We start from the raw sequence: 72089 nt of genomic DNA, 5'->3' as shown, positions 1-72089 counted from the left end.
TTGCCTACGCAGCTGCAAGGGGAACGGCTCCTCAGTACCTTCAGGCTCTGATCAGTCCCTACACCCAAACGAGAGCATTGCATTCATCCACCTCTGGCCTGCTGGCCCCCCTACCTCTGCGGAAGCACAGTTCCCGCTCAGCCCAGTCAAAACTGTTCGCTGCTCTGGCACCCCAATGGTGGAACAAGCTCCCTCACGACGCCAGGACAGCGGAGTCACTCACCACCTTCCGGAGACACTTGAAACCCCACCTCTTTAAGGAATATCTGGGATAGGATAAAGTAATCCTTCTTCCCCCCCTTACCCCACCCCCCCAAAAAAAAAGAAAAAAAAAAGAAAACATATTGTAAAGTGGTTATCCCACTGGCTATAAGGTGAATGCACCAATTTGTAAGTCGCTCTGGATAAGAGCGTCTGCTAAATGACGTAAATGTAAACGCAAATGAGGCATTGTGGTGATCCCAGCAGGGTACAATAGCTTGGGATACCTGCCGCCTAGACCTGCTAGACTTTCTGTTAGTGGGAAAGGTCTTATCAAGAGAACACCAGAGAATGCTATGATTGGCTGAGACTACCAAGATGGCGTAGCAGTGCGGTCGTGTACTCTCTAGTGTGTCCGTGTAAATAGGTTGTTTTTTGTTTTTTGTCTCTTTCGTATATATTTCTCAATCATTTCATCCTTCAACTAAATATACTAAATATACTTTTCTGCAACCCGCCTCACCCAATGTGGAACGGATTCTATTATTTATTTTACCTTTTTATCCAGAACCTCCGGTTGAAACTAGCCAGCTAGCCAGCTAACTAGCTAACTAGCTACTTGCTATTAGCCACCGTTAGCAGTTTTCACCATTGTTGGCTAATCACCACCACCCCCGAAGCAAGCACCAGTTAGCCTTGAGCTAGCCTCGAGCCAGGCCCATCTCCCGGCTATCTACCTCTCTGTCAACCGGACGGGACCAACTAGTGTCGACACGGAGCCCCGCCGATCCATCACGACTGGTCTGCCGACGTAATCATCTGATGAGGTTTCAACAGGCTTCCCGTTGCGACGACCACAAAGATCGATCTGCTAGCCCCGGCCCATTAGCACACGCAATCAACAGCCGTGCTTCCTGCTCGCCTGTGTTGTAGCAGCCATTCGAACTGCTCCCGGACTCACCCATTACTGTTCACTGGACCTTATGATCACTCATCTGCACAGCTGATGCCTGCTGGACTGTTCCTTTACACGGTACCCCCATCCTGTTTATCTGTCCTGTTTATCTGTTTAGCCTCAGCCCAAACTTTCGTCGCCATTACCAGTTGTTGTCTTAGCTCTCTTGAATAACACCTGTGATTGCTTTATGCCTCTCTCCCATGTCAATATGCCTTGCATGTTGCTGTTCCGGTTAGTTCTTATTATACAATTTCACTGTAGAGCCCCCAGTCCCGCTCAACCAGCCTCAGAGAGCTCCTTTGTCCCACCCCCCATACACGAGGAGACCGGCTCAATCGGTGCCTCCAGTGATGCTATCTCTTTCATCGTTACCCAACGCTTAGATTTACCTCCACTGTACTCATATCCTTCCATATCCTTGTCTGTACATAATGCCCTGAATCTATTCTACAACGCCTGGAAATCTGCCCATTTTATTCTCTGTACCCAACACACTAGAAGACCAGTTCTTAAAGCCTTTAGCCGTATCCTTATTCTACTCCTCCTCTGTTCCTCTGGTGATGTAGAGGTTAACCCAGGCACTGTAGCCCCCAGTATCAATCCTACTCCCCAGGCGCTATCATTTGTTGACTTCGGTAACCGTAAAAGCCTTGGTTTTTTGCATGTTAACATCAGAAGCCTCCTCCCTAAGTTTGAGTTACTTACTGCGTTAGCACACTCCGCCAACATTGATGTTTTAGCAGTGTCTGAATTCTGGCTTAGGAAGACCACCAAAAACTCTGAAATGTCCATCCCCAACTACAACATTTTCCGTCTAGATAGAACTGCCAAAGGGGACAGAGTTGCAATCTATATGTCTGGCAGATATATCAGTGTGGATGTCGGATCACCACCTCAAAATGAACCTTGGCAAGACGGAGCTGCTCTTCCTCCCGGGGAAGGACTGCCCGCTCCATGATCTCGCCATCACGGTTGACAACTTCATTGTGTCCTCCTCCCAGAGTGCAAAGAACCTTGGCGTGACCCTGGACAATACCATGTCGTTCTCCGCTAACATCAAAGCGGTGACCCGATCCTGCAGGTTCATTCTCTACAACATTTGCAGAATACGACCCTACCTTACACAGAAAGCGGCTGTCAAGGTAGATGTAGGTGGGTGTGGGTGGAATCAGGCGCAGGACGCAGTACGTTAGTCCAACAGACTTTAGTGAGGCACAGCAAAACAAACACGAAATAAATGCCCTGAGGCAAAAGCTCCGCACGTAGGCGTAAACACAAGCGCACAAACAGGTGCGACAAAATACTCCAAAACTAAGGAGCAAACTAGCTCAACCGAGCAAACAGTAAATATCCAGCCTACCGGCACGACAGTAAAACAATCACACACAACACCTGACAAACACAACGAGAACTAAATAGGACACTAATGACACTAAATGATAACAGGTGTGACAACAATCAGACAAAAGCAAACAAACATAGAAACATGCAACGGTGGCAGCTAGTATTCCGGAGACGACGAACGCCGAAGCCTGCCCGAGCAAGGAAGAGAGGCAGCCTCGGCCGAAACCGTGACAGTACCCCCCCCTTGACGCGCGGCTCCAGACGTGCGCCGACTCCGGCCTCGGGGACGACCAGGAGGACGCGGAGCAGGATGCGTCGGGTGCCCACGATGGAATTCCGTCAGGAGAGACGGGTCCAAAATGTCTCTCCTCGGCACCCAGCACCGTTCCTCCGGGCCGTACCCCTCCCACTCCACTAGATATTGGAGACCCCCCATCCGACGTCTCGAATCCAAGATGGACTGCACAGAGTACGCCGGTGCCCCCTCGATGTCCAATGGGGGCGGAGGAGTCTCCCTGATCTCACTTTCTTGGAGTGGGCCAGCTACCACCGGCCTGAGAAGAGACACATGGAACGAGGGGTTAATACTTTTATACTCCACAGGCAGTTGTAATTTGTAACACACCTCGTTCAACCTTCTCAGGACTTTAAATGGCCCTACAAACCACCGACCCAGTTTCCGACAGGGCAGGCGGAGGGGCAGGTTTCTGGTAGAGAGCCAGACTCGATCACCAGGTGCGTACACCGGTCCCTCACTGCGGTGGAGATCGGCGCTCGCCTTATGACGACGGATGGCCCGCTGCAGGTGGACGTGTGCAGCGTTCCATGTCTCCTCCGAGCGCCGCACCCACTCATCCACCGCAGGAGCCTCGATCTGGCTCTGCTGCCAAGGTGCCAGAACTGGCTGGTAACCTAACACACATTGGAAAGGGGTTAGGTTAGTGGAGGAATGGCATAGGGAATTCTGGGCAATTTCTGCCCAGGGAACGTACCTTGCCCACTCCTCCGGCCGGTCCTGGCAGTATGTTCTAAGAAACCTACCCACATCCTGGTTCACACGTTCCACCTGCCCATTACTCTCCGGGTGGTAACCCGAGGTGAGGCTCACCGAGACCCCCAACCGCTCCATAAAAGCTCTCCAGACTCTGGAGGTAAATTGGGGACCTCGATCAGACACAATATCCTCGGGTACCCCGTAGTGCCGGAACACATGGGTGAATAGTGCTTCGGCAGTTTGCAGGGCCGTAGGAAGGCCCGGCATGGGGAGCAAACGACAGGCCTTAGAAAACCGGTCCACAACGACCAGTATAGTGGTATTCCCCTGTGAAGGAGGAAGGTCAGTGAGGAAATCCACCGAGAGGTGAGACCATGGTCGTTGTGGAACGGGCAGGGGTAGTAACTTACCCCTAGGCAGATGTCTAGGCGCCTTACCCTGGGCGCACACCGAGCAGGAGGAAACATAAACCCTCACATCCCTCGCCAACGTGGGCCACCAGAACTTGGCACTAAGACAGTGCACTGTCCGGCCGATACCAGGGTGTCCAGAGGAGGGTGACGTGTGAGCCCAATAGATCAATGGATCCCGAACCTCGAGCGGAACGTACTTCCGACCCTCCGGACATTGAGGTGGACTAGGGTCGGTGCGTAACGCTCGCTCGAGTTCAGCATCGACCTCCCACACTACCGGTGCCACCAGACAAGACTCCGGCAGTATGGGAGTGGGCTCCACGGACCTCTCCTCCGTGTCATACCGCCGAGACAGTGCGTCTGCCTTACCATTCTGTGACCCAGGGATGTATGTGATCTTAAATGTGAACCGAGTCAAAAACATATTCCACCTCGCCTGGCGAGGGTTCAGCCTCCTCGCTGCCCGGATGTACTCCAGGTTACGGTGGTCCGTCAAAATGAGGAAAGGGTGTTGAGCCCCCTCAAGCCAGTGCCTCCACACCTTTAGGGCCTGTACCACGGCTAACAGCTCCCTGTCCCCTACGTCATAGTTTCGCTCCGCCGGACTGAGCTTCTTGGAATAAAAAGCACAGGGGCGGAGTTTAGGTGGCGCGCCGGACCGTTGCGAAAGCACGGCTCCTATACCGGCCTCTGACGCGTCCACCTCTACCTGAAATGGCAAAGAGGGATCCGGATGCGCCAGCACCGGGGCCGAGGTAAACAGGTCCTTCAACCTCCCAAACGCCCTGTCCGCCTCGGCTGACCACTGCAGACGCACCGGACCCCCCTTCAAAAGAGACGTTATGGGAGCTGCCACCTGTCCAAAACCCCGGATAAACCTCCGGTAGTAATTCGCAAACCCCAAGAACTGCTGCACCTCCTTCACAGTGGTTGGCGTTTGCCAATTACGCACGGCCGACACCCGGTCTACCTCCATCTTCACCCCTGACGCAGACAACTGATAACCCAAAAAGGAGACCGACTCCTGGAAAAACAGACACTTCTCTGCCTTGACATACAGGTCGTGCTCCAACAGCCTCCGCAACACTCTGCGCACCAGGGCCACATGCTCGACACGGGTAGGCGAGTACACGAGAATGTCATCTATGTACACGACCACCCCCTGCCCCTGCATGTCCCTGAAGATCTCATCAACGAATGATTAGAAAACTGAAGGAGCGTTCATCAACCCGTATGGCATGACAAGATACTCGTAATGGCCCGAGGTGGTACTAAAGGCTGTCTTCCATTCATCGCCCTCCCTAATGCGCACCAAGTTGTACGCGCTCCTGAGATCTAATTTAGTGAAGAAACGCGCCCCGTGCAATGACTCCGTCATGGTCGCAATCAGCGGGAGTGGATAACTGTACTTCACCGTGAACTGATTAAGACCACGGTAATCAATGCACGGGCGTAATCCTCCATCCTTTTTCTTCACAAAAAAGAAACTCGAGGACGCAGGGGAAGTGGAAGGCCGTATGTATCCTTGTCTCAGAGATTCGTCTATGTACGTCTCCATAGCTCTCTTCTCCTCCTGAGACAGAGGATACACATGGCTCCGTGGGAGCGCAGCTCCTGCCTGGAGGTCTATCGCACAATCTCCCTGCCTATGGGGAGGCAACTGCGTCGCCCTCGACTTACTGAACACAATAGCCAAATCCCCATACTCAGGGGGAACGTGCAATGCGGGCACCTGGTTTGGACTCTCCACCGAGGTAGCCCCTATGGAAACGCCTAAACATCGACCCACACACTGGGCAGACCACTCCATCAGAGCCCTCTCCTGCCACGAAATAGATGGGTTATGGGTACTCAACCAGGGCATGCCCAGCACCACCGGATATGCAGGCGAGTCAATCAGAAATAGCTGGATCATCTCCTGATGACCCCCCTGCGCACACATCCTAAGTGGCGCAGTGACCTCCCTGATTAAGCCCGCACCCAACGGACGGCTATCTAGGGCATGAACGGGAAAGGGAACGTCAACAGGGAGAAGGGGAATCCCTAAGGCTAAACAAAACTTCTTATCAACAAAATTCCCAGCCGCGCCTGAATCTACCAGCGCCTTATGCTGGGAATGAGGTGCTACCTGTGGAAAACGCACAGATATACAGAAATGTGCAACAGACAGCTCTGGGTGAGTGGGGAGCCTACTCACCTGGAAGGACTCCCCAGTGCGGGACCTGTCGTCCTCTCCCCGAGGAGGCCATCCCCAGCACCGAGCCGCGGTGTGTCCTCCCCGACCACAGTTGGTGCAGGAGATGGACCCCCTCGTAAGCCGACCCCTCCTCTCTCTAGCGCCAGCGCCCCCGAGCTCCATGGGGCACGGCTCGGAGGCGCTGGAGGGTGAAATGGACGGACCCCCCTCGGAACGTCCGCGGGTAGCTAGCAGGGTATCCAGCCTGATGGACATGTCGACCAACTGGTCGAACGAGAGGCTGGTGTCCCTACAGGCCAGCTCCCTACGGACGTCCTCGCGTAGACTACATCTGTAGTGATCGATGAGAGCCCGCTCATTCCACCCTGCATCCGCCGCTAGGGTACGGAACTCCAAGGCGAACTCCTGGGCACTCCTCTTCCCCTGCCTGAGGCCGACCAGACGCTCCCCCGCCGCTTTCCCCTCCGGGGGATGGTCAAACACCGCCCTGAAGCGGCGGGAGAACTCGTCGTAGGTGATGGTGTTAGCGTCGATCCTCCTCCACTCTGCGTTGGCCCATTCCAATGCCTTCCCGGAAAGGCAGGAGATCAGGGCGGACACACTCTCGTGTCCCGAGGGCGCCGGGTGCACGGTGGCCAGGTAAAGCTCCACCTGGAGAAGGAATCCCTGACACCCGGCCGCGGTCCCATCATAGGCCCTCGGGAGCGAGAGTCGAACTCCTCTGGGTTCCGGAGCGGGAATGGGCTGAGTGGCCGATGGTGCGGGCAGGGAGGATGGCGGTGGAGGAGTCCCTCGGGTCTCCCAGCCTCGGATGGTGGTGATCACCTCCTGCAGTGCGGACCCCATCCGCAGGATCTGGTCATCCTGCTCACGGATCCTGTCCTCCAACGTCGCCTGTGCTGCTGCGGCTCCTGCTGATTCCATCGAGTATGGTGTGTGATTCTGTCAAGGTAGATGTAGGTGGGTGTGGGTGGAATCAGGCGCAGGACGCAGTACGTTAGTCCAACAGACTTTAGTGAGGCACAGCAAAACAAACACGAAATAAATGCCCTGAGGCAAAAGCTCCGCACGTAGGCGTAAACACAAGCGCACAAACAGGTGAAACAAAATACTCCAAAACTAAGGAGCAAACTAGCTCAACCGAGCAAACAGTAAATATCCAGCCTACCGGCACGACAGTAAAACAATCACACACAACACCTGACAAACACAACGAGAACTAAATAGGACACTAATGACACTAAATGATAACAGGTGTGACAACAATCAGACAAAAGCAAACGAACATAGAAACATGCAACGGTGGCAGCTAGTATTCCGGAGACGACGAACGCCGAAGCCTGCCCGAGCAAGGAAGAGAGGCAGCCTCGGCCGAAACCGTGACAGCGGCACAGGTCCTAATCCAGGCACTTGTCATCTCCCGTCTGGATTACTGCAACTCGCTGTTGGCTGGGCTCCCTGCCTGTGCCATTAAACCCCTTCAACTTATCCAGAATGCTGCAGCCCGTCTGGTGTTCAACCTTCCCATGTTTTCTCATGTCACCCCGCTCCTCCGCACACTCCACTGGTTTCCAGTTGAGGCTCACATCTACTACAAGACCATGGTGCTTGCCAACAGAGCTGTGAGGGGAACGGCACCTCCTTACCTTCAGGCTCTGATCAGAACCTACACCCAAACGAGGGCACTACGTTCATCCACCTCTGGCCTGCTAGCTCCCCTACCTCTACGGAAGCACAGTTCCCGCTCAGCCCAGTCAAAGCTATTCGCTGCTCTGGCACCCCAATGGTGGAACAAGCTCCCCCACGACGCCAGGACAGCGGAGTCACTGACCATCTTCCGGAGACACTTGAAACCGTACCTCTTTAAGGAATACCTGGAATAGTATAAAGTAATCATTCTTCCCCCACCCCCCATAAATATATCTATATATTTTTTTAAAGGTGGTTGTCCCACTGGCTATCATAAGTTGAATGCACCAATTTGTAAGTCGCTCTGGATAAGAGCGTCTGCTAAATGATGTAAATGTAAAATGTAAATGTAGATAGCCTGCAGAGCTCTATCATACTATCCAGGTCTGTGCCCAAACAGTTTGAGCTTCTACTTTCTAAAAATCCACCTCTCCAGAAATAAGTCTATCACTGTTGCCGCTTGCTACAGACCCCCCTCAGCCCCCAGCTGTGCCCTGGACACCATATGTGAATTGATTGCCCCCATCTATCCTCAGAGTTCGTACTGCTTGGTGACCTAAACTGGGATATGCCGTCCTACAATCTAAACTAGATGCCCTCAATCTCACACAAATTATCAAGGAACCTAAAAGGTACAACCCTAAATCCATAAACATGGGCACCCTCATAGATATCATCCTGACTAATTTACCCTCTAAATACACCTCCGCTGTCTTCAACCAGGATCTCAGCGATCACTGCCTCATTGCCTGCGTCCGTAATGGGTCCACCCCTCATCACTGTCAAACGCTCGCTAAAACACTTCAGCGCGCAGACCTTTCTAATTGACCTGGCCCGGGTATCCTGGATGGATATTGACCTCATTCCGTCAGTAGAGGATGCCTGGTTGTTCTTTAAAAGTGCTTTCCTCTCAATCTTAAATAAGCATGCCCCATTCAAAAAATTCAGAACTAAGAACAGATATAGCCCCTGGTTCACCCCAGACTTGACTGCCCTTGACCAGCACAAAAACATCCTGTGGCGTACTGCATTAGCATCGAACAGCCCCCGCGATATGCAACTTTTCAGGGAAGTCAGGAACCAATATACACAATCAGTTAGGAAAGCAAAGGCTAGCTTTTTATAACAGAAATTTGCATCGTGTAGCACTAACTCCAAAAAGTTTTGGGACACTGTAAAGTCCATGGAGAATAAGAGCACCTCCTCCCAGCTGCCCACTGCACTTAGGCTAGGAAACAATGTCACCACCGATAAATCTACGATAATCGAGAATTTCAATAAGCATTTTGCTACAGCTGGCCATGCTTTCCACCTGGCTACCCCTACCCCGACCACCAGCTCTGCCCCCCCTGCTGCAACTTGCCCATGCCCCCCCCCCCCCCCCCCCCCCCCACCCCGCTTCTCCTTCACCCAAATTCAGATAGCTGATGTTCTGAAAGAGCTGCAAAATCTGGACCCCTACAAATCAGCTGGGCTAGACAATCTGGACCCTTTCTTTCTAAAATTAGCCGCCGAAATTGTAGCAACCCCTATTACTAGCCTGTTCAACCTCTCTTTCGTATAATCTGAGATCCCCAGAGATTGGAAAGCTGCCGCAGTCATCCCCCTCTTCAAAGGGGGTGACACTCTAGATCCAAACTGTTACAGACCTATATCCATCCTGCCCTGCCTTTCGAAAATATTTGAAAGCCAAGTTAACAAACAGATCACCGTCCATTTCGAATCCCACCGTACCTTCTCCGCTATGCAATCTGGTTTCCGAGCTGGTCATGGGTGCACCTCAGCCACGCTAAAGGTCTTAAACGATATTATAACCACGATCAATAAAAGACAGTACTGTGCAGCCGTCTTCATCGACCTGGCCAAGGCTTTCGACTCTGTCAATCACCGCATTCTTATTGGCAGACTAAATAGCCTTGGTTTCTCAAATGACTGCCTCGCCTGGTTCACCAACTACTTCTCAGATAGAGTTCAATGTGTCAAATCGGAGGGCCTGTTGTCTGGACCTCTTGCAGTCTCTATGGGGGTGCCACAGGGTTCAATTCTCGGGCCGACTCTATTCTCTGTGTATATCAACGATGTCGCTCTTGCTGCTGGTGACTCTCAGATCCACCTCTACGCAGACGACACCATTTTGTATACATCTGGCCCTTCATTGGACACTGTGTTAACAAACCTCCAAACAAGCTTCAATAACATACAACACTCTTTCCGTAGCCTCCAACTGCTCTTAAACGCTAGTAAAACTAAATGCATGCTCTTCAATCGAATGCTGCTTGCACCCGCCCGCCCAACTAGAATCACTACTCTCGACGGGTCTGACTTAGAATATGTGGACAACTACAAATACCTAGGTGTCTGGTTAGACCGTAAACTCTCCTTCCAGACTCACATTAAGCATCTCCAATCCAAAGTTAAATCTAGAATCGTCTTCCTATTTTGCAACAAAGCCTCCTTCACTCATGCTGCTAAACATGCCCTCGTAAAACTGACTATCCTACCAATCCATGACTTCGGCGATGTCATTTACAAAATAGCCTCCAACACTCTACTCAGCAAATTGGATGTAGTCTATCACAGTGCCATCCGTTTTGTCACCAAAGCCCCATATACTACCCACCATTGTGACCTGTACGCTCTCGTTGGCTGGCCCTCACTACATATTCGTTGCCAAACCCACTGGCTCCAGGTCATCTATAAATCACTGCTAGGCAAATCCCTGCCTTATCTTAGCTCATTGGTCACCATAGCAACACCCACCCGTAGTATGCGCTCCAGCAGGTATATATCACTGGTCATCCCCAAAGCCAACACCTCCTTTGGCCGCCATTCCTTCCAGTTCTCTGCTGCAAATGACTGGAACGAACAATCTCTGAAGCTGGAGACTCTTATCTCCCTCACTAACTTATTACATTTGCACACACTGTATATAGATTTTTTATTGTGTTATTGACTGTATGTTTTGTTTTATCCCAGAAGCAGCTTACCGATCACTGCACCTGTACACAGCCCATCTGTAATTAGCCCACCCAACTACCTCATCCCCATATTGTTCTTTATTTGCACATCTTCTTCTGCACATCTATCACTCCAGTGTTAATACTAAATTGTAATTATTTTGCACTATGGCCTATTTATTGCCTTACCTCCATAACTTACTACATTTGCACACACTGTATATAGATTTTCTATTGTGTTATTGACTGTATGTTTTGTATTATCCCATGTGTAACTCTGTGTTGTTGTTGTTTTTATCACACTGCTTTGCTTTATCTTGGCCAGGTCGCAGTTGTAAATGAGAACTTGTTCTCAACTGGCTTCCCTGCTTAATAATAATAATATATCTGTGACAAGTGAGAGAAGTCAGGACACCATGGTCCTCTGTAGCTCAGTTGGTAGAGCATGGTGCTTGCAATGCCAGGATAGTGGGTTCATTTCCAGGCACCACCCGTATGTATGCACCCATAACTGTAAGTCGCTTTGGATAAAAGCATCTGCTAAGTGGCATGTGTTACCATTCAGAACTAGCTAACAGGGAAGAGTGTCCTGCTGTGATCCTCTGTTACATCCCAAACTCAACCAGACTACTTCAGAGAACCTTGTGATAGCTAAACCAAGTCACTCACTCACATGAGTAGCAGACATTCAAGCTATTACAACTTAGTATCTTAAATCACCTTTTCTCATAGCATAGAAATGTCCACAACATGGTGTATTTGTTCATTGGTTCCTGTGGGGAGGATCCCCTCCTTTTGGAAGGTCTCTGTGGTGGGGATCCCCTTGCTCTGGAAGGTCCCTGTTGTGGGGATCCCCTGCTTCTGCACAGGGATGCTGTCTGTCTGGAAGATCCCCTCCCTTTCAGATGCTACAGGCATGTCATCAAGGAGCTATCCAGTGCAGGTGGAGTGTAGGAGACATGCAAAAACATTATAATCACCTGAGAGACTACCACTACCTGAGAGACTACCACTACCTGAGAGACTACCACTACCTGAGAGACTACCACTACCTGAGAGACTACCACTACCTGAGAGACTACCACTACCTGAGAGACTACTACTACCTGAGAGACTACCACTACCTGAGAGACTACCACTACCAGAGAGACTACCACTACCTGAGAGACTACTACTACCTGAGAGACTACCACTACCTGAGAGACTACCACTACCTGAGAGACTACCACTACCTGAGAGTCTACCACTACCTGAGAGACTACCACTACCTGAGAGACAACCACTACCTGAGAGACGGCACTCTGCAACTCAACAAACTGGACTTGCATGGTATTCAGCTGCCCCTGCACTCGGTTCATTGCCTGCTGCAAGTTGTTCACCTGTCTCTAGACCCTCTGCATAATCTCATCCCTAGAAGACATCAGGAGGGTTTATCAGACTGAGATTAAGAGACTTGGACCATCTTTAGGATTCTTTCTCACCCAATTCTCATTTCATTAGAAATGCACCTCGGTGCAGATGTTACATGTGTATGTAGAAAACCCTTGGGTCCATCATGGAATGATACTAATCATTGGGATGTCTCCCTGCCTCTGGCTTACTGATGGAGGAATGTGAGCAAGGTTTCAGGACAAAGCCTTGGTTCACCAATGACCAATTCATCACACCACGACTATTGAACTGTACAAATATAGTCAAATCTTGCTCCATTGGTGGTTGTTCATAGTGGACTTTAGGGAAAGTTACCATAATTATGTAACATTAAATCAGACCAATCAGAAGTGTAATTTATAAATACTTACCTCGAGGAGAGTTATCCATGGTTTGCTTTCTCAGATAAAGCCAATCACTCTAGCTGGGTCAACAATTCAATGATACACAAGCCTTCAGGCATCTTTCTGTCTAGTGCCTGGATAATGGAACCACAGAACTAGAATGAGATTATATTTCTATGGATGGAACAGCAGAGGTATCCCTCCGTATTATGGCATCATAATCATAACTGCATCACTAATAGTTAAATCTAGGTCATCAACGTCATAGTAACCAGAGACTCTTCTATTGATTGTGACATAATCAATGAATATTTCCATTTAATTCCATATCATGTTGAATTCAGATTTAATAAGTAACATATAGGCTACTGAAACTATTGCCTACAATCCTATGAGGATTAAAGGCCCAATGCCAGAATCATGACACAGGAATCCACAAGGTCTAATGGAACACTGAGTATCAGGCATTTGAACAGCGTAACTTTAAAGACATTCTCAAATCCACTGAAACTCAATACATATAGCCTTAAAATGTGTACATGTGTACAGAACCATCTTTGTTACACTAGTTTGTAAGTAAATAGCAGTCAATAGTATAGTCCTTGCTGCACATCTGCCTCCATCTCTAAGTTTTAGGCCTATCAATGTCTTATAGAAATGTCATCACTAAACAACTGAATAAGTTCCTCTATAAATAGACCTGCAGTACATTACAGTGAGTGGATAGTCATTGGGTTGAATTGCAGTATTTTAGGCCCTCACAGATTCCGGTTGGCGACCTGGATAATGTGGCTGCTGTTGGAATCCTCCTGCTCCTCCTCGTATGGAAAACACCCAGCTGACCTCAATACATGTCATTATCATGTCACAGTTTCCTGTTGGCATGAAGCAGACATACCGCTTTGTGTGTGTCACTACTATGTAACACAGTCTAAAGATGTGCCACATGCTAGCCCCCTGGGAGCAGGATGCAGTCAAGTGTTGTTCCTGTTGTTGACATCCCTGTAGACACCAAAACATCCCCAATGGATCCCCCATGGATCCCCAATGGATCCCCCATCATGACACACACTTCTCACCAACAGATACAGTTCGCATGCTCACACATATACAAACACACACGTGCACACACACATTATAGCGCCTGTGTGATGAGGACGCGGTGTCTCTCATAGAAAGCAGCAGGGTACTATGTGCCTCTAATCCTTTGTTATTAATTGTGTCTTAAACAAGCCGCGCCTACTTAGTCCTCCTGGTGTCAGCAGCACCCAGAGTATCCATGGAAACTGCAGGCTGGGCCCAGCTCATGGAGAGATGTAGTCTGTTGCCCGACAGGCAGAAAGATGCCTCATGTAAATAGTGTGAATGAATGCGCCCTCGTGTGGTGTGTTCTTGCAAGTGCATGGAAGAGAACATGAAACAAGGGTCTCGATCAACTCAAATAGGGGAAAGATGACGTGTGGAGGATTGTGCTCTAGAATCAGAATGAGTTTGTTAGATATTTGATTTGCTTAGTTTAGTTTTAAAACACAAGTGAATGTGCATGTGAGAGCAAAAACGATGCTAGAGCAAAGGCCTATGTAAACAATACAAAGCAGTGAACAAAACATTTCAGCCATTTTGTAGCCAGCAGCACCATCTAACGGTGAGATTTGATAATACATAAAAACATGAATCAATTATTCACATCAATTACAGTTCATATAAGGAAATCAGTCAATTGAAATAGATTCATTAGGCCCTAATCTATGAATTTCACATGACTGGGCAGGGGTGTATTCATGGGTGGGACATGGAGGGCATAGGCCCACCCACTTGGGAGCAAGGCCCAGCCAAACAGATTGAGTTTTTCCCTACGGGCTTCATTAGAGATAGAAATACTCCTGTTTCATCAGCTGTTCAGGTGGCTGTTCTCAGACGATCCCACTGGTGAAGAAACCAGATGTCAAGGTCCTGGGCTGGCGTGGTTACACGTGGTCTGTGGTTGTAAGGCCGGTTGGACATACTGCCAAATTCTCTAAAACAACGTTGTAGGCGGTTTATGGTAGAGAAATGAACATAAAATTCTCTGGCAACAGCTCTGGTGGACATTTTTGCAGTCAGCATGCCAATTACACGCTCCGTCAAAACTTCAGACATCTGTGGCATTGTGTTGTGTGACAAAACTGAACATTTTAGAGTAGCCTTTTATTGTCCCCAGCACAAGGTGCACCTGTGTAATGATCATGCTGTTTAGTCAGCTTCTTGATATGCCACACCTGTCAGATTGATGGATTATCTTGGCAAAGGAGAACTGCTCGCTAACAGGGATGTAAACAAATTTGGGCACAACATTGGAGAGAAATAAGCTTTTTCTGCGTATGGAACATTTCTGGGATCTATTATTTCAGCTCATGAAACATGGGAACAACACTTTAGATGTTGCATTTATATTTTTGTTCAGAATATTTCAAACGTTTATTTTATTTAACATCACTGCAACCTTACTGCAATATGCACAGGATCAACTCTTTATGTTCAGTAAAAAGTGAAAAAATACAGACTGGATAGAAATGAGAGTTTCTGGACAATTCCTAAAATATGAAACATAGTTAATGTGCTACATACAATATAGACTGTCCTTATACAGTGGGGAAAAAAAGTATTTAGTCAGCCACCAATTGTGCAAGTTCTCCCACTTAAAAAGATGAGAGAGGCCTGTAATTTTCATCATAGGTACACGTCAACTATGACAGACAAAATGAGAAAAAAATTCCAGAAAATCCCATTGTAGGATTTTTAATGAATTTATTTGCAAATTATGGTGGAAAATAAGTATTTGGTCAATAACAAAAGTTTCTCAATACTTTGTTATATACCCTTTGTTGGCAATGACACAGGTCAAACGTTTTCTGTAAGTCTTCACAAGGTTTTCACACACTGTTGCTGGTATTTTGGCCCATTCCTCCATGCAGATCTCCTCTAGAGCAGTGATGTTTTGGGGCTGTCGCTGGGCAACACGGACTTTCAACTCCCTCCAAAGATTTTCTATGGGGTTGAGATCTGGAGACTGGCTAGGCCACTCCAGGACCTTGAAATGCTTCTTACGAAGCCACTCCTTCGTTGCCCGGGCGGTGTGTTTGGGATCATTGTCATGCTGAAAGACCCAGCCACGTTTCATCTTCAATGCCCTTGCTGATGGAAGGAGGTTTTCACTCAAAATCTCAAGATACATGGCCCCATTCATTCTTTCCTTTACACGGATCAGTCGTCCTGGTCCCTTTGCAGAAAAACAGCCCCAAAGCATGATATTTCCACCCCCATGCTTCACAGTAGGTATGGTGTTCTTTGGATGCAACTCAGCATTCTTTGTCCTCCAAACACGACGAGTTGAGTTTTTACCAAAAAGTTCTATTTTGGTTTCATCTGACCATATGACATTCTCCCAATCCTCTTCTGGATCATCCAAATGTACTCTAGCAAACTTCAGACGGGCCTGGACATGTACTGGCTTAAGCAGGGGGACACGTCTGGCACTGCAGGATTTGAGTCCCTGGCGGCGTAGTGTGTTACTGATGGTAGGCTTTGTTACTTTGGTCCCAGCTCTCTGCAGGTCATTCACTAGGTCCCCCCGTGTGGTTCTGGGATTTTTGCTCACCGTTCTTGTGATCATTTTGACCCCACGGTGTGTGATCTTGCGTGGAGCCCCAGATCGAGGGAGATTATTAGTGGTCTTGTATGTCTTCCATTTCCTAATAATTGCTCCCACAGTTGATTTCTTCAAACCAAGCTGCTTACCTATTGCAGATTCAGTCTTCCCAGCCTGGTGCAGGTCTACAATTTTGTTTCTGGTGTCCTTTGACAGCTCTTTGGTCTTGGCCATAGTGGAGTTTGGAGTGTGACTGTTTGAGGTTGTGGACAGGTGTCTTTTATACTGATAACAAGTTCAAACAGGTGCCATTAATACAGGTAACGAGTGGAGGACAGAGGAGCCTCTTAAAGATGAAGTTACAGGTCTGTGAGAGCCAGAAATATTGCTTGTTTGTAGATGACCAAATACTTATTTTCCACCATAATTAGCAAATAAATTCATTAAAAATCCTACAATGTGATTTTCTGTATTTTTTTTCTCATTTTGTCTGTCATAGTTGACGTGTACCTATGATGAAAATTACAGGCCTCTCTCATCTTTTTAAGTGGGAGAACTTGCACAATTGGTGGCTGACTAAATACTTTTTTCCCCCACTGTACATAATGTATATTCAACTGTAAACTATTTGGAACACAACGCCTGATACGTAAAATTTTACTAGTGGAACAGATATGTTGAACTAGCTTGCTTGAGATTTTGATATAGCAATAATAAATATAGCCTAATATAGCTTTACTAAGAGCAAGGTGAGGTTTCTTGCATCTAAAAAGTCATTTTCTTAAATGGAATAAGAAAATGGAATGGATTAGAACAATGCATGGATAGTAAAAATAATGAATGAATATTAAAGTGATACTTTTGCAAACCAAAACGGTTCCCAGAAAAATTTGCACAACTGTGTACTATGTCATCCATTTTGTATGATATGTTACGTCCTGCAAAAAATAAAAAATGTTACGTTCACAATTCGTACAATATGTTAAGAATTTTTAAGTGCTTAAGATCCCGGACTGCATCTTTAAGTGTAAATAATAGTGTGTTAAAGTCTGTTTTGTATGGTGTGCATTAAAACCAAAATGCAGATTTATTTGCAGCACTTCATATCAATAAGCATTCTACCTTGTAAGTGTTCCTTTTCATACATTTACTAAAGTACACATATCTTTACCAATCCTCTATGCAAAGTACCTCAAAGCTATGTTAAACCACAATACACAAAACCATGACATGCGTTGGCAGAAGCGAGAAGTCTAGATACGGGAGTGTTGAGAATATAACATACATGTTTATCTGGCCATGAGACAAAATGTGCTTCTCTAAAGATTTAAAAGACACTTTCCTAAATATACTTTCCTGTGTAAAATTTGAAAACACTTTATGACATACATTTTCATAAAAAACTACATGTTTTACCAAATACTATTAAAGACAATAATGTGATGATGATGATTGTAGGAAAGTGATCCCTTCTCTCCTTATGACAGAGAACATTAGGTGACATTGGTCCCTGATGTGAGTATTCCATCTACAGTCCTAAACAATGTGTTTTTCTCTCCTGTTAATACAATATATTCTGATAAAGGCATTTGTAATAAAGTGTAAATAGAGAGAAATAATACAAAATCCTGCTCTAAAAAAGGTGATAAACAATGAAGTTACTACATTTGATGACAGGGTTGTGTGCAACTAAGCATTTGCATAACTTATGCTACCTTCCCACCGCTAGGAGGCTCACTACTTCTTGTCTTTGGCATCTCTAGCGGGCTGCTCAACAAGTTTCTCCTAGTGATAATTCTGACCGACCCCATAAGGCACGTGTGCAGCGATGGTCCCCACCTCTATGGCCTTCTCGATATGTGTCATCAGGTCGTCTAAGAATATGTGGGGCCGGATCTCCTGCAGGACGGGACCTTTGGGGGCCCCGTTAAGGAACCGGATGTCATCGATCTCCAGGTCCCAGAGCTTGAGGGTCTTGTGGACACGGGCCCCCGCGTAGGCTTCTCCGCGGGATGTTACCAGGTAGGTACGAATGGGGCAGTTCACACGTTCATTCTTGGCGTAGAACTTTCTCTGGAGCTTCACCAGCGCCTCCAGGAAACACTTCAAGGGACCCTGAGTGAATGAATGAGACATAGGGTTGGCATAGTATAATTTTTTACGTTTGTCCAAAATCAAAGCAAATAATACACCAATAGTGTTCCACTTTATTAGTCTTTAAATGCTCAAACGATCACCAAGATAATAACTGCCAATGTTTAACTGCCAATGTGGATATGCAACAACATGGTAGGTATAAGCAAAGGGTTAGATCTAGGATTTGGGATAGTGGGATAGTTAGTTAAAACGTTTGTTGCTAGTTAGTTGAACATCTATAACCCCTCTATAGGGAGATATGGAAATCAAGGAAATCTGACACAAACGACAATGTTAAAATCTAACATAAAATAGAGTCCTCTCATGATCACCTCTGGAAGAGGTGTGTCCTCAAATTTATTCTCGTGCTCATTGAACTTCTTCAGGCCTTCTTGACGGAATATGATCTCCGACTCATCAGAGAAGAGGACACCATCCCCGTCAAAAGCTACTTTCAGCTGTGTGTCAGACAGCTGGTTCTCCACATCTCCAGATGTAAACATGGTCGCTGCAGCAATGCCTGTTTATAAGACATTGTAAGGGGGTTATACATGCTCATAACAGGTCTTACAAAATATTACAACGGTTATGGCTAGATGGTAAACAGCTACGGACGGAAGTGACGCAGAAATCGTCATTCTCTCGCAGTTCGATTTGGAGGGGTTTCGTTGCTATGGCAACAGCTAGTTATTGGTTCTGTATGGAATGAGCTATGAGTCGCTAGGCGTGAACATTAAATATACTTTTAGCTAACTGGTTTCTCCATTCATCTGTGATGACAGCTAGTGTTCATATGGATGTCACCTTGACATGCCAATTAGCTAACGTTATTGCCCTCTGTAATCACGAAGACAATGACCAGCCGGTGCGAATGACCAGCGCACCGGCGTTGTGCTTGCCGACGTGAGGTGCTTCCTACTCGGCAGCTGTATTTTCACGGTGTCGCCGGTGGTAGCTAGTATAACGTGATCAATTTGTAATTATTTTTTATAGGATTTTAGTCTCCTACTAAAATAATTCATATTGGTAAGCGTCTAGATGTTACCGTGATTCAGTCTACCCAATGGGGTGAACATGAACGGCAACAACACCGGGACACATTGTCCTTCATCCTGCAACTACTGCGGGAACTACTGTAGCTAGCTACCTAGTGTGACGGGGATGACATCAGGAGGTGACAGTTACAGGAAGCACACGCATACAAGCAACAGTACACTCATCATCAGTACTTTCATCAAAAATAAACAATCGTCAGTTTTATTAACTGAAACTGTACAATTATGTTGTGTGTAAAACCAACAGTGAAATCCTCATCCTCTCCAAAATTAAGACCAAACTCTCATGGTAGTTCAATTGTAAACTCATCCTTGGCTGTACACCATCTAGTCACAAACCATTATAACAGCATCATCCATGCATTATATATGTAGGCTACACTATAAAGTGTTACCACAATGTAATCTACGGTTTTGGACTTAGCATCCATGCTAACCTAAACCAGTCCATCCTAAACCAGTAGCATCACCACCTACCCGCGTTAATGGCCTCTGTGACTTTGTCTCCATCCTTGGAGAGGTACAGGTTGGTCATGCAGGCCTTTAGATGGCCAATGGGGCTTTGCCCTCCCGTCATAAAGAATCTCTCAATGGTTAAATCTGTTAGGTAGAGGGAACCATTGTTATTTATCAGAAACTCATAGAAATGTGATGGTATAGTCATCAGGCTGGTTCAATTTTAAACTCTTCCTTGGCTGTATACTATCTAGTCACAACCCATTATAACAGCAGCATCTGTGTTACCAAAATGTAATCTACAGTTTTGGATTTAGCATCCATGCCAACCTAAACCAGTCCATCTTAAACCAGCAGCATCACCACCTACCCTCCTCAATGGCCTCTGTAGCTCAATTGGTAGAGCATGGTACTTGTAACGCCAGGGTAGTGGGTTCGATCCCCGGGACCACCCATAGGTAAAAATGTATGCGCACATGACTGTAAGTCGCTTTGGATAAAAGCGTCTGCTAAATGGCATATTATTATTATTACTTTCTCTCCATCCTTGGAGAGGTACAGGTTGGTCATGCAGGCCTTTAGATAGCCAATGGGGCTTTGCCCTCCCGTCATACAGAATCTCTCAATAGTTAAATCTGTTAGGTAGAGGGAACCATTGTTATTTATCATAAACTCATAGAAATGTGATGATATAGTCATCAGGCTGGTAGCCAAAGATTGCCACTACATATCATGAACAACAGGCATGTAAATATTAATAACAACATATTTGGTCAAAAGAACAGCTTAAAATTGGATGTCCAATCATTTAATGAAACATCAACATACATTCCAAAACAGGTGTGTTTTATAACATTGTAGGCGTGGCTGTAACATTGCAGTACGCTTTACAGAGCATTAGGCGTGTTGTGGGCGTGTTGTAGGCGTGTTTTACGGACCATAGTGGTTGATACTGTTGATGAGGCGCCCCCTGACCTGGGCGGGGTTACTAGTCATCAGGACGATATCAAACAGCTCCTCACTGTCGGGGTAGAGCTGCCTCAGTCTGGAGTTCACCATCATCAGAGCCTGTAGTGTGTGTGTATGTGTGTGTGTGTGAGAGAGTGTGTGAGTGTGTGAGAGAGTGTGTTTTTGTAAGACATAATTGACACAGGGATTAAGAAACAATCACTCAACATGGCTGGTATGTACTAGACTAGACCAACTACAACCGGAATGGTGTGTGCTAGACTAGACCAACTACAACCTGACTGGTGTGGACTAGACTAGACCAACTACAACCTGGCTGGTGTGGACTAGACTAGACCAACTACAACCTAACTGGTTTGGACTAGACTAGACCAACTACAACCTGACTGGTGTGGACTAGACTAGACCAACTACAACCTGACTGGTGTGGACTAGACTAGACCAACTACAACCTGACTGGTGTGGACTAGACTAGACCAACTACAACCTGACTGGTGTGGACTAGACTAGACCAACTACAACCAGACTGGTGTGGACTAGACTAGACCAACTACAACCTGGCTGGTGTGGACTAGACTAGACCAACTACAACCTGGCTGGTGTGGACTAGACTAGACCAACTACAACCAGACTAGTGTGGACTAGACCATCTACAACCTGACTGGTGTGGACTAGACTAGACCAACTACAACCTGACTGGTGTGGACTAGACTAGACCAACTACAACCTGACTGGTGTGGACTAGACTAGACCAACTACAACCTGACTGGTGTGGACTAGACTAGACCAACTACAACCTGACTGGTGTGGACTAGACTGGACCATCTACAACCTGACTGGTGTGGACTAGACTAGACCAACTACAACCAGACTAGTGTGGACTAGACCATCTACAAACTGACTGGTGTGGACTAGACTAGACCAACTACAACCTGACTGGTGTGGACTAGACTAGACCAACTACAACCAGACTGGTGTGGACTAGACTAGACCAACTACAACCTGGCTGGTGTGGACTAGACTAGACCAACTACAACCTGGCTGGTGTGGACTAGACTAGACCAACTACAACCAGACTAGTGTGGACTAGACCATCTACAACCTGACTGGTGTGGACTAGACTAGACCAACTACAACCTGACTGGTGTGGACTAGACTAGACCAACTACAACCAGACTAGTGTGGACTAGACTAGACCAACTACAACCAGACTGGTGTGGACTAGACTAGACCAACTACAACCTGACTGGTGTGGACTAGATTAGACCAACTACAACCTGACTGGTGTGGACTAGACTAGACCAACTACAACCTGACTGGTGTGGACTAGACTAGACCAACTACAACCTGGCTGGTGTGGACTAGACTAGACCAACTACAACCTAACTGGTTTGGACTAGACTAGACCAACTACAACCTGACTGGTGTGGACTAGACTAGACCAACTACAACCTGACTGGTGTGGACTAGACTAGACCAACTACAACCTGACTGGTGTGGACTAGACTAGACCAACTACAACCTGACTGGTGTGGACTAGACTAGACCAACTACAACCAGACTGGTGTGGACTAGACTAGACCAACTACAACCTGGCTGGTGTGGACTAGACTAGACCAACTACAACCTGGCTGGTGTGGACTAGACTAGACCAACTACAACCAGACTAGTGTGGACTAGACCATCTACAACCTGACTGGTGTGGACTAGACTAGACCAACTACAACCTGACTGGTGTGGACTAGACTAGACCAACTACAACCTGACTGGTGTGGACTAGACTAGACCAACTACAACCTGACTGGTGTGGACTAGACTAGACCAACTACAACCTGACTGGTGTGGACTAGACTGGACCATCTACAACCTGACTGGTGTGGACTAGACTAGACCAACTACAACCAGACTAGTGTGGACTAGACCATCTACAAACTGACTGGTGTGGACTAGACTAGACCAACTACAACCTGACTGGTGTGGACTAGACTAGACCAACTACAACCAGACTGGTGTGGACTAGACTAGACCAACTACAACCTGGCTGGTGTGGACTAGACTAGACCAACTACAACCTGGCTGGTGTGGACTAGACTAGACCAACTACAACCAGACTAGTGTGGACTAGACCATCTACAACCTGACTGGTGTGGACTAGACTAGACCAACTACAACCTGACTGGTGTGGACTAGACTAGACCAACTACAACCAGACTAGTGTGGACTAGACTAGACCAACTACAACCAGACTGGTGTGGACTAGACTAGACCAACTACAACCTGACTGGTGTGGACTAGATTAGACCAACTACAACCTGACTGGTGTGGACTAGACTAGACCAACTACAACCTGACTGGTGTGGACTAGACTAGACCAACTACAACCTGGCTGGTGTGGACTAGACTAGACCAACTACAACCAGACTAGTGTGGACTAGACCATCTACAAACTGACTGGTGTGGACTAGACTAGATCAACTACAACCAGACTGGTGTGGACTAGACTAGACCAACTACAACCTGGCTGGTGTGGACTAGATTAGACCAACTACAACCTAACTGGTGTGGACTAGACTAGACCAACTACAACCTGACTGGTGTGGACTAGACTAGACCAACTACAACCTGACTGGTGTGGACTAGACTAGACCAACTACAACCTGACTGGTGTGGACTAGACTAGACCAACTACAACCTGGCTGGTGTGGACTAGACTAGACCAACTACAACCTGACTGGTGTGGACTAGACTAGACCAACTACAACCTGGCTGGTGTGGACTAGACTAGACCAACTACAACCTGGCTGGTGTGGACTAGACTAGACCAACTACAACCTGACTGGTGTGGACTAGACTAGACCAACTACAACCTGGCTGGTGTGGACTAGACTAGACCAACTACAACCTGGCTGGTGTGGACTAGACTAGACCAACTACAACCTGGCTGGTGTGGACTAGACTAGACCAACTACAACCAGACTAGTGTGGACTAGACCAACTACAACCTGACTGGTGTGGACTAGACTAGACCAACTACAACCTGGCTGGTGTGGACTAGACTAGACCAACTACAACCAGACTAGTGTGGACTAGACCATCTACAACCTGACTGGTGTGGAGTAGACTAGACCAACTACAACCTGACTGGTGTGGACTAGACTAGACCAACTACAACCTGGCTGGTGTGGACTAGACTAGACCAACTACAACCAGACTAGTGTGGAGTAGACTAGACCAACTACAACCTGACTGGTGTGGACTAGACTAGACCATCTACAACCTGACTGGTGTGGACTAGACTAGACCAACTACACCCTGGCTGGTGTAGACTAGACTAGACCAACTACAACCTGACTGGTGTGGACGAGACTAGACCAACTGGAATAGGTACTAGTGATGGGGAAATGAAGCTTCCTGAAGCATTGAGGATTTCCAGCCAATTGTGTCGAAAATAGGTCTTATTTGAGGCTTTGATCAATACAGTGAACACTACTGACACCTTCTGGTCAAAATAATTAGTTAGCAGCCAAATTATTATTGATCCGGGATCCCCAACTGGCGGCCCATGGGTCAAATTTGGCCCGCATTTGATTTTATTTGGCCCCCAATTTTCTGAGCAAGAAAGAAACATTTTAACATGTTTTTTTTTTTTTTTACATAAAAGACTGTAAAAACAACAGCAAATCAGCTCCAAGTGATTTTAATTTGAGAAATCTGTTCATAATATTCTTACGCATAATGTGAGATATACTGTATGTGATTGTATACAAATGTAAACAAGGTTTGAAATGATTATGTTTCAGTGAAATATCTATTTTTGTGCTTCTTGCTGTACATTTTCCGTCTACAAATTATTTGTAATTATGTTCCGGACCCATGACCATCCGTTTAAAAAAAAATAGGTCTGGGACTGAATCTAGTTGATGAACCCTGTTATAAAGTCCCACACGCCGTAGCGCGTGTGCAGGGTAGCCTTTTGGTTTTCTACTGAAACCAATACCAAACCAACCAGCTGGTTGTTTGACAAAACAAAGCTTCAGACTTAATTGATCACATGCTTCTGATAAAGTGATACAGGCGTCAGCACACTGCTTCGAAGTAAACTGCTTAGCGATTTCAACGCATGCCTCAAAGTTCCGGTATCAAACGTAACATCACTAATAGTTACCACTTTATTACTGTTTATAATCCGCAATGTTAATATTACTAACATTATATTAAAATATATAATATCAAGGAACATTTTAATTTGCAGTGTACAAACTTAACATGACGAACAGGAATTACATTTATGCTTTCGGTGACAAAAAATCTGAAAGCCACGCCTCCAATAAGCCACACCTCCAATCTGATAGGCTGCCAACTCAACAATATATTATCAAAAAGGCTCAAAATGTAACCCCTCCCATTACAAAAAAGTTCATTTTCAAACCTTTACACAGGGGTTCCTCGAATAACCTTTTCAGAGGGGTTCCTCAAGGAAACCCTCTGCAGGTGTGTCAACCCAAAAGGTTCTTCCAGGCACCTTTACTTCTAACAGTGTAGAGCAGCTTGAATAGGGGAAGAACAAGAATAACCTGCCAAAGTGTAATTCATGCATTCATGTATGGATGGTGAATAACAGTAGGAAACAACATTGGTTGTTGTAATTCTGAGCAAAACACTATTTCAAATTTCATTGGCAATACAGAGTGAGTGAGGTTTACCCTTCACTTACAATACGTAATCTGTATGAAGTCGTAGCGCAACCACACCTACTGACTCTACACGCACAGACATTCAGGTTCGCCATATCTTTAGTTAATTTAATCCCTCTAATTTACCTTCACAAGGGGAAACGCAACACCTGGCATGAGCGGCTCATTCTTCTGCTCCTGTTGATAGGTAACATACTTCTCGACTCCCTCTTCCTCATAGATATTCTGCTCTGCATCCATGTTGAACAAGGTGCGAGAGGAGACGGCGATTGTAACTGCATTTTGTGGTTTGGGCTATTTGGAAAACAAGATTATGAAGCAAAGGTTTTAATGAAAGAAATTACCAATATTGTACATGTAAAGACAATGATTTTATTGGCAAAAGGTAAACAACAGCTGCAAATGTATAAATGTATTACTTACTTTTGCTGCTGCCCAGTCCTTTTCATCTCCAGCGTTAGTGGCTGCTGGATCGGTAGGTTTGATTTCACTCATATTTGCCCTGGGATCCAAAAGTTCTAGGTCTGATAGTTCCGTAACAGTGATTCCAAATGGACAGACCAAGCGATGACAGGCAAATTTATGGAAATGTTTGGATGGGCGAGTCTATTCCTGTTGTTCATCATTCTCTTACATCAGATCTGATACTTCATATAACCCGCAAACACTCATGGGATAGCTCAAAGGTTGCTTTGACTATTGTAATGGGACATTTGTATTTTATTGTACTGTATGTGTCCACATAGAGTAACTGAGTGTGTGACTAACTTTGTGAAACTGTGTGACACTGTCCTATTATAATCTGCTGTTGGTGGGAGTATCATCCTGTGTTGCAAACCAGCTTGCAACTGCGTCTTTGTATAGATAAGGTCCCGCCCAAAAACAGGGACCTTAAAGATATGTGCTTATCACCCAATGCTTCGGAATTCAGACTGTCTACACTGCGCTGTGTAACTCTCTTATTCTCTCTGAGCTCAGAAATAAAGAATCTGGGTTTGACTTGGACTCCAGCAGATCCTTATTATATAATATCCACCACAATTTGGTACCACCTTCCTCATCAATCCACACACAACACCCCACAATGACAATGTGAAAACAGCTCCCCAAACCTGCCCCCTGCCCTGCCACTATTGGGTACCGCGTGCAGACGGCAAGGGAAAAAAACTACCTAATCCATTCTAGAACAAGGCCGCAACGCAACAAAATGCGGAAAAAGTCAAGGGGCGCGAACACCCCCCCGAATTTACCGCACAGTAAAGATACAAAAGGAAACTAATTATTACAACAAAAGGAAAAACGAAACAAACAAAACAAAAGGCCGTACCCCTACCAGTCATCTATGTATGTGTCACGACATCAGCCGAGGCTGCCTCCCCTCCTTGTTCGGGCAGGCTTCGGCGTTCATCGTCACCGGCTTACTAGCCACTGCCGCCCCCAATTATCATCATTACATTTGACTTGTCAATCACACACACCTGGTTCGTATCCCCTAATTAGTCTGTGTATAAGTGTTCCCTCTGCCCCCTTGTCCTTGTGAGTGATTGTTTCATTGTGGGAGTAGTGTAGCTTGGTCGAGCTCCTCATACCATTTTGTTTGCCAGGGTAGATTTTCCCCTGTGCCTATATATTGTTGTATTCTACCGTTACAGTGTGTTGTCAGGGAAGTGAGTTTCCCCTGTGCCTGTTTCGGTTGTCGCTTTACAGCGCATTTGTGTGTCTGGACGGAATAAACTCTGTTTTGGTGATTACACTCCTGCGCCTGACTCCTTCCATCACTCATCACAGAATCACTCACCTGAAGATATGGAGTCAGCAGCAGAAGACCGCATGCCTGGAGTCGTGGCACGGGTCCAGGAGCATTCCACGATGCTGGCCAGCTTGGGGGAAGCGAGGAGAGGACCCGATCTGTCGAGACCAGATGGCCAACCGGATACAGCCACCTACACCCCAGCACCCGGAGGGATCCAGATATCCCAGCCATGGGAGTTTGATGGGACAGCAGTGCTCTGCCAAGGATTCCTCCTCCAGCTGGAGCTTTACTTCTCCAGCATCAGGCCAGCGCCATTGGAGCGGGAGAAGGTGTCCATCCTCGTTTCCTGCCTCTGTGGGAAAGCCCTGGAGTGGACCAACGCGGTGTGGAACGAAGGAGGAGCCGCGTTGGAGGACTACGGGGAGTTTGCTCGCCTCTTTCGGGCAGTCTTCGATCACCCGCCCGAGGGTCGAGAGGCGGGCGAGCGGCTGGTCCACCTGAGGCAGGGGACGAGGACCGCGCAGGACTTCGTGATGGAGTTTCGGACGCTGGCAGCGGGGTCCGGGTGGAACGAGCGGGCCCTGATCGACCAATTCCGGTGTCATCTTGATAGAAGAATTTGGTAATGACTAATTATTGATGACTAATTATTACACCCTGAAACTGTGTGAAAAGTGTTAGAATCATAAGACTATAATCTGATAATATGTGTAGCTTAGTTAGAAGTACAATGAGGCAGTCAGAATATTGTGAGAATGGTGATAACTGAGGAATGCAGGGAGTAAACTATGATAAGAACATACAGTGAGCTCCATAATTCACTGGACAGTGACCATTCTTTTGTTATTTTGGTTCTGTACTCTAGCACTTTGAGTTTGAAAGGATACAATGACAATGAGGGTGAAGTGCAGACTGTCAGCTTTAATTTGAGGGTATTTTCATACATATCGGATGAACCGTTTACGAATTATAGAAGCTTTTGTACATAGTCCCCCCCATTTTCGGGCATCAAAAAACATTGGACAGTTTAACATAATGTAGAATAAAGTAATCATTGTTAATATTTGGTCGCATATCCTTTGCATGCAATGACTGCTTGAAGTCTGCGATGCATCGCCATCACCAGACGCTGGGTATCTTCCCTGGTGATGCTCTGCCAGGCCTGTACTGCAGCCATCTTCAGTTCCTGCTTGTTTCGGGGACTTATTGCCTTAAGTCTCCTCTTCAGCATGTAAAATGCATGTTCAATTGGATTCAGATCTGGTGATTGACTCGGCCAGTCAAGGATTTTCCACTTTTTGGCCATCAAAAACCCCTTTGTTGCTCTAGCAGTATGTTTAGGGTCATTGTCTTGTTGCATGATTAAGTGCCGTCCAATGAGTTTGGAGGCATTTGGTTTTATCTGAGCAGATAAAATATTTCTGTAGACTTCAGAATTCATTGTTCTACTTCTGTCTGCACTCACATCATTGATGAAGACAAGTGAGCCTGTTCCACTGGCAGCCATACAGGCCCAAGCCATAACACCCCCTCCACCATGTTTCATGGATGAGGTGGTATGCTTTGGATCATGGGCATTTCATTTTTTTCTCCACACTTTTGTCTTTCCATCACTCTGGTACATGTTAATCTTTGTCTCATCTGTCCACAATACTTTTTTCCAGAACTCTTGGGGCTCTTTTAGGTGCTTTTTAGCAAACTGTAATCTTGCCTTTCTGTTCTTCAGGCTTATCAGTGGTTTGCATCTTGTAGTGTACCCTCTGTAGTCCTGCTGGTGTAGTCTTCTGCGTATGGTAGACTTTGACACATCTACACCTGCATCCAGGAGAGTGTTTTTGATCTGTTGGGCTGTTATCAGGGGTTTTTTCTTCACCATAGAGAGTATTCTCCGGTCATCCACTACAGTGGTCTTCCTCTGTCTACTGGGTCTTTTGACATAATTGAGTTCACCGGTTGTTTTTTTCTTGTTAATGATGAACAAAACTGTTGACTTGGGCATGGCCAGGGTTTTTGCAATGTTCCTGAATGATTGATTTTCATTTCTGAGCCTTATGACGGCCAACTTCATTTGCATCGACACTGCTGTCTTCCTCATGTTGTCACACCCCAATAACAACCTCCAAAGGCAATAGCAAAGTCTAGAATCATTACTATTCATCAACAGCTCTCCTGCATTCACTAACGACACAAATGAATACACCTGCCTAACGACACACATCTGTGAAGCCAATTTAACAAAATCTTGTAGTACCTTAAAATGGGGGGACCATGTACAAAAGGTGCTGTCATTTCTAAACGGTTCATCCGATATGTATGAAAATACCCTCAAATTAAAGCTGACAGTCTGCACTTCACGCTCATTGTCATTGTATCCTTTCAAACTCAAAGTGCTAGAGTACAGAACCAAAATAACAAAACAATGGTCACTGTCCAATGAATTATGGAGCTCACTGTATGTGTGTGACCTGATGGTCAGGAGAGCAGAGGAAAACATGAGCTAAACCCATGTACAGTGGAAAAATACAGCCCGCCTAAAGCGGGGTGGGATTTTTGTATGACGTGTGTGTATAAAAGATGGACTCTGAAATTGTGATAACAGAATTCTCAGAATAAAGACCTGGCTATTGAACTGAGGCTCTGTCCGTTTCTTGATCCAAAAGCCTTACAACCTTTTGGGAGACACACAGAGACACTGAAATAGTTAGTTAATAAATTATCTTAACAGCTTGGTCCTTTCGAGCGGGATTCCAATACCTGCCTCTGTCATTCCAGGTAACTCTGAAAACCGTCGACGGGCGAATGATACATTCGTAAATAGAAAGACCTGCCCTTTGCATTGAGGGTTCAATAACACAGGCCAGAGAACACCTGATAATGACAGAGACGGTGACGGAATCCAACCTACATTGAATCTCAGCTGCAAGGATAAGGTCAGTAGTCTTTATTCATTAGTGAAATGTTGGTGGGTCCGTAACGATTCACGGTAATAGGCCATTACCAAAATAAACTAAAGGTGAGACAGTCAATAGACCACTAAAGGTGAGACAGTCAATAGACCACTAAAGGTGAGACAGTCAATAGACCACTAAAGGTGAGACAGTCAACAGACCACTAAAGGTGAGACAGTCAATAGACCACTTAAGGTGAGACAGTCAATAGACCACTAAAGGTGAGACAGTCAATAGACCACTAAAGGTGAGACAGTCAAAAGACCACTAAAGGTGAGACAGTCAATAGACCACTGTCGTATCGGGTGAATGCTGGCAATTATTGCTGTCAACAAAGAGTCCGCTTAGGCTGCACCATGATTAGAGGCTTTTATTAATATCACAAGGTTACAGCATAAATTACAGACCCGCTGTGTCTGGAGGAGCACCGTCCCAAAATAATCTGAATGCTCCTGACTTTTCCTTTGTTTAACCCATACTTATAAACAATGCAAAAAGATGGGTGGCTCCCTCTTCTGGCCAATCACCAGTCTCCCCTGGGGGGTCACCCTCCAAACGGCTACATTTGACCTAACATAAACAACATTCCATTTCTTCAAGAAAAACATTTAACAAAGGCATAATCCCAATACACGACATTTCCCCCCTTCGAGACTAAACAGTCTCGAAAACAAACAGAATAGGATTATGACAAGTGACAATTTATCTTATTGAGTATCTTTAACATTAAACCAAAAACATTCTTCTCTAGAGTGTAAATACCTTTCTATGAAATATGAATAACTATTTATGACGTGTGAATACATTACTATGAAATATGAACAAATCTTTATGGAGTGTAAGAGCGAAAAACTTTCCGGCAACCTTCGTTCCAAATCCATCCATCAATCAAGACAGTAAAATTATCTCACGGTCCCTCTGCCCCAGGCAACCACCTCGGTACTCCCGATAAACTCATAAACAATGTAAATGCATTTGAAACTATGATGCAATTAAACACACATGTAAGCCCCTGAAAACAAAATACTATCCAAAAATATCCACTCTAAGGCTGGTCAACCCATTGGACCCTACAGTGGACCTCTCCCTGCCTAGACTCCCTGTCCCTAAGCATTCACGAAATAAACAAAAACATCTAAGTTCCCCACATGTATTCAATAACATCAAACATCATTCTACAAAAATCAATACCTAAGAATATGACACAATTATGTATTATACATGAAATATGTCTATATTTCATTGCAGACACTGGAATGTAGTCCACTACACTTCATCTCCCCGTAGTCTCCTCTTCCAATGGATTGTTGATGATGGAATCGGAATCTCTCCACACCTTTCTTGTTTCATTTCCTCCAGTCATTGTCCCTTCATATTGTCCTTGTTTGAGTATTTCAATCTCCACATGTTCCCCCAAATGCTTCTGGAAGAAAAGGAAAGACCAAACAGTATCTTTTGCAAAACAACACTTTCAAATTGAACATCAATAATATAGAAATGATATATAAATGATGTATGAATCACATTAACCATTTCCCCCCTTTGATTCATAAAATCATACTAAAATCACACTAATATTGCATTTTTTTTTGAAAAATGATCAAAACATCAAAAATGATATTTATCCATTCAGTTCCACTTGTCCATCTTCATCCAGATCAGGAACAGTCAACAACGGCATCTGAGTGTTGTCTCTAGGCATCACTCTCCAACCTATCTCAATATCATAGCTTTCTCAAAGGTCAGTAACAAATTACAAACCTCACACACAGTGCTATCAAAGCTGCAATTAAAATGTAACCCATCACTGCCCCTACTGTCCTACCTGATCATGCAACCAAGTCTTCGCTGACTTCCGCTCCTTCAGATCTACCAAATGCATCCCTTATGTTCTTCAATGCATATATAACCCTAGTGATAATATCTGAACTATCTGGACTCAAAGTATAACTAATATTATCAATATGATCTTCCCAAATGTTACACCATACCATGGAAAAAGTCCCCCCTTCTCCCTTAGATTTATACTTCAATGATAGGCTTGAAGACTATGACATGTAGCCATGTCTCTTTTCATCCAATTTCAAACCTAGCTTCAGATTTCTGTGTCCGGTGCTACCCCTCTTTTAATGGTAAAACCTCATATGGAAGCTTCAACGTTGACATGTAACAACATCCTATCCATCAATAGGGTAAGAATATATACGCTTTATCACCACAAACCCTCCAAATATCTCTAAAATTCCCAATAGTCACATTGTCAGGCAAAAGCTAATCTTTTAACCATCAAAGTCCTGCTCTTCTTACTAACTGGAACATAAAAAATTACATTATATTTCTCATTACTACCCTTAAGGTCATGCATACCCAAAGTTATCATATAACATCACAATCTGATATTCCCATAAACATACCCCTTACCTCATATGTTTTATTAGAACCAAACAACTTTTTGCCCTCACTGCTTTCACCTCCAATGTTCAGGGTTTGCTGTTACCTGAGTTTCCTTCCCATCTAACAAATGCACACAAGTTAATTCACTTAACCCAATACCACCTAACCCTAGGCTTAAACAAATGTTTTGACAACGACATTATTTTATCTGTTACTGATTGTTGTTGCTGATACAACAGCCATGACAAAGCATAAGATTGACACATACTTGATAGAGGTCTAGCGACCGCCTCTAACATGTTTGTCTGGAATTCTCAACAGACATGGACCCTCAAGATTCCTCACTGATATTACAGAATGAGCTGCTATCTCTAATTTTCACAACAGAAGAATCAAACCCATCCATTTAGTTTCTCTCTTCCCTAACGAGCGGTACTGATCAGATACCTCTCCTTGTCTGTCATTAAAATCAAAGACCTCATCCTGTACCTCCATGATAATATCACTATTTCAGATGAATCTATATTGTTCTCTACTACTATCTGCTCTCCTATTTTAACCCTATTCGTACTATCATTGACAGCACTCTCCATCCGTAACATAAACCCCTGAGTCCTTCTTGCTACCCCCTTTAATTTCAGAAAAGTTGTTGTCGGTGTCATACTTCCTACATTTGCTATTGCCATCGTATCATAAATCCCTTCCAAAGTTACCATTAAAGTAGTTGATTTAGTTGATGTATTAACACTCTTAACTACTTCTAGTGCGAAAGCTACCGATATCCTATGTGTATTATTTACTGTTGGAGTGGCTACTGTAATAATATACTTCCTGAACTCCTTCGGTGACTGTGTAAACTTCAACAGACTTCAAATCTTCCATCATAAGCGTTACTTTATGAATTACATAGTCTTTTAACCAATAATTCTTAACCGGAACAAATGTTAATGCTTGCACTAGATAAGTACACATATTCTCCCTAATCTTCTCTTATCATTACGCAAAATAAGTGAACAGTCACTCATAACCCTCTTCCACTTCATATCATTGTACAAACTATACCTCCTTTGACTAGGGGACACCGCTTCTACATCTGGTCCTGATAACAATACTTCTTCTCCATAATTATCTCTCCATGTGGGAGGAACGTCCCCATCCTAACCCTAATAAGTATTTTTCCCCCTAAAATTGGTGCTGGAGCTATTGGTTCCCTTATAATCAAATGCGATATATTTTTGGCTTTAATAACTATCAATGTTGAAAGAGTTAAATTGCTTCTCACTGTTGTTATAAGTTATAATAAACTGAAGTGTTGATGTCATTGTTGTTACTTCTAGTTTCCCCAAAGCTTTGAACTCTTTGCTTGTACTTCCATCTATCACCGCTAGTGTCAAATGACGTAAATGTAACTTACATTCACTCTCTCTTCCTACTCTAAACCCTAACTTTCAAACTTTTGATTATAAAAAATAGACCTACAATTACCTTGATCTTCCTACTCTAAAGTGTCCTTCACCATTGTTCTCTCTCTTACTACTAACTTTGAAACTTAGCTTACTGTCTTAGAGTTCCTTCAACCTAATTCTCCTAACTTTTTAATCTAATCTTTTCTCCTAACCTTTAAAAACCTTTTCCACTGATTTATTCACAAAATCCCTTACCACCAATTTTTTGAATATGTGATTGGGAAAGTCCCCACCTGCTTCTGACTTCTTTACACACAGACTTGGCAAACGACTAAACACCTTTTAGCCTAGCCTGAAATCCCTTGGTGTAAGAATGTAACCCAGAATAACAGTCACCCCTTTTAACTTTATTTTTCAGACAGATTGTCTAATAGGCAGTCTAATAGATTATCATCCTTCCTATGATATTATCTTTTTATGCCAATATGATTCCCAAAAACCCTACTTTTTTAAAAATCTTCTACCAGACAGCCGTTCAGTGTACATCTTATTGTACAATTCAATTTAAACAATGCATCTCTTCCCAACAATGCAATAGGTACTAATATTAGTATGTCTATTTTGATTTCTCTTTGAGTTCTATAGCAGAGCTCAATTGGTTCCCTAAGAGTAATTACCTGTTTTACTACCTCAAATCCCTATCCTAATTAGTTAATTTTACATAGTGAGATGTTTAACCTCTTTAGGCTGAACACAGATACGTTTTTCCACTATTCACCATTATTTCTCATAGTCCTCTGGTTTTACTTCAATTGTTGGATATTTTCTCTTCTTCTCTAATCGGTGCTATCAGCTGACACCCCCCTTCGTATCTTCTAGGCACTAACAGGTGATCTTGACTGGCACCTGTATCTTCCTTAAAAATGTTCTCTGTTGTTTCCTCCTGACTTATTGCACTCACAGGTAAAGTGACCAATCTGTCCATAATTATAACAGTCTTCTGAAAGTTGCTGGAAGTGTAGCTGAAATCTTCCTCCTCCTTCTAAGCCTTCTCGTCCTCTTCCTCTCCAATTCTGTGTCTGTCCAGAAACTGGCTGTGGATATGAAACACCTGGTACCCCCCTTGGCTGGTACAATTGCGTTTGATATTGTTCAGTTGAAGCTGTAGTAGTGATTGTTGATTTGGTTCACTCTGATTCTTCATAACCAAAGCTTCTCTTCTCCTTCTTCTTCTCCAATTCTTGGGATCCTCTCAGCAGTTTCTCCTCTTCTGTATCTTCAGCTGTGTTACTTCTTCTAAACTATTTGCTTTATCCAGGCATGATAAACATCGGTCTATATCTCTATTTCTTCTTTGCTAGTCATTGTAGGATAACCTCCTTTTGAATACACAGCACCTTTAGTCCCCTCTTTATCGCTGTCTTCATCTGAACTCGAATCTCTTGTATCCTTCTTCCTTCAACTTCCATCAGAGATCAAATCTCTAGTATCCTTCTTCTTTCCTCTCTTGCCAACTTCCTTCTGATCACAGAGCCATATCCACCCATGACCTCTTCTCAATCACTCTCATCTTCATCATCCTCGTCTTCTTTAACCTCACTCTTCTCTTCCAGACATCTCATTTTCTTCCTTCTGGAGTTTTGGATTCATCTTTATCGTCGTTTCTGCTTGTCCTCTATCTATTATTCGTTCATCTCCATCTCTGATGCAATAATCACCCTCCTGGATGATCACTGGAAGCTGAGGATAAACATCCCTAAGCTCTACTTCCCTTAGCCTTATCTCTATAGCTTTGTTTATCTTATCGCTGGAATCTTTTATCCGTTTTTGTTTGAGAATGAAGGGCAACTTTTGTTTCACTTGCCGGATAACCTCGCAATACTTTAGTTAAAGGATTACCATTTTGCACTATATCAACCGGTGTAATCACTTTCATAGCCTTGCTGTCCTTTCTCCCCATTGTAACTACTCTTTTATATTCCTTTATTATGAATTATCTTATTTTAGACTATATAGCCTATGGCTTCCCCCCTTTAATTATTAATATAACTAAACAACTCCAAAAATTTTATTTTATTTTTTCCCAAAATCAAATCAACTAAAATATGAATATTAAAAAATTCAATTAAATGTTTTATTCAAAAACCATTTATAATTAAAATAAAAAATCAATTAAAAAATCAATTAAAAATTATGAATAATTTAAAACCAATTTTTTTTTTCTATATCCCAACTTACCCATTTATCAATTAGTGGCTATCTTACCACAATCCATCAGGAAAGTAAATGTAACCATAAACTCCATTGTTTAATATGCACCCAAGTATCTTAATTCCAGAATACTGTCAGTACCTGATTTCCAACCGAACTGTAATCCAGCCCAGTGATGCACAGAGACTCCAAAATGCAAATTTTATTCAAATCAGTATTTTCCAAGCCTATGTGAAATTGTCATAACATCACATATCCTGTTAGGGGAAGATTTTGTGAACTAGCCTGATATCTGATCCTCTGTCGCTTCACATGATGTCACGTCAGCACTTCCTGTATCTCCTCTCTCTCTCCTCTCGCTTATCGTTCCTCTCATATGACAGAAGAACAAAGACACAGAATAACATTTTAGTAGTTAATGCAATTACTGAGTATTTCCAACCATTCAATATTCGTTCGTTCTACATTTGCTCTAAGAATTAACTCAGGAATAATTATCGATCGCTCAAAAACATTTTATTTAATTTTAATCGTCTTCTAATTCAATTTATTATAATCCGTCAACATATCTCTCTCATTTATCAATTCAATAGGTCACAAAACAAGTTTCATCTTTAACCAACCGCCGCTTTACAACTAGAATACTCGTGTCCAAATATCTCTTTGTCTGTGTGTTTCTCTGTCTCCCCCTGCCGTGTAACAGATGTGTTGTTTAGTAAAATCCCACGCATGCGCGATACATTCAAAAATACTTTTTCACCGTGGAAGGGATATTCTTAGATCTCTCCCCAACCCAAATAGACGGTTAACAGTCCTGCTGTACCTCCGTTTTCCCCTCATAGTCAAACAACATTTAACAGCGCTCACAAAACATAGAACCGAAATTCCACATACAAACATAATTTAAGAGGCTTATCCCATCGCAATGGCCCTCTAAGGATATCCGTTAGCATGTAGCACGCAACACAATTAGCATTTTAGCATTTAGCATTTAGCCTTAGCCTTTGCGTACAATGTAGCCTGAAACACAACCCAGCATTTAGCATTAGCATTAGCATTAGCATTTAGCCAACCTGTGGCTTGCACCACGCAACAGACATCCTGCACTGCCCTTTTTATTTTGACATATTTTCCTACCGTTTTGTGCTACCGTGGATTAATGAACATTTCACCGAGAAATTAGACCCAATCAAACCCCCCGTCGGACGAAAGTCGAGCCATAATCACAATCAGATAAACCCCATCAAACCGAGTTTTCTTTAAAACCCACCGACTGCACATTCTATCGTGCCAGCGGATTTGTCGGCCCATCATTTTCTAAATGCCCTCCCCGGGGTCTTAAGCGGTACAGTGCCCTAATGAATGCGCATATCTGCTTAATTGTACACCTTCAATACTTAATTCCTACCGTTTTATGCTCTAAAATTCCAATTACCTGCCGTTTACCAATGGAATATATTATTACAGACTCTAGTCGACCGCAATAACGCCACATGAGGCACATTTCGGTCGTATGGTACACCCCTCCAGTGTACATACGCAGTATCAAAACTAACAACTTAGCTGTGAGGAACACTCACCCTTGTCTGGTCATGACTTCAGACCGAAGTTAGCTTGGCGGCTACGAATGAGCAAAGGAGAGATGCAGACCAGCCCCACGTTGGGTGCCATTTGTCGTATCGGGTGAATGCTGGCAATTATTGCTGTCAACAAAGAGTCCGCTTAGGCTGCACCATGATTAGAGGCTTTTATTAATATCACAAGGTTACAGCATAAATTACAGACCCGCGGTGTCTGGAGGAGCACCGTCCCAAAATAATCTGAATGCTCCTGACTTTTCCTTTGTCTAACCCATACTTATAAACAATGCAAAAAGATGGGTGGCTCCCTCTTCTGGCCAATCACCAGTCTCCCCTGGGGCGTCACCCTCCAAACGGCTACATTTGACCTAACATAAACAACATTCCATTTCTTCAAGAAAAACATTTAACAAAGGCATAATCCCAATACACGACACCACTAAAGGTGAGACAGTCAATAGACCACTACTACATAAACAGAAAGGCGTGATTCCAGGTGTTGTGTGAATGTGATATGAAAGTCGTATGAATATGGGAATGTTCGAACCCCAAGATGGGAGCAAATTTTGATATACGTCGATGATATACTGGTAGCAAACCCCTCAGAGGAGGGGTGTAAAAAGGATACTCTCCAGTTGTTAACCTTTATGGCAGGACAAGGACACAAGGTCAGTAAAAAGAAACTACATCTCTGGCAGAAATATTTAATTTATTTAGGTCACACGATAACGCAGGATGGGAGAACCCTAAACTCGTCAAGAAAAACGGCAATATTAGAAGCTCCTAAACCTCTGAATAAGAAACAAATGATGAGCTTTTTGGGGAATGATTAATTACTGTCGAGCATGGATTCCCCATTATGCATTACGCACTGGAAAATTGAGTGATCTTATCTATGGAAAAGCTATGGCAGCACATGATCAAATAATTTGGAATAACGAGGCTGATTTGCAATTTGAGGAAATTATGCAATTATTGACCACTTCAACGGTGCTGGCATTTCCTAGATATGATAGACCATTTACTCAAACTGTGGATTGTAGAGAGGGATATATGACATCAGTACTGACACAAAAACATGGGGACAAAAATAAACCGGTTGCAAATGTGCATGCTTTCTATCACTTAGATGCTGTCACATGTGGTGGTGGAGGATAGTAGGCATCAAATCAAATCAAATCAAATTTTATTGGTCACATGCGCCGAATACAACAGGTGCAGACATTACAGTGAAATGCTTACTTACAGCCCTTAACCAACAGTGCATTTATTTTTAACAAAAAAAAGTAAGAATAAAACAACAACAAAAAAAGTGTTGAGAAAAAAAGAGCAGAAGTAAAATAAAGTGACAGTAGGGAAGCTATATATACAGGGGGGTACCGTTGCAGAGTCAATGTGCGGGGGCACCGGCTAGTTGAGGTAGTTGAGGTAATATGTACATGTGGGTAGAGTTAAAGTGACTATGCATAAATACTTAACAGAGTAGCAGCAGCGTAAAAAGGATGGGGTGGGGGGGCAGTGCAAATAGTCCGGGTAGCCATGATTAGCTGTTCAGGAGTCTTATGACTTGGGGGTAGAAGCTGTTGAGAAGTCTTTTGGACCTAGACTTGGCACTCCGGTACCGCTTGCCGTGCGGTAGCAGAGAGAACAGTCTATGACTAGGGTGGCTGGAGTCTTTGACAATTTTGAGGGCCTTCCTCTGACACCGCCTGGTATAGAGGTCCTGGATGGCAGGGAGCTTTGCCCCAGTGATGTACTGGGCCGTACGCACTACCCTCTGTAGTGCCTTGCGGTCAGAGGCCAAGCAGTTGCCATACCAGGCGGTGATGCAACCAGTCAGGATGCTCTCGATGGTGCAGCTGTAGAATTTTTTGAGGATCTGAGGACCCATGCCAAATCTTTTTAGTCTCCTGAGGGGGAATAGGCTTTGTCGTGCCCTCTTCACGACTGTCTTGGTGTGTTTGGACCATGATAGTTCGTTGGTGATGTGGACACCAAGGAACTTGAAGCTCTCAACCTGTTCCACTACAGCCCCGTCGATGAGAATGGGGGCGTGCTCTGTCCTCTTTTTTTTCCTGTAGTCCACAATCATCTCCTTTGTCTTGGTCACGTTGAGGGAGAGGTTGTTGTCCTGGCACCACACGGCCAGATCTCTGACCTCCTCCCTATAGGCTGTCTCATCGTTGTCGGTGATCAGGCCTACCACTGTTGTGTCGTCGGCAAACTTAATGATGGTGTTGGAGTCGTGCCTGGCCATGCAGTCATGGGTGAACAGAGAGTACAGGAGGGGACTGAGCACGCACCCCTGAGGGGCCCCCGTGTTGAGGATCAGTGTGGCAGATGTGTTGTTACCTACCCTTACCACCTGGGGGCGGCCCGTCAGGAAGTCCAGGATCCAGTTGCAGAGGGAGGTGTTTAGTCCCAGGATCCTTAGCTTAGTGATGAGCTTAGAGGGCACTATGGTGTTGAATGCTGAGCTGTAGTCAATGAATAGCATTCTCACGTAGGTGTTCCTCTTGTCCAGGTGGGAAAGGGCAGTGTGGAGTGCGATAGAGATTGCATCATCTGTGGATCTGTTGGGGCGGTATGCAAATTGGAGTGGGTCTAGGGTTTCTGGGATTATGCTGTTGATGTGAGCCATGACCAGTCTTTCAAAGCACTTCATGGCTACAGATGTCAGTGCTACGGGTCGGTAGTCATTTAGGCAGGTTATCTTAGAGTTCTTGGGCACGGGGACTATGGTGGTCTGCTTGAAACATGTTGGTATTACAGACTCAGTCAGGGACATGTTGAAAATGTCAGTGAAGACACTTGCCAGTTGGTCAGCACATGCTCGGAGTACACATCCTGGTAATCCGTCTGGCCCTGCGGCCTTGTGAATGTTGACCTGCTTAAAAGTCTTACTCACATCGGCTACGGAGAGCGTGATCACATAGTCATCCGGAACAGCTGGTGCTCTCATGCATGCTTCAGTGTTGCTTGCCTCGAAGCGAGCATAGAAGTGGTTTAGCTCGTCTGGTAGGCTTGTGTCACTGGGCAGCTCGCGGCTGTGCTTCCCTTTGTAGTCTGTAATAGTTTTCAAGCCCTGCTTCATCATAGCCACCCACAGCACCCCTGTTCTGGGGGCAATTTCTTGAAATGTGGCCAGGCTGTTGACAGTTATAACACCTCCATTGTTCCCCTCTTCCTCCTCCACCCCATCTTCCTCCGTGGCCCCTTCCTCCTCTTGCTCTTCCAGCCCCCCTTCCTCTTCCTCTGTCTCCCGAGTTCCCTCTGTTCCCTCCCTCATAAAACATCAGCTGGGCACTTGCCAGTTTCTTCTGTTGTCTCTCCCTTCCTGCAGCTTGTGTACAGCATGTGGCCAGACTGTAGTCAGGGGATGAGATTATGGTGGAAAACTGGGTCCACCATTGTGCCCGCTATCAGAGGGAGGGGGAAGCTCCTTCACGATGTCCATCATTTCCCCCATTTCTCAATTCCGCTGGACTAGGATGGTTGGAGGGGCGTTGTCGTCACAGCCCGCCACTGGATTGGGTATTGACATCAGAGGAAACAGCGCGGCAGAGGGTGGTGTTGAAACAGGTCTGGATAAAGTCCACAGGTCATTTCAGTGACCAGTCGTTTGGGAGGCTTAGGGTCTCGGCGGGGGCAGTCCTGAGGTGTTGGTATTCTACTCTGGAACTCAGTGTGTGTGTGGTGGTCAGAGGAGTTGGTATTCCACTCTGGAACTCAGTGTGTGTGTGGTGGTCAGAGGAGCTGGTATTCTACTCTGGAACTCAGTGTGTGTGTGGTGTTCAGAGGAGTTGGTTTTCCACTCTGGAACTCAGTGTGTGTGGTGGTCAGAGGTGTTGGTATTCCACTCTGGAACTCAGTGTGTGTGGTGGTCAGAGGAGGTGGTATTCCACTCTGGAACTCAGTGTGTGTGGTGGTCAGAGGAGTTGGTATTCCACTCTGGTGGTCAGAGGCGTGTCTTTTTCTTCTTTGTCTTCCTCAGATTCTCCGCCGTCTGCCCCCACTGCCCCCACCTCTGCTGCTGGGGGTCCTGGGTGTGGAGGTGGTAGACGTTGTTGAGGTGGGGGAGCATAGGGTGGTCGATGATGTTGATACAGTTCATCTTTACGTCTGTGCCTACTTGCTTTGGCTTTCTTTTCTTCAGCTTTCATCATTACCTCTGCACTTTTCCTCTCTCTCTCTGTCCTTATCTCTGCTTCAACTTCACACTTTCTAAAAGTAGCCCATCATATATTATTTTTCTTGCCTTTCCCTACTCTCTCCAACTGTTCTCTGACACTGAGGGTGCCTTCTTCGGGAAAATGTCCATTCGTTAAGCGGTGCCATTGTGACACGTCCTCGGCAACACTCGGACCCCATTTGAATACCATCACCTTCAACGGCCCTGTGTAGCATGTGGTGGCTGGAGAACACTTTTTGCTCGAGAATGATCCCGTCTTTTTTTTTTTTTTTTTTTGTGTGTCATTTAGCAGACGCTCTTATCCAGAGCGACTTACAGGAGCAATTAGGGTTAAGTGCCTTGCTCAAGGGCACATCGACAGATTTTTCACCTAGTCGGCTCGGGGATTAGAACCAGCAACCTTTCGGTTACTGGCACAACGCTCTTAACAACTAAGCTACCTGCCGTCTTGAGTTCCTATCTCACTCACACTCACACACACACACAAAATAAAGGAGTGATCAGTTCCTACAACTTAAACCATGTAATTGCATGGCTGCTAAAATATTGCCTAATATGGAGAACTAGTCCAAATTGGTATCGTACCTACATAAAAAGTAAACACAGTTTTGCTATGATACTTAGTTTCAACTGTATGAGAAACCGTTCTTCCTGTAAATTGGTTAATAAGTCTATCCCTAACCTGATGTTCTAGTCTGACATGATGTCCTAATCAGTCCACGCGCATCACACTATGCGGTAGAGCATGCTCTCTATCACTTAGCGCAAAGTGATCTAGGATTGCACAATTCCTCTAATTTCAATTCTCATTTTCTCTGCTGTCTTACTGGACTTCCGGCGACGATGTGGTGAGGAGCAGCAGCTGACTAAAGAGGCTGTGAAGCTCCATCTATATTTTAAATAATTATTCAACGCCTAGTTACACATTTTGTTAACTAATTGTCCAAGATATCGGTTACATGGAAAAACGACTTAGAAACACACAAAAGCAGACACTTTTGATGAAAAACACAAGCAAGGAAAATGGCGGAGAAGAACAGCCTGATGACCCAGTTCTAAATGAGATTCGCAAAATGAAGAAAAATCTTTAAGAGAAAGTGGGCGAAGATGAGGCTAAAATAAAACATACAGTGGGCGCACTGAAAACAAAAGTGGACACTCGACAATCAAGTTACAAACGCAGAAGAGAGGATATCAACCTTGGAGGACAAGAATACCCGCCTAAATGACACTATTGAAAAAATGGTGACTGTGATCGAAAACTTATTAGAACAACTTCCATACCAGTAAAATTACAGTCGGAGAAACACACTTCGGATCAGAGGGGTTCCGAAATCCACATAAATACCGAGGATTGTGTGAAAGACATTTACGCAACCTATTTGATGACACACCGGAGGATGTTAATGACATGATCATCGAGAGAACACATCGGACACTGTGTCCAGGACCAGCCCCACGCAACAACCGGCCTATCCTGGTGAAGTTCTTACAATACACCGACAGGGAGAAGGTCCGGCTCAGAGCAAAAGAGCTTAGGACTTTTCACTGGAAAGGGACAAAGGTGGAGTTTTTCCCTGACTTTTCCAAGGAGGTTCAGGACAAGAGAAATGCGTTCATGGAGGTGAGACATATGTGCATTAAACTGGGACTGAAATGCTCGTTGCAATATCCTGCCGTGTTCTGGGTTACTGTGAGAGGATCACTACGTCGTTTCACAGACCCAAAGGAGGCAAAGAAGTGTGTCGCGGACGTCAATGAGGCCGAACAAATTGAGTAGCGTGGTAGGCAATGGAAGATCCGCATGGTGTCGGTGGTTCGTCACGGATGGACTACCATTTCTCTCTAAGGAGAACTTCCTATGTTGTGAGTAACAGTCTCATGGAGTGTTTATGCTGTGAATGCTGCCTATAATGTATCTTTCTGCTTTACAGTTGATATCACTATAGTACTAGATAAAGCAGCATTATAGTCCAAGCATATCATTCTGTTTTATGGTTATAGTGGTGATTAACATATATATTATTTTAAGTTTTCACTCTTATAACAACAATAATGGGTCAATATAGGCCACAGCAGGCGTGTTCGTGCCATGCGTGATGGGCACAACCCAAAGTGTTTATTAGCTTATTTTATTTCATCATTATTATGACCTTTTGTGTTTCTTCATTGCTTACATTCCTGCCTTTTGGAATTAGACTGTTCATGTATCAGTCTACATGAGAAAGGTAATCTCTTCTCTTTGCGCGAATAATGATCAGCCTGTCTTTATGTTCGATGTTTTTGGTTGATCTATGTCATTTCTATGACATATCATCTCTGTCATTTCAAAATGTATATGGTCATGCCTGTATTTGCCGTTAGTAAAAAGTTTGTATTCTAGTTGGAAGAGTGCTTGGAAGACCTCGGGACACTCGTCAAGTTTTGGTAATAATATATTTACAACCTTTCAGAAATTATGACCAAGGTGATTAAAGTTACGTCGTGGAATGTGAACGGATTTGGCTCATATTTAAAAAGACGAAGGGTATTGAATGATCTTAAACAAAAACACTCAGACGTGATTATGCTCCAAGAGACCCACCTGCTGGAAAAGGATGCTCCTAGGGTGGGAGACAGATGGGTGGGCAGTGCTTACCGTAATACATTCAACCCCCAAAAAGAGGTGTCTCTATTCTATTTTCCAAAAGTATACATGTTCAAGTGGAAAAATAGTTAAAGAACAAAGAGGGACGAATCTTGATTTTATTTGTAAAGATTTCAGGACAAAATATAATATTGGTATATATTTATGCTCCGAATGAGGAGGACCTAGACTTCTTCCTTCAACTTAACAAAATAATACTGGATTTCGGTGATTTTCCTCTGGTACTAGGGGGGGATGATAATCAGGTCCCTGATGCTTTTTTAGATACATCCAAAACTGGTCTAACCAGGACCTCAAAAACTCAAGAAGCAATCAAAACACTGTGTAAAGATGCTGGTCTTTATGATATATGGAGATTGATCAATCCAAGCGCTCGTGATTACACATTCTTTTTGAAAAGGCACACTGTTTATTCATGCATCGACTACTTCCTGATCTCACACTCTCTCATAGATAAAGTGGGTGCTTGCAGTGTGAGCAGGATATCTGTGTCAGATCATGCACCACTTGATCTGGCTGTTGATATAGGAGAAGAAAGAGACGCATGTAATTGTTGAAGAATGAACACCAGCCTCTTACAGGACAAGGTGTTTTGTGAATTTCTTAAAACACACATTACGATATTCTTTGAAACAAAGAACAATAGAGTGAAACAGGTATATGTCTGAGAAGCTTTTAAAGCTTATATTTGCAGAGTAATGATAAAACATTCAGCTACTATTAAGAAAATGGATCAACTTGAAACAGAGCTCAAAAGGCTGAAGAGGGAATATTGGTCCAATCCTAACAACATTTCTCTGGTAAATCTGACAAAAACCAAATACGTGCTGGGTACTTTATTCAGCAAAAAAGCTGAATATTCCCTGTACAAGCTGAAGCAGAGATGGTAGGAATCAGGTGAAAAGGCAGGAAAACTGTTGGCCATTAGAACCATTAGCCGAAGCCATTAGGCTGCATCAGTCAATCAAAGGGGTTAATATGGGAGGTAGGGAGAATAAACTACTGCTTTATGCAGACGACATATTACTATTAATGTCAGACCCCCAACTCTCCATATCACTTTTACTGGACCTAGTAAATGCATTTTCAGAGATATCGGGCTATAAAGTAAACTGGACCAAATCTGAAGTAATGCCCCTATCAAAACATTGTCTGAGACATGACTTCCTCAGCTGGAGGTTTCAATGGGTCCCTAAAAACTTGAGGTACCTGGGAATCGCTTTAAATCCTGGTCTAGAGAACATGATTTCTGAAAAGTTTGACCCACTATTGAACATAATTCAACTCCAGTTTAAGAGATGGGATAAGCTACAAATCTCATTATGGGGTAGGATACAGGTTATAAAGATGGTCATAGCTCCTAAACTGAATTACGTCATCAGCATGTTACCCCTATCCATACCTGTGTATACTTTTAAATCCATAGGCAAAATGATTTCTGAGTTTATTTGGGCCGGTATAAGGGGCAGACTGAGAAGGTAGGATTTAAGCTCCCTAACAGCCTTTGTAGCTGCCCAAATAGTCTCTCTCTTTATTGAGAACTCAACTAGGCCAATTTGGGTGGACATGGAAGAGGAACTTAAGGCCCCATTCGGAGCATCAGATTATTTGAGTCAACAAAAGGTGGGACTGCAGAATCCAATAATGTCCCATACTAAAAATATATGGAGTCAGATTCATAAGAGAGAGATCTTCACCTTTCTTGACGAGCTCTGCTTCGTTATGGAACAACCCTAAATTGAAAATAGGGGGACACATGGTTTTCTGGAAGCATTGTTATAGAAAGGGGATAAAGAACATTGGTTGTCTATATTAAGAAAACAAGGTCCAAGTATAATTTACAGAACCAAGACTTTTGGAGATATCTCCAGCATATGTTTAAGGTAGGACAGAATAACAACAAATTCCCTGTACATTCTGATAAGTGTTAAAATAGAAATCCTTTGCAAATTACCACATACCGGAGGGCTTATATATAGCCACCTTATAGGTGGATTTAATGGAACTTGTAAGGGCCTAAAGGTCGTATGGGAAAAAGACTATGAGGTAACATTTGGAGAGGGGGAATGGAATATAATAGTACAACAGATGCTCCAACCTATGAGAGATGCCCGGTCCAAGCTGATTCAATTTAAAGTGTTCAATAGGATTTATTGGTGTGATGGGTGATTTGAAGGAGTCAGGCGCAGGAGGGTAAATCACAGAATAACAGAATTTATTCCATAATACTGAGTTACGCAGTAATGCGTCAAAACAGTCCAGTGCACAAAACAGGCGCACTGGAACCAACAAGGCACACATGGAAAATAACTTGGCAATACAAAATACAAGGAGCTCAACCAAGCTTCACTCTCCTCACAATAAACAATCACACACAAAGACAAGGGTGCAGAGGGAACACTTATACAGGTACTAATGAGGGGATATGAACCAGGTGTGTGTAATAAACAAGACAAAACAAATGGAATGATGAGATGAGGAGCGGCAGTGGCTAGAAGGCCTGTGACGACGAACACCAAAGCCTGCCCGAACCAGGAGAGGAGGCAACTTCTGTGGGTAATTTTTGGTTGACTACTCTCTCTCACTTAGGGGCGGACAACATAAAAAACTACTATAGGAATGATGCATGTTGTAGAATGAAACGCCTATAAGACAACATAACAAACCAATTATATTAATTGTGTATGTTGTAGAATGAAACGCCTATTTGACTTAAATGTTTATGGATTAAGAACCAAATAAAGGGTTAAAACAGAGCAGAGACATTTATTTAGTGCAAATGCTGTGCATCTGATAATGGATGGTTCCCTCTAGCTCCCTGCAGCTGGTCTGGGTATAGCAATGATATGTGATGGAGATAAAACTTCTCATTGTAGCTGTGTAGAGATAAGAGTATCAATGGAACTAGTGTTGTCACTTGTTTGTACTTATGACCTGACACACATAGTCACATGCACATAGTTACAAGGAAAAACCATAGTGGCTCAAGGTCCAGGGAGGATGGCTTTTGGGAAAGCCTTAAATGTATGTGGTTGAGAATGGGTTATGGACATGTTTAAACCATGTTTAAGTATTTATTGACATGTTTTATAATGTGTTATGAAATTATAAGGGTAAAACAGAATGAACAAGATTGATACTTTGTACTCCAGATGCATGCCTGGATGGTGAATATAGTCAATATGGAGTGTGATTGTTCTTTAACGTACGTATGTATATAGTTTCTTGAGTCACGTCACCAATATAATGAGATAAGAGACAGAGGCCCCATTTAGAGAAGCGCACGTAGCCCTCGTGAGTAAACAACATGTGACACCGAAAGATGTTAATCATGTACATTTAATGGAGTAACTGTGTAGGTTGTATAAGCATGACTATGCTTTTGTGTCTGGATAAAAGAAGAGCTCCGAGTCAGGGAAAACAGGTGTTCTGCAGACCATCTCAGCTTATGTTACTTTGTGTAATAAAGTCTATTTTCATTCTACAAAAACTCTGGAAGAACTTTTGATTTTTATCAAGTATAGTGGTAATTATCCACGACACTTCGGAGGAAGTCAAGACAATTGGACTCCTCTGAGGTTGAACAGAATAGGTTTCACAGAATCCAACCTATGCTGGAGATGTCAGTCAAGTACAGGTGACATTATCCATATGTTCTGTAACTGTCCAAGCTTGCATACCTTTTGGCAGAAGGTAATGGAAAAGATTGGGGATATTCTGGGTACCACAATACTTGCAAATCCTGCTTTGCTATTACTGAATATCACTAAGTGTAAGGGATCGGGGGTTGGCAGGGTCTAGACAGAGTCTGACACTTCCCCGATCTACAGAGAGGGGGAGTCATCAGACTCGATCTGGTTCACCTGAGTTCTGAGCACACCTGTCAGTAATTAGTGTAGGATTTAAGGTGTGCTCAGAAACTCAGTCGGCGCGAGGTATTGTTCCATTGTGACTTGCTAAGCGTTTTGTTCCGAGAGAGAGAGAGAGTTTGTTGTTTTTGATTACCCGTGTATCCGACCTGTGCCTTGTTGTTTGACTCCCCGAATTGCTTAATCCTCTGCTTGTCTACCCCAGTGATTACCGTCCTCTGATCCTGTGCCTGTGCCCTCGACTACGACTAAGCCCGATCCATTGGTACCTCTGCCTGTCTATGCCTGGCCCGGTTTTGACCACAGCCCGCCCGACCACGATTAAGCTATTCCCTTGTCTGTACTCTAATAAAGCATCGCTATTCTGCGATTGGATCTTACCACTCTGTCCGAGTATTCATTACACTAAGGATATTGATAGACTAAAAAGCTCATGTTTAAACTGGCTAAAAGTTGCTCTAACCACAGCCAAAAGAGTCATATTGAAACACTAGAGGGAGAAGGACCTTCCCTCATACAAGGAATGGTATATACAGTGCTTTGCAAAAGTATTCATCCCCCTTGGCGTTTTCCCTATTTTGTTGCATTACAACCTGTAATTTAAATTGATTTTTATTTGGATTTCATGTAGTCCAAATTTCAAATATTCCAAATTGGTGAAGTGAAATTTAAAAAATAACTTGTTTCAAAAAATTCTACAAAATAAATAATGGAAAAGTGGTGCGTGCATATGTATTCACCCCCTTTGCTATGAAGCCTCTAAATAAGATCTGGTGCAACCAATTACCTTCAGAAGTCACATAATTAGTTAAATAACGTCCACCTGTGTGCAATCTAAGTGTCACATGATCTGTCACATGATCTCAGTATATATACACCTGTTCTGAAAGGCCCCAGAGTCTGCAACACCACTAAGCAAGGGGCACCACCAAGCAAGCGGCACCATGAAGACAAAGGAGCTCTCCAAACAGGTCAGGGACAAAGTTGTGGAGAAGTACAGATCAAGGTTGGGTTATAAAAAAATATCAGAAACTTTGAACATCCCACGGAGCCCCATTTAATCCATTCTAAAAAAATTGAAAGAATATGGCACCACAACAAACCTGCCAAGAGAGGGCCGCCCACCAAAACTCAAGGACCAGGCAAGGAGGGCATTAATCAGAGAGGCAATAAAGAAACCAAAGATAACCCTGAATGGGCTGCATAGGTCCACAACGGAGATTGGAGTGTCTGTCCATAGGACCACTTTAAGCCGTACACTCCACAGAGCCATTGCTTAAAGAAAAAAATAATCAAACACGTTTGGTGTTTGCCAAAAGACATGTGGGAGATTCCCCAAACATATGGAAGAAGGTACTCTGGTCAGATGAGACAAAAATTGAGCTTTTTGACCATCAACGAAAACTCTATGTCTGGCGCAAACCCAACACCTCTCATCACCCGAGAACACCATCCCGACACTGAAGCATGGTGGTGGCAGCATCATGCTGTGGGGATGTTTTTCCATCGGCAGGGACTGGGAAACTGGTCAGAATTGAAGGAATGATGGATGGTGCTAAATACAGGGACATTCTTGAGGGAAACCTGTTTCAGTCTTCCAGAGATTTGAGACTGGGACAGAGGTTCACCTTCCAGCAGGACAATGACCCTAAGCATACTGCTAAAGCAACACTTGAGTGGTTTAAGTGGAAACATTTAAATGTTTTGGAATGGCCTAGTCAAAGCCCAGACCTCAATCCAATTGAGAATCTGTGGTATGACTTAAAGATTGCTGTACACCAGCGGAACCCATCCAACTTGAGCTGGAGCAGTTTTGCCTTGAAGAATGGGCAAAACCCCCAGTGGCTAGATGTGCCCCAAGAGAGACATACCCCAAAAGACTTGCAGCTGTAATTGCTGCAAAAGGTGGCTCTACAAAGTATTGACTTTGGAGGGGTGAATAGTTATGCACGCTCAAGTTTTCTGTATTTTTGTCTTATTTCTTGTTTCACCCAAAAAATGTTTGGGCCATCTTCAAAGTGGTAGTCATGTTGTGTAAATCAAATGATACAAACCCCCCAAAAATCTGTTTTAATTCCAGGTTGTAAGGCAACAAAATAGGAAAAATGGGGGTGAATTATTTCGCAAGCCACTGTAGCCTTGGCAGAAACAGCTTCACATGAAACATTTATTTATTAAATTAATGGTAAACTCGATAACTTTTCTGACATCTGGGGACATTTTCTCTCAGAGATAGAAAGAGAAAACAATATGTAATGATCTGATAGACTACAGACATACATAGATGACTGGTAGGTTCTTTAAGGCCTGACAGACTACAGACATACATAGATGACTGGTAGGAGTAGGGTCTTTAAGGCTTGATAGACTACAGACATACATAGATGACTGGTAGGGGTAGGGTCTTTAAGGCCTGACAGACTACAGACATACTGTGATGAGTGATGGAAGGAGTCAGGCGCAGGAGTGTAATCACCAAATACAGAGTTTATTCCGTCCAGACACACAAATGCTCTGTAAAGCGACAACCGAAACAGGCACAGGTGAAACTTCCCTCACAACACACTGTAACGGTAGAATACAACAATATATAGGCACAGGGGAAAAACTACCCTGGCAAACAAATGGTATGAGGAGCTCGACCGAGCTACACTACTCCCACAATGAAACAATCACTCACAAGGACAAGGTGGCAGAGGGAACACTTATACACAGACTAATCAGGGGATACGAACCAGGTGTGTGTGATTGACAAGACAAGACAAGACAAATGTAATGATGATAATTGGGGGCGGCAGTGGCAAGTAAGCCGTTGACGACGAATGCCGAAGCCTGCCCGAACAAGGAGGGGAGGCAGCCTCGGCTGAAGTCGTGACAGTACCCCCCCCCCACCCCCTCCGGGTGCCGAAACCAGTCATCCACTGAAGGAGCCTTGGTCTGGCTCTGGTGCCACGGTGCCAGAACCGGTTGGTAACCTAAAACACATTGGAATGGCGTTAGGTTAGTAGAGGAGTGGCAGAGAGAGTTCTGGGCATATTCTGCCCATGGCAAGAACACCGACCACTCCCCCGGCCGGTCCTGACAGTAGGACCGCAGGAACCTACCCACATCCTGATTTACCCGTTCCACCTGCCAATTACTCTCGGGGTGGAACCCAGAGGTCAGGCTGACCGAGACCCCCAGACGTTCCATGAACGCCTTCCAGACCTTGGATGTGAACTGGGGACCTCGGTCGGACACTATATCCTCTGGTACCCCGTAGTGCCAGAAGACGTGAGTAAACAGGGCCTCCGCAGTTTGCAGGGCCGTGGGGAGACCGGGCAGAGGAAGGAGGCGGCAGGACCTCGAAAAGCGGTCCACAATGACCAGGATGGTGGTGTTACCTTGGGAGAGGGGAAGATCAGTCAAAAAATCAACACTTAGGTGAGACCATGGTCGTTGTGGAACTGGCACAGGTTGTAACTTACACGCTGGGAGGTGCCTATGTGCCTTACTCTGGAAGCACACCGAGCAGGAGGAGACGTACACCCTCACGTCCTTAGCCAAGGTAGGCCACCAGTACTTTCCGGTCAGGCAGCGCACTGTACGACCGATACCTGGGTGACCAGAGGAGGGTGACGTGTGTGCCCAGTAGATCAGACGATCACGGATAAGAGCAGGCACGTACCGCAGCCCAGCCGGACACTGAGGTGGAGATGGATCTGTGCGTAATGCCTGCTCTATATCTGCGTCCATCGCCCAGACTACGGTTATGGTGGTTCGTCCAGACGAGGAAAGGGTGTTTCGCCCCCTCGAGCCAATGCCTCCTCACGGTCAAAGCTCGGACAACAGCCAACAACTCCCGATCACCAACGTCGTAGTTCTGCTCCGCCGGGCTGAGCTTCTTAGAGAAGAAGGCACAGGGGCGGAGCTTGGGTGGCCTGCACGAGCGTTGAGACAGGACAGCGCCTATCCCTACCTCGGACGCATCCACCTCCACTATGAACGGTAGTGATGGATCGGGGGGGGGGCAGTACTGGGGCGGAGGTGAACAGACCCCGCAGTTTGCTGAAGGCCAGGTCAGCCTCAGCAGACCAGCGGAGCCGGGACGGCTCACCCTTCAACAGGGAGGTAATGGGAGCTGCGACCTTGCCAAAGCCCCGGATAATCCTCAGATAGTAGTTGGCGAAGCCAAGGAAGCGCTGCACCTCCTTAACCGTGGTTGAGTCGGCTGAAATGCGATCTCCCTCCATCTCCACACCTGAAGTGGTAATGCGGTATCCGAGGAAGGAGACGGACTGCTGGAAAAACATACACTTCTCTGCCTTGGCATAAAGGTCATTTTCCAACAGTCGGACCAGCACTTTGTGAACCAGGGACACATGCTCGGCGCGCGTAGCGGAGTACACCAGGATGTCATCGATGTAGACCACCACACCGCAACCAAGCATGTCCCGAAACACATAGTTCACAAAGGACTGAAAGACGGATGGAGCATTCATCAAACCGTAGGGCATCACCAGGTATTCATAATGCCCCGTGGTTGTGCTGAATGCTGTCTTCCACTCATCCCCCTCCCGAACACGCACCAGTTTGTATGCACACCTGAGATCTAATTTGGAGAAGAAGCGCGCCCCATGCAAGTCCTCCCGCAGATGTGTTAAGATAATTTATTAACTAACTATTTCAGTGTCCCTGTGCGTCTCCCAAAAGGTTGTAAGGCTTTTGGATCAAGAAACAGACAGAGCTCCCAGTTGCAATAGTCAGAGATCTTTATTCAGAGAATTCTGTTATCACAATTTCAGAGTCCCTCTTTTATACACACACGTCATACAAAAATCCCACCCCGCTTTAGGCGGGCTGTAATTTTCCACTGTACATGCGTTTATCTCATGTTTTCCACTGCTCTCCTAACCATCAGGTCACACACATATGTTCTTATCATAGTTTACTCCCTGCATTCCTCAGTTATCGCCGTTCTCACAATATTCTGACTGCCTCATTGTACTTCTAACTAAGCTGCACATACAGTGAGGGAAAAAAGTATTTGATCCCCTGCTGATTTTGTACGTTTGCCCACTGACAAAGAAATGATCAGTCTATAATTTTAATGGTAGGTTTATTTGAACATTGAGAGACAGAATAACAACAACAAAAATCCAGAAAAACGCATGTCAAACATTTTATAAATTGATTTGCATTTTAATGAGGGAAATAAGTATTTGACCCCCTCTCAATCAGAAATATTTCTGGCTCCCAGATGTCTTTTATACAGGTAACGAGCTGAGATTAGGAGCACACTCTTAAAGGGAGTGCTCCTAATCTCAGTTGATTACCTGTATAAAAGACACCTGTCCACAGAAGCAATCAATCAATCAGATTCCAAACTCTCCACCATGGCCAAGACCAAAGAGCTCTCCAAGGATGTCAGGGACAAGATTGTAGACCTACACAAGGCTGGAATGGGCTACAAGACCATCGCCAAGCAGCTTGGTGAGAAGGTGACAACAGTTGGTGTGATTATTCGCAAATGGAAGAAACACAAAATAACTGTCAATCTCCCTCGGCCTGGGGCTCCATGCAAGAGCTCACCTTGTGGAGTGAGAACGGTGAGGAATCAGCCCAGAACTACACGGGAGGATCTTGTCAATGATCTCAAGGCAGCTGGGACCATAGTCACCAAGAAAACAATTGGTAACACACTACGCCGTTGAAGAACTGAAATCCTGCAGCGCCCGCAAGGTCCCCCTGCTCAAGAAAGCACATATACAGGCCCGTCTGAAGTTTGCCAATGAACATCTGAATGATTCAGAGGAGAACTGGGTGAAAGTTTTGTGGTCAGATGAGACCAGAATCGAGCTCTTTGGCATCAACTCAACTCGCCGTGTTTGGAGGAGGAGGAATGCTGCCTATGACCCCAAGAACACCATCCCCACCGTCAAACATGGAGGTGGAAACATGATGCTTTGGGGGTGTTTTTCTGCAAAGGGGACAGGACAACTTCACCGCATCAAAAGGACGATGGACGGGGCCATGTACCGTCAAATCTTGGGTGAGAACCTCCTTAACTCAGCCAGGGCATTGAAAATGGGTCGTGGATGGGTATTCCAGCATGACAATGACCCAAAACAAACGGCCAAGGCAACAAAGGAGTGGCTCAAGAAGAAGCACATTAATGTCCTGGAGTGGCCTAGCCAGTCTCCAGACCTTAATCCCATAGAATGTCAGTGGAGGGAGCTGAAGGTTCGAGTTGCCAAACGTCAGCCTAGAAACCTTAATGACTTGGAGAAGATCTGCAAAGAGGAGTGGGATCCTTCCTGAGATGTGTGCAAACCTGGTGGCCAACTACAAGAAACATCTGACCTCTGTGATTGCCAACAAGGGTTTTGCCACCAAGTACTAAGTCATGTTTTGCAGAGGGGTCAAATACTTATTTCCCTCATTAAAATGCAAATCAATTTATAACATTTTTGACATGCGTTTTTCTGGATTTTTTTGTTGTTATTCTGTCTCTCACTGTTCAAATAAACCTACCATTAAAATTATAGACTGATCATGTCTTTGTCAGTGGGCAAACATACAAAATCAGCAGGGGATCAAATACTTTTTTCCCTCACTGTATTATCAGATTATAGTCTTATGTTTCTAACACTTTTCAGGGTGTAATAATTAGTCATTAATAATTAGTCATTACCAAATTCTTCTATCAATCCACCCTTTGACTAAATATTACACACATACTCACAAAATATATGTTGTTATAGAAATGAATCACACACATTGAAGCATATCAGTTGATTTTGCATATAAAATGAATCACTAGTACAAAACAGACTATAAAAATACAATTTGTCTTGCATTGCTACCAAATTTTACTTCCAACCATAACTCACTCTCCTTGTTAGGATTTTCACTATAACTTTCATTGAAAAGATAGTATACTTAAACCTAAAAAATGGTCTCATTTAATACAGGTTCATCAGGGTGTCACGATCGTTAGAGTGAGTGGACCACTCTTTTTATTAATAGAGATAACACGAACAAAACAACAAACGATACGTGCAGTCCTACGGTACAAACCAAAAGGAACAAGATCCCACAACTACTGTGGGAAAACAGCCTGTCTAAATGTGGTTCCCAATCAGAGACAACCAGCCACAGCTGACACTCGTTGCCTCTGATTGAGAACCACACTGGCCAACATAGAAATGGAACAACTAGAATCTACAACATAGAACATAAACACATAGAATTTACACACCCTGGCTCAACATATAGAGTCCCCAGAGCCAGGGTGTGACAGTATCCCCCCCCAAAGGCGCGGACTACGACCGCGCCTAAACATAAACCAAACAGGGGAGGGCTGGGTGGGCATTCCTCCTCGGAGGCGGTTCCGGCTCCGGGCTAGACCACCACCCTTCAACCATCCCCCCGTAGCGCCCCTGGTCCGGTCTGGCCCCGCTGGCTGGAGCTGGACTGGACATCGTAGGAGCGGATACCTTAGGCTCCGGTGTGGAGCAGCTGACCGGTACCTGACCAGGCACCGGTGACCCAGGCACGGGTTGTGCCGGACTGATGACGCGCACCCCTGGCTTGGTGCGAGGGGCAGCAATGGGCCGTACCGGGCTGACGATGCGCACCCCTGGCTTGGTGCGTGGAGCAGGAACGGGCCGTACCGGGCTGACGACTCGCACCCCTGGCTTGGTGCGAGTGGCAGGAACAGGCCGGGCCGGGCTGGCGACGCGCACCATTGGCTTGGTGCGGGAAGCAGGAACGGGCCGGACCGGGCTGACGATGCTCACCCCTGGCTTGGTGCGTGGAGCAGCAACGGGCCGGACCGGGCTGACGATGCGCACCCCTGGCTTGGTGCGTGGAGCAGGAACAGGCCGGGCCGGGCTGGCGACGCGCACCATTAGCTTGGTGCGAGGAGCAGGAACAGGCCGGGCCGGGCTGGCGACGCGCACCATTAGCTTGGTGCGGGGAGCAGGAACAGGCCGGGCCGGGCTGGCGACGCGCACAATTAGCTTGGTGCGGGGAGCAGGAACAGGCCGGGCCGGGCTGGCGACGCTCACCATTAGCTTGGTGCGGGGAGCAGGAACAGGCCGGGCCGAGCTGGCGACGCGCACCGTAGGCTTGGTGCGAGGGGCAGAAACAGGCCGGGCTGGGCTGGCGACGCGCACCGTAGGCTTGGTGCGAAGGGCAGGAACAGGCCGGGCTTGCGATGCGCACCGTAGGCTTGGTGCGAGGGGCAGGAACAGGCCGGGCCGGGCTGGCGACGCGCACCGTAGGCTTGGTGCGAGGGGCAGGAACAGGCCGAGCCGGGCTGGCGACGCGCACCGTAGGCTTGGTGCGAGGAGCAGGAACAGGCCGGGCTGGGCTGTGGAGACGGATTGGAGGCCTGGAGTGAAGAGCTGACACAACCTGTCCTGGCTGAATGCCTACCTTCACACACTCTGTGTGAGGCATCAGCACAGGACGTACAGGGCTGTGTACACGTACTGGCATAACAGCACGTGACACTGGCGCAGGATATCCGGGACCGAGGAGGGGCACTGGAGGCCACGAGCGCTGAGCCGGCACACTCCGTCCTGGCTGCATGCCCACCTTCGCACGACACGTGCGGGGTGCTCGCACAGGACGTACCGGACTATGCCGGACCACTCGTGGCACAGTACGCAGCTCCGCATACCCCGGAACCTGCCCAGTCTCATGCTGCCATGCCTGAGTACGGGGAGTTGGCTCTGCTCTACATCCAGGCTCCGCCAACCTGCCTTCCGGCCCCCCAAACCCGGTGGCCTCCTCTCCTAATCTCCCAATTCGCCCTGTGGCAGCCTCCTGCTGCCTCATCGCCCATGCCGTGTGCCCCCCCTAAACATTTCTTGGGGGTGCCTCTCGCCTGTCCGACCACTGCCCGGTTGGCGCCGCTTCTCCTCTCCTGCCTGGGTCTCCCCCTTCATAGCCTTCCGGTACCGGACGGCCTCCTCCTCCGTAATCTGCCCCCAACCGAGGAGGACATCCACTAGAGTTACCTCCTGCGTGTGTTCCTGGACACGCTGCTTGGTCCTGTGATAGTGGGATCTTCTGTCACGATCGTTAGAGTGAGTGGACCAAGGTGCAGCGTTGAAGGCAAACATACTATTTTTATTAATAGAGATAACACGAACAAAACAACAAACGATACGTGCAGTCCTACGGTACAAACCAAAAGGAACAAGATCCCACAACTACTGTGGGAAAACAGCCTGTCTAAATGTGGTTCCCAATCAGAGACAACCAGCCACAGCTGACACTCGTTGCCTCTGATTGAGAACCACACTGGCCAACATAGAAATAGAACAACTAGAATCTACAACATAGAACATAAACACATAGAATTTACACACCCTGGCTCAACATATAGAGTCCCCAGAGCCAGGGTGTGACACAGGGTTAACCCATGATTAAAAGCGTAACCTTACTCTTTAGCAATGGTACCTAACCTGTTTACCCACTCTCTGGAAACAACAGTCTAAGCCTATAGTGAAGAACATTTGCTTCATCACATCCTGCAATATCGGTTAACTAGTACATCATACTTAAAACAAGACTTTAATACACAAAAAATCATTACAATAACTTTTAATCTAGAGATTTATAGTTCTAGGAAAACATCCAGTCACAGTTCTTCGTTAGATTTTCACTGCAACCTTCACACATTAGAACTAAGAAAAGTTTCATCCAGTCTCAAACTATCTGAATCGTCGTCGTCCTACACCAAGCCTGGTGGGTCATATTCTTCATTCCTTACGTCGGAGTCTGGGATTGGGCCGTATCTCATCATCTGCTGTGATACTGCATCCTCCAACGCCTTGCTCACCAACCCTCAGACACAGGGAATAAGACAACATCCACAAAGAACAAGGATACCCATACAAGCTATAACTGCACCCAGAATAGTTGCAACAATAGCTTTCCATTTTCCAAACATGTTATCAAACCAACCAGTCATTGATGTATTCACCCCCGAGTTCTCAGACCATTCTTCACTTAATGCCGTGAGACCGGCCAGTGCTCTAGTTACTGTACCATCTGGGGCTGTATTGTTCAAATCAAATCAAATCAAATTTTATTGGTCACATGCGCCGAATACAACAGGTGCAGACATTGCAGTGAAATGCTTACTTACAGCCCTTAACCAACAGTGCATTTATTTTAAACAAAAAAAAGTAAGAATAAAACAACAACAAAAAGAGTGTTGAGAAAAAAAGAGCAGAAGTAAAAAAAAGTGACAGTAGGGAGGCTATATATACAGTAAAATAAAGTGACAGTAGGGAGGCTATATATACAGGGGGGTACCGTTGCAGAGTCAATGTGCGGGGGCACCGGCTAGTTGAGGTAGTTGAGGTAATATGTACATGTGGGTAGAGTTAAAGTGACTATGCATAAATACTTAACAGAGTAGCAGCAGCGTAAAAAGGATGGGGTGGGGGCCAGTGCAAATAGTCCGGGTAGCCATGATTAGCTGTTCAGGAGTCTTATGGCTTGGGGGTAGAAGCTGTTGAGAAGTCTTTTGGACCTAGACTTGGCACTCCGGTACCGCTTGCCGTGCGGTAGCAGAGAGAACAGTCTATGACTAGGGTGGCTGGAGTTTTTGACAATTTTGAGGGCCTTCCTCTGACACCGCCTGGTATAGAGGTCCTGGATGGCAGGGAGCTTTGCCCCAGTGATGTACTGGGCCGAACGCACTACCCTCTGTAGTGCCTTGCGGTCAGAGGCCAAGCAGTTGCCATACCAGGCGGTGATGCAACCAGTCAGGATGCTCTCGATGGTGCAGCTGTAGAATTTTTTGAGGATCTGAGGACCCATGCCAAATCTTTTTAGTCTCCTGAGGGGGAATAGGCTTTGTCGTGCCCTCTTCACGACTGTCTTGGTGTGTTTGGACCATGATAGTTCGTTGGTGATGTGGACACCAAGGAACTTGAAGCTCTCAACCTGTTCCACTACAGCCCCGTCGATGAGAATGGGGGCGTGCTCAGTCCTCTTTTTTTTCCTGTAGTCCACAATCATCTCCTTTGTCTTGGTCACGTTGAGGGAGAGGTTGTTGTCCTGGCACCACACGGCCAGATCTCTGACCTCCTCCCTATAGGCTGTCTCATCGTTGTCGGTGATCAGGCCTACCACTGTTGTGTCGTCGGCAAACTTAATGATGGTGTTGGAGTCGTGCCTGGCCATGCAGTCATGGGTGAACAGAGAGTACAGGAGGGGACTGAGCACGCACCCCTGAGGGGCCCCCGTGTTGAGGATCAGTGTGGCAGATGTGTTGTTACCTACCCTTACCACCTGGGGGCGGCCCGTCAGGAAGTCAAGGATCCAGTTGCAGAGGGAGGTGTTTAGTCCCAGGATCCTTAGCTTAGTGATGAGCTTAGAGGGCACTATGGTGTTGAATGCTGAGCTGTAGTCAATGAATAGCATTCTCACGTAGGTGTTCCTCTTGTCCAGCTGGGAAAGGGCAGTGTGGAGTGCGATAGAGATTGCATCATCTGTGGATCTGTTGGGGCGGTATGCAAATTGGAGTGTGTCTAGGGTTTCTGGGATTATGCTGTTGATGTGAGCCATGACCAGTCTTTCAAAGCACTTCATGGCTACAGACGTCAGTGCTACGGGTCGGTAGTCATTTAGGCAGGTTATCTTAGAGTTCTTGGGCACGGGGACTATGGTGGTCTGCTTGAAACATGTTGGTATTACAGACTCAGTCAGGGACATGTTGAAAATGTCAGTGAAGACACTTGCCAGTTGGTCAGCACATGCTCGGAGTACACGTCCTGGTAATCCGTCTGGCCCTGCGGCCTTGTGAATGTTGACCTGCTTAAAAGTCTTACTCACATCGGCTACGGAGAGCGTGATCACATAGTCATCCGGAACAGCTGGTGCTCTCATGCATGCTTCAGTGTTGCTTGCCTCGAAGCGAGCATAGAAGTGGTTTAGCTCGTCTGGTAGGCTTGTGTCACTGGGCAGCTCGCGGCTGTGCTTCCCTTTGTAGTCTGTAATAGTTTTCAAGCCATGCCACATCCGACGAGCGTCAGAGCCAGTGTAGTATGATTCAATCTTAGACCTGTATTGACTCTTTGCCTGTTTGATGGTTCGTCGGAGGTCATAGCGGGATTTCTTATAAGCGTCCGGGTTAGAGTCCCTTTCCTTGAAAGCGGCAGCTCTACCCTTTAGCTCAGTGCGGATGTTTCCTGTAATCCATGGCTTCTGGTTGGGGTATGTACGTACGGTCACTGTGGGGACGACATCATCGATGCACTTATTGATGAAGCCAGTGACTGATGTGGTGTACTCCTCAATGCTGTCTGAAGAATCCCGGAACATGTTCCAGTCTGTGCTAGCAAAACAGTCCTGTAGCTTAGCATCTGCGTCATCTGACCACTTTTTTATTAACCGAATCACTGGTGCTTCCTGCTTCAGTTTTTGCTTATAAGCAGGAATCAGGAGGATAGAGTTATGGTCAGATTTGCCAAATGGAGGGCGAGGGAGAGCTTTGTATGCGTCTCCGGGTATGGAGTAAAGGTGGTCTAGAGTTTTTTTCCCTCTGGTTGCACATTTAACATGCTGGTAGAAATTAGGTAGAACGGATTTAAGTTTCCCTGCATTAAAGTCCCCGGCCACTAGGAGCACTGCATCTGGATGAGCGTTTTCCTGTTGATTAATGGCCTTGTACAACTCATTCAGTGCAATCTTAATGCCAGCATTGGTTTGTGGTGGTAAATAGACAGCTATGAAAAATATAGATGAAAACTCTCTTGGTAAATAGTGTGGTCTACAGCTTATCATAAGATACTCTACCTCAGGCGAGCAAAACCTCGAGACTTCCTTAGTATTTGATTTTGTGCACCAGCTGTTGTTTACAAATATACAGAGACCGCCACCCCTTGTCTTACCAGAGTCTGACGTTCTGTCCTGCCGATGTAGTGTATAGCCTGCTAGCTGAATGTTATCATTGTTGTCGTTCAGCCACGACTCCGTGAAACATAAGATATTACAGTTTTTAATGTCCCGTTGGTAGGATAACCGTAATCTTAAATCGTCCATTTTATTCTCAAAAGCTTAAACGTTGGCTAATAGGATTGATGGGAGAGGCAGTTTACTCGCTCGCCGTCGGATCCTTACAAGGCACCCGGATCTGCGTCCGCGATATCTCCGTCTCTTCCTCACGCGAATGACGGGGATCTGGGCCTTGTCGGGTGTCTGTAGGATATCCATCGCGACCGCCTCGTTGAAGAAAAAATCTTCGTCCAATGCGAGGTGAGTAATCGCTGTCCTGATATCCAGAAGCTCTTTTTGGTTATAAGAGACGATGGCAGAAACATTATGTACAAAATAAATTACAAATAACGCGGAAAAACACACATAATAGTACAATTGGTTAGAGGGCTGTAAAACGGCAGCCATCTTCTCCGGCGCTGTTCTAGAGAACATTGTTGGGGATAAACGTACAACAATGACCTCCCACCATCTTGCAAACTCCCGCCCTTCTCTGCTAAAAGCATATCGAGAGCCAATCTATTCTGCCAGGTCATGAGTGAGGTGGCGGATAGTTGGTCTGAGATTCCCTTTACTGCATCCCTTGTCTGATTAACAAACCTTTGTTGATTGTAATAGATGTAATTAATCCAGTCAACATTTTTATTAATTGTAACCCACCAGAAAAATGTTGTTGTAAACCCTTCTCGAATTTGATCTGCGATTCGCATTACTTTGGTGTCTATTACATTGATAATCTCCGGGGATCATGGTGAATTGGGGTGGCTTAACATTCTCGTTTTTAAGAGCGGTTATTTTAATATCAGAGCAATCAGGTGAGGTTTGGTTTGATCCCAAAACTATCACACAATAGAACATGGTCTGAGGCATAGGTGCAGTTAAAAGGGTTTGCCTACCTGTTGAACAGGCATAACAATTAGTTTGACACAACGCCCTAGCTGTGTAGTTCATCCACCTTACCCAGAAGTTCTCATTTGAAATTCCTTCTACTTCTCCTTGATTAATTTCCTGCATGAGGAAATGTTCTACCTTTGGTGGTTTAGTGCTATTTAGGATTCCTTCTGAGGGCCTTCCAAAGGGTGTTAGACTAGTTTTTGATACCTCTGGTGATAACATTGGATCTACCTGCTGTTCTGTCTCAGGGGTGGAAGATTCATTTCTCTCCTGAAAAATGAGCCTCACACATGTATCTTCCCCGACATCATCAACACAGACTCAATAGTTCCTTGCTGTGTCATCTTGCATAATTGACTTTACCGTTATCACCAGTTCCGTTTGACATTTATCATGGGTTTGTTTAATTCCCCATCGGTGTGCTGCGTCCATCCCATTCTCATAGTATGTTCCTCAGGTATGTTTAAACACCTTTGCCCAAAGACATATGCTATCACCAGTGCAATTGTGTTTACCATACCTTGTAGGACCTTCCTTTCTTGTCCACGCCCCCTTCTTACCAAAGCCGCCAAAACCTCCTATCTCTTCATGGGAGAAGTCGAATGGTATCTTGAATCCCACATCTTGTCCTAAACTGACTTTAACTATAAAATAATCATACCCCCAATAGTCTTTCTTGGTTTCAGTATTTCTACGAGATCGAATCAGTGCCTTGGTATTATTTTGTTAATCATTTCCCTGTTTAGGTTGACCTGGATTAATCCATAATATGATTAACACGATGATGCAGCTCAGAGTCCCCCAAAATCCCCCAAACCGCCATCCCAATCCTGTCCCTGACCCACCTGCCTGGTACTTCCCCATACCCACACCTCTAGGAACACCCCACAGTGATGAAAGGTCGGGGTAGGGTTTCTTCGTTAACAGAGTTTACCCCCGAACCCTAGTGGGTCAGGTCTTCTCTTTAACTCTGTGTGTGTTCAACGGTGTTGGTATGTGGGCCTTCCTTTTCGCAGTGGGTAACGTGGACCCAAGTGGCTCTCTCAGCTATTCTTATAGCGAAGGCAGTTACCAATAGGACTTGGTATGGTCCCTCCCAGCGTGGCTGCTTTCAATCCTTTTTCCTCAACGATTAGTCTCCAGGTTGTATACTATGAGTCACCTTCTCCTTTAATTCACCTGTAGGTCACAAATTCTTAGACATACAGGTATGGTTAACAAACAATTTTCTCATGTGTTCTGCTAGTGTATTCTCTAGTTCAATGTCTGCCTGTTCTGGTCCTGCCAACTGTGGCATTCTGTAAGGTCTTCCAAACACTTTCTCAAAGGGGGACAATCCATTCTTATCTGGCGTTATTCGGATAGTCATTAGTACGATTGGCAGACATTGTACCAAATTTCTTCCTTTCACTCCGTGATAACTCTATAAAATCCAATTGCTGGACTGGATATTTTGCCAGGGGGATATTCCCCCTGGGGTGCTCTCTGTCTATCTTAGTGATTATTCTGTGCACAGATGACACATCTGGAACCCACAAATATTTTTTTTTTCATCCCCCCTATTGACACGTTGCTTTACCCATGTGTCAATATTTCCGCATATCAAAACAGTGACTTTAATACATTTAATAATTTATCCTTTTCCTGGGGCTCTCTTCAATCTCAGGAGGAGGAGAGGGGAGGTAGCCAATTTAGAAGTATCGCCCTGACAAAGAGAGAGAGAGAGAGAGAGAGAGAGAGAGAGAGAGAGAGCTCAAAGACATTGCTCCTGCATTTTTAACAAAAAATATAGATTTAGAGTTAGATAAAGTAGGATTTTTTGGCAGGGACATATACAGGATGCTACCATCCACAACATAACCTTTATTCCAAACCAAAACTCCAAACCTACAACCTGATTTTGGATGGAATTACCTGGAAAGCTTTCTACTACCAAGGATTACTATTCTCAAACTATACAGCAAATGCTCTGGAAAACAAACAGAAACCTGAAAACACCATCCAACCTGGAACTGAGTGAGTAATGTTTAGTATGAAGCTATTTTTCACTTTCAAAAACCAAGAAGAAAAATTCATTACAATGATATATTTTATATTATAAGGACTGAATTCTAAGGCTACCAAGCTTAAGCTTGCTACAAAGAGATACAATTTCAATTAGCACTGACGTGTGAAGTGAGAGGTGTCAAAGCCCTTGAGCCCAACAATGGCAGGAGAGTCGTACAGTCTACCCCAACTAGAGGCCTTAGAAGAGGCCTTAGAAGCACCCCCCCCACTGTTCAGAGGTCATTAAAATACAGTACCCTCTGAATGTAAAAAACGACAAGACACGAAAAGAGTACAAATTGAAACTTCTTTTGGGGAAGCACGAGACACTTTTTGCTGATTTGTATAAAAATGGGAACATAAGCAACCTTATCTTCCACACAGACCATCCCCTGGCATGGCACAGTGCTATACTAGCACACTACCCCTCTGTTAAGAGGGGGGGTGTTAGCGACGGGTGGAAACTCAGGATACTGGACAACGAGGACTCTGAGTCGTCTAATATTAATCTCTATAAATCTGGAACCGCTTTGGTTCAAGGCAACACCAAACAGTTCCAGCTGGACTTTCACCTAATCAAAGAAATAGCTCAGCAGGAGAAGCTGTCCCTTGAGAAAGATACCCCTACCCCGAGCGGGTCAGACCAGACCTCTTCATTAAATAACCCCACAGAGCAACCCCAAGCAGAAACTCAACTTCCCAGCACAGAGTACTACTCCCTCATTGAAATTAAGGATAAATTCACCCAGCTGGAGGTAAGGCAGGTGGAGCTGGAACAGCAGGTGAACACACTCCAGTCAGCACAGACCCAGACAACAGTCCAGCACAACAACACCCCCTTAACTAGACCTGGAGAGCTGCAGGTGGAGAGAGACATGTCTGCACTCTGGACTGTGGTGAGACAACATCAACAGGAGAAAGAGCAGGAGCAGGAGAAGAACAGAGCACTAGAGGAGAGGATCAGAGTGCTGGAGGAGAAGGTGAGAACGATGACGGGTGACATTGAACAACCCATTAGAGAACAGCCCACCTCAGATCCTGGCCAAAGTCTCGACACCGCAGCAGAACAGTACACCCTACACCCTGACCATAGCCTCGACATCACACCCAGACAAACAAATGAAGAACCCCAAGCCCTGGGGACCCCAACCCCTCTGAGCAACCCCCCAGTCAGACACCCTGATAGCCCTCATGACGACCCCCCCACACCCACTGAGGACATACACAAGCCACAGATTGTACTCCTTATGGACTCAAACGGGAAATACATACAAGAAAATAAACTTTTTCCAAAACACACAGTGTCTAAACTCTGGTGTCCAAATACCCAGCGCGCCCTAGACCTTCTGTCTAAGGACCGACTAGGATCACCCAGCCACATAATAATACACACAGGCACAAACGACCTGAGAACACAGCAGGAAAGGGTGGCCACATCACTCAAGGGCGTGATAGAAAAAGCTTCTTCTACTTTCCCCAACGCACAAGTGGTTATCTCAACCCTGTTACCACGAAAAGACTTCCACCCTGCTACCATACAGCGGGTAAACGCAAGTATTTCCCGTGACTGTGCATCAAAACCAAATGTCTTCCTGGCCCACCACTCTACCCTGGACGTGAACAGCCTTTACGACCAGGTCCACCTATACAAGGCAGCAGTGCCCACCTTCGCCCGGACCCTAAAGGATATCGCCCTCAACCGCAGACCCAACACCTCACACAGGAGCAACAGATCAACAGACACCCCGCCCAGACCAGCGAGACACTCTCCCAGACCTGCGGGACCCCCCCCAGGACCTACACATAGAGGACCCCCGCAGAGAGGACCTACATCCAGACCACAGCACCATCAACCACATCTACACCCCCACCCCAACCAATTAACTCCCCCCCAAGTCAACCATGCCCACACCCCATTTAGGCCCCCTCAGATCAGACCTATGCCCCTCCTACCCACCCCAAGCCCCCCACTCCCACAAAGAGGGCCTCAACATGAAAGTCACACATACGCCCAGGCCGTGAGCAGGCAAACAGGCCCAACACCCACTCTTACACTAGCCCAAGCCAATGGCATGTACCAGATGCTCAGCAGGCTCTGCTCACAATTACTGGCCTGAGGCCAAACCACACAACCAACAACATTAGACACTTTATGGAACACAAAGCCTTCACTATTTCATCCTGGAATATCCAAGGCCTGAGGTCATCTGCCTTTGGCCTAAAGAGCAGGAATCTGGACTTCACCAAAGAAATCGGAAATACAGACATTGTCATCCTACAAGAAACATGGTATAGAGGAGACGGACCCACTGGTTGCCCTCTAGGTTACAGAGAGCTGGTAGTCCCATCCACCAAACTACCAGGTGTGAAACAGGGAAGGGACTCAGGGGGTATGCTAATTTGGTATAGAGCAGACCTAACTCACTCTATTAAATTAATCAAAACAGGAACATTTTACATTTGGTTAGAAATTCAAAAGGAAATTATCTCAACTGAGAAAAATGTCCTCCTGTGTGCTACCTATATCCCCCCACTAGAATCCCCATACTTTAATGAAGACAGTTTCTCCATCCTGGAGGGGGAAATCAATAATTTCCAGACCCAGGGACATGTACTAGTCTGTGGCGACCTAAATGCCAGAACTGGACAAGAACCTGACACCCTCAGCACACAGGGGGACAAACACCTACCTGGAGGTGACAGCATTCCCTCCCCCATATGCCCCCCTAGGCACAACTATGACAACATAACCAACAAAAATGGGTCACGACTCCTGCAGCTCTGTCGCACACTGGGTATGTACATAGTCAATGGTAGGCTTCGAGGGGACTCCTATGGTAGGTACACCTATAGCTCATCTCTTGGCAGTAGTACTGTAGACTACTTTATCACTGACCTCAACCCAGAGTCTCTCAGAGCGTTCACAGTCAGCCCACTGACACCCCTATCAGACCACAGCAAAATCACAGTCTACTTGAACAGAGCAATACTCAATCATGAGGCATCAAAGCCAAAAGAACTGAATAATATTAAGAAATGCTATAGATGGAAGGAAAGTAGTGTTGAAACCTACCAAAAAACAATTAGGAAACAACAAATTCAATCCATTCTAGACAACTTCCTGGACAAAACGTTCCACTGTAATAGTGAAGGTGTAAACTTGGCAGTAGAAAACCTAAACAGTATATTTGACCTCTCAGCTTCCCTATCAAATCTAAAAATCTCTAACAGAAAACCAAAGAAAAGTAATAACAGTGATAAATGGTTTGATGAAGAATGCAAAAACCTAAGAAAGAAATTGAGAAACCTATCCAACCAAAAACATAGAGACCCAGAAAACCTGAGCCTACGCCTTCACTATGGTGAATCACTAAAACAATACAGAAATACACTACGGAAAAAGAAGGAACAGCATGTCAGAAATCAGCTCAATGTAATTGAAGAATCCATAGACTCTAACCACTTCTGGGAAAATTGGAAAACACTAAACAAACAACAACACGAAGAGGTATCTATCCAAAACGGAGATGTATGGGTAAACCACTTCTCCAATCTTTTTGGCCCTATAACAGAGAACAAACAGCAAAAAAATATACATGATCAAATGCAAATCTTAGAATCAACTATTAAAGACTACCAGAACCCACTGGATTCTCCAATTACATTGAATGAACTACAGGATAAAATACAAACCCTCCAACCCAAAAAGTCCTGTGGTGTTGATGGTATCCTCAATGAAATGATAAAATATACAGACCACAAATTTCAATTAGCTATACTTAAACTCTTTAACATCATCCTTAGCTCTGGCATCTTCCCCAACATCTGGAACCAAGGACTGATCACCCCAATCCACAAAAGTGGAGACAAATTTGACCCCAATAACTACCGTGGGATATGCGTCAACAGCAACCTTGGGAAAATCCTCTGCATTATCATTAACAGCAGACTAGTTCATTTCCTCAGTGAAAACAATGTACTGAGCAAATGTCAAATTGGCTTTTTACCAAATTACCGTACGACAGACCACGTATTCACCCTGCACACCCTAATTGACAAACAAACAAACCAAAACAAAGGCAAAGTCTTCTCATGCTTTGTTGATTTCAAAAAAGCTTTTGACTCAATTTGGCATGAGGGTCTGCTATACAAATTGATGGAAAGTGGGGTTGGGGGAAAAACATACGACATTATAAAATCCATGTACACAAACAACAAGTGTGCGGTTAAAATTGGCAAAAAACACACACATTTCTTTCCACAGGGCCGTGGGGTGAGACAGGGATGCAGTTTAAGCCCCACCCTCTTCAACATATATATCAACGAATTGGCGAGGGCACTAGAACAGTCTGCAGCACCCGGCCTCACCCTACTAGAATCTGAAGTCAAATGTCTTCTGTTTGCTGACGATCTGGTGCTTCTGTCACCAACCAAGGAGGGCCTACAGCAGCACCTAGATCTTCTGCACAGATTCTGTCAGACCTGGGCCCTGACAGTAAATCTCAGTAAGACAAAAATAATGGTGTTCCAAAAAAGGTCCAGTTGCCAGGACCACAAATACAAATTCCATCTAGACACCGTTGCCCTAGAGCACACAAAAAACTATACATACCTCGGCCTAAACATCAGCGCCACAGGTAACTTCCACAAAGCTGTGAACGATCTGAGAGACAAGGCAAGAAGGGCCTTCTATGCCATCAAAAGGAACATAAAATTTGACATACCAATTAGGATCTGGCTAAAAATACTTGAATCAGTTATAGAACCCATTGCCCTTTATGGTTCTGAGGTCTGGGGTCCGCTCACCAACCAAGAATTCACAAAATGGGACAAACACCAAATTGAGACTCTGCATGCAGAATTCTGCAAAAACATCCTCCGTGTACAACGTAAAACACCAAATAATGCATGCAGAGCAGAATTAGGCCAATACCCGCTAATTATCAAAATCCAGAAAAGAGCCGTTAAATTCTATAACCACTTAAAAGGAAGCGATTCCCAAACCTTCCATAACAAAGCCATCACCTACAGAGAGATGAACTTGGAGAAGAGTCCCCTAAGTAAGCTTGTCCTGGGGCTCTGTTCACAAACACAAACAGACCCCACACAGCCCCAGGACAACAACAACAACAACACAACTAGACCCAACCAAATCATGAGAAAACAAAAAGAGAATTACTTGACACATTGGAAAGAACAAACAAAAAAACAGAGCAAACTAGAATGCTATTTGGCCCTAAACAGAGAGTACACAGTGGCAGAATACTTGACCACTGTGACTGACCCAAACTTAAGGAAAGCTTTGACTATGTACAGACTCAGTGAGCATAGCCTTGCTATTGAGAAAGGCCGCCGTAGGCAGACCTGGCTCTCAAGAGAAGACAGGCTATGTGCACACTGCCCACAAAATGAGGTGGAAACTGAGCTGCACTTCCTAACCTCCTGCCAAATGTATGACCATATTAGAGACACATATTTCCATCAGATTACAGCGATCCACAAAGAATTCGAAAACAAACCCAATTTTGATAAACTCCCTTATCTACTGGGTGAAAAACCACAGTGTGCCATCACAGCTGCAAGATTTGTGACCTGTTGCCACAAGAAAAGGGCAACCAGTGAAGAACAAACACCATTGTAAATACAACCCATATTTATGTTTATTTATTTTCCCATTTGTACTTTAACTATTTAAACATTGTTACAACACTGTATATATACATAAATATGACATTTGAAATGTCTTTATTCTTTTGAAACTTCTGAGTGTAATGTTTACTGTTAATATTTATTGTTTATTTCACTTTTGTTTACTATCTACTTCACTTGCTTTGGCAATGTTAACACACGTTTCCCATGCCAATAAAGCCCTTAAATTGAATTGAATTGAGAGAGAGAGAGAGAGAGAGAGAGAGAGAGAGAGAGAGAGAGAGAGAGAGAGAGAGAGAGAGAGAGAGAGAGAGAGAGAGAGAGAGAGAGAGAGAGAGAGAGAGAGAGAGAGAGAGAGAGAGAGAGAGAGAGAGAGAGAGAGAGAGAGAGAGAGAGAGAGAGACGTGGGGCAATGGTCCTGAAATTAAGGTGGAGATAATTGGGGGGATGCTTGTTCAACAGTTGCACTATATTTTTATCCTCATCGCTGTCTGGTTCTGGTTCTGGGGCTCAGGCTATGCCTCAACTTGCCTGGCTGGTCAGGGGGTCTGGAGGGAGCAGGCTGGAGCAGCAGGTCCACTCGTACTAAGCCATAGCTTATTGCCATGGTCAATGGCTGGCCAGTAAAGGCATGGAAAAGGCTATGTGTGTGGCTGTGTGTCTCCAAGCAGTTACCGTGGTATTATCTTGTGTCTGGGAGAAATGTCAGGAGCCCCATTAGGTCCCTCGCCTGTTCTGTCAGTCTGTCATTCATCTCTGTCTGTTTGTCTGTCTGTCTGTCTGTCTGTCTGTCTGTCTGTCTGTCTGTCTATCTGTTGTTCATGATTTCGAGCAACAACCATTGTGTGATAGATAACAAAGAGCTAGGCAATTTCCCATCACACTTAGAAAAATAAATCTCCAACCCTGAGACACAAAAGCAATCATCTTCACGACTGTATCCCCACACTCAGGATCAGTTGATGCTATTCCTCCCAAGATAGATAGCATTTTGTCAGTGAACTAATTAATAGGAGATATGGGAACACCACTAGGACAATTTCCCACTCATCTCTAGAGCTATGTGTCTTATAAACAACACTCCTTCTTTTTCCACTCTTTAAAAAACACAGGCAGAGCAAACAGAGATTGTTTGCAACAGTCTTTCAGAGATTCGTTCACCTGTTTCTTTTCCTGGGGCTTCAAATTCGATTGGACATGATCTTACGAACGTGTGTCTATTCCCTTTTGCTGTGGGTGTCAATAACCGCTAACAGGTGCACTTGTGAAAGTCATGACGGTATAGACCTGGCAGTCGGTATGACATCAATAACCCATCTCATGCTGCAGAGTCACCTATCGATGCCAGCAAACGGCTATAGGGGCCTTTCAGCGACGAGCTCTCAGTACAATCAAATGAAACACACGGCTAAATTGAATAAGGGAAGAACCATTCTGGAGGAAGTAAGGTTGGTTTCCTGGGTTCTCGGTGGAACAACGCCAATAGGTCTGCAAAAATATCAGTTACCGACCAACGTCGTTAGGTCTGCAATAACATCAGTTACCGACCAACGCCGTTAGGTCTGCAATAACATCAGTTAACGACCAACGCCGTTAGGTCTGCAATAACATCAGTTACCGACCAACGCCGTTAGGTCTGCAATAACATCAGTTACCGACCAACGCCGTTAGGTCTCCAATAACATCAGTTACCGACCAACGCCGTTAGGTCTGCAATAACATCAGTTACCGACCAACGTCATTAGGTCTGCAATAACATCAGTTACCGACCAACGCCGTTAGGTCTGCAATAACATCAGTTACCGACCAACACCATTAGGTCTGCAATAACATTAGTTACCGACCAACGGCGTTAGGTCTGCAATAACATCAGTTACCGAACAACGCCGTTAGGTCTGCAATAACATCAGTTACCGACCAACGCCGTTAGGTCTGCAATAACATCAGTTACCGACCAACGCCGTAAGGTCTGCAATAACATCAGTTACCGACCAACGCCGTTAGTTCTGCAATAACATCAGTTACCGACCAA

The 72089-nt window shown here is 45.2% G+C and overlaps 1 protein-coding gene across 1 annotated transcript; it reads right to left on the bottom strand.

The window, feature by feature from the left end:
- Nucleotides 1–17212: 17212 nt before the first annotated feature.
- Nucleotides 17213–25754, bottom strand: LOC311106827 (cytosolic 5'-nucleotidase 1A-like). The gene is made up of 5 exons (XM_084149199.1): nucleotides 25593–25754; nucleotides 20742–20871; nucleotides 19825–19947; nucleotides 18625–18812; nucleotides 17213–18271 (listed from the first exon to the last, which is right to left on the bottom strand). Exons 1-5 carry the CDS (start codon nucleotides 25704–25706, stop codon nucleotides 17942–17944), a joined length of 885 nt encoding a protein of 294 aa, XP_084005325.1. The 5' UTR covers nucleotides 25707–25754; the 3' UTR covers nucleotides 17213–17941.
- Nucleotides 25755–72089: the final 46335 nt, after the last annotated feature.

Source organism: Coregonus lavaretus (genome assembly GCF_964263955.1).
Source record: "Coregonus lavaretus genome assembly, chromosome: 31".
Lineage (NCBI taxonomy): Eukaryota > Metazoa > Chordata > Actinopteri > Salmoniformes > Salmonidae > Coregonus > Coregonus lavaretus.
This window is presented reverse-complemented; position numbering and strand designations above follow the sequence as displayed.

Coding starts and splice junctions, on each gene's coding strand:
- LOC311106827 (XM_084149199.1), bottom strand. CDS start 25,706: ATGGATGCAGAGCAGAATATCTATGAGGAAGAGGGAGTCGAGAAGTAT. Junction 19,948..20,741: donor CAACAGTATCAACCACTATG/GTCCGTAAAACA, acceptor TCTACCTAACAG/ATTTAACCATTGAGAGATTC. Junction 18,813..19,824: donor CACAGAGGCCATTAACGCGG/GTAGGTGGTGAT, acceptor TCTTATAAACAG/GCATTGCTGCAGCGACCATG.